Genomic DNA, 64,876 nt, shown 5'->3' on the forward strand with positions numbered 1-64,876 from the left:
GACCAAGATACAGATGCAAAGATACAGGCCATAGACAAAACAAGGAATGAAATTGTGCAGCAGGTAGACAATCTAGTTAGAGCTTACAAGCAAGATGCCTATTGTACGAAAGAGAAAAATGCGAGAGCAATTGAACAGATTGAGGAAAAGCTCCAAGTGGATCTAGCCAGCCTAAGAAGTTTGAAGGAACTAGCAAGCAATGTGATCAAATATGGCTCCGATTCCAATATCATCTCCCTCTACCCATCATTGTCATCATCACTACAACAACTTACTCAAGCGCAACCCACTCCAGTAGATAGCAAACTTGGTCAGATCAAACTAAAGCCAACTCAACCTACTTCCATGGATTTGTCTTCTTTGGAGCAGTTGATATGTGATAAGTTGCAAGTCACTGTCACGCCTACCCAACACACTCAAGTAAGCCATCAAATCAGCAACATATCGTTGAGACCAACAACAGCATCACCCATACCATCAGCAATACCAAAACATTTGCCATCAGGAACAGCCTTTACAGAAAATGTTCAAGTTAATGCAACAACAGCATCGAGACAAGATCCAAGTGTCGGCTTATTTTCTTGGTTCCAATCTGTGCCTAGCAAACAGCGTAGCATCCAACTAAGTACTCGTACTCAGCCTAGCATCCAGCCTAGCACCCAGCCTGGTACCCAGTCACGCACACAGCTTAAATTCCAGCCAAGCACCCACCCTAGGACCCAGCGCAGCACTGGTAAAAAGTGGAAAGAATGTGGACAAATCAAAACTATCCCCCAAGCCAAGTATCCAATGGGTATTGCCATTCATCCTTGTGGGGACATTGTGTTGACCAGTGACTGTGCACCTGTAGCAGTGTTCTCTAGGACTGGTGCTTTCAAACATGTCATCAAAGGCTCTCCTTCTAATATCAATGACATTGCCATTACTCCCAGCAACCAATACATCATACCTGGTAAAAAGTATGGTAAGAATGGATTCTACATATATGACAGTCAAGGGGTCCTAGTCAGTACTACTCCCATATATGATATCAACAATAAGCCATCATCACCTAGATCAGTTGCTGTAGATTCAACAGGTAGAATCATAGTAGGATTATGTTACAAGAAGCATACAACTGTGTCCATTCATCATCCTGATGGGACTCTGATGTCCAAGTATAAAACAACATCATCTCCACGCATGCTAACCTGTACACCAGATGATAAGCTTATCATATCATTTAATAACAATACCCTGCAAGTAATGGATCAATCAGGACACAATGCTAGCATCATTCAGCCTCCTTCTGGTATTCAATCATGGATGCCCTTGTATGTGTGCTGCAGCAAACATGGGGAACTGTTTGTTAGCAACATGGGTAAACCCGAGGCTGTGTATAGATATGTGTGTACAGATGGAGAATACAAGTATCTAGACCGCATCACTAAGATGGAAAACAGTCCATGGGGTATTGCATTGTCTGCAGATGAGCAGCATTTGTTTGTGGTTGACTGCGACTCAGATACGGTCAAAATATTTAGATAAAAAACAAACCACTTGCTATATTGATAAGTATAATGTGAGTGTATAATTTGAAACTGACACACAAAAAAGTGTAATAAAAATGTAGCAAGCCAACACTTTTCATGTAGAGATGCTATAATTTTGGCTCTGTAGTTTTAATACTTTGCCTGCTACCTGGGTTTAATTACATGTATTTGCTTTGATTGATTAATGTTTATACTTCAATTCTTTGCTGTATATAAATTTTTGTTGTTTGTCCCTGTGGAAGGGTAGTTTATCTGCTTAAAACGTCGGTTGTATTTTTGTTAACTTTGCCTACCATCCCGTTGGTTTTGGATTTTTACTAGTGCTGTAACAGTGTACACCATTCTGGTTTACATACTGCTTTAGTTTTTATCTTGTCTTTGTTCCCCCACACCAAGTTGTTGGTATACCTGGCTCGAATCTTTCTAATAATAATAGTAGAAATATGAAATAATAAAATTCAAATAATAATAATAGTTCAATCATTGCGTCGGACATTCAGATTTCTTTAACATACAACATACATGCAGTACACTTTTGGAAGTGTTAATACAATGTAAAGATGTTGCATTTGGTTTTGATTCAGGCAAAAATCCAAAGGTTTATTTGCAGTTATATAATGAAACTGAAAGAGGTTTATTGATAAAAATACAGTGACAATGATTACTTTTGATATCATCAACTTTATTTTTCCATAATAAAAAAAAGTCAAATACTCATTAAATACATTACTTCAAAGATAGATTAAATGAAATGATGATGGAGTGAATGATCAAAAGGCCAATATGGCATTCATTGACCACAATAATCACTTAATTTCAATTAAATCGTATCTCTAAGGGATTGGGATCCCTTAAAACCGGTTTAACCCACCAGAGTCTGGTCCTAAGTCCAGAGACTTCAGATAATTGATTGATGCCTACCCAAGACAAGGATATATGCAGTTCTAGAAATATTTCCCAAGCCACCTTCAAAGAGGGATTATAATGGAGTGCTCATCTGTATAAGGGTGAAATAAGGCTCGGCAGGTGACTGCGCTGGTTCTCTACCAATGAATTACTTCTCCTTGTTATTACCAATGTGGTTAGACTGGAAAGCTTTGTCGAAGCTCAATCAAAGTTAAAATATTGTAATCAATTATTACCAATCAAGGTGAAAGGGGCAATTTAATAAAACGATCAAAGAGGTCTGTATTTTTCTGCCATTTGAGTAGGCTTAGATATGGTGGTGATAGGTTTGTCTTTACAATGGTTTGTTTCATTATCAATTGTTTATCCTCATCCCATTTTTACTCAGATTTTGCATGTAAAACTTGTACAAAAACTAATTTTATGTTAAATAATGCTAAACATAATGTATTCTCCATAAAACTAAGGAATATAACAGGTCTATTAGGCGAAATGAAATGAGTATTACTTTGTAAAATATTCTGAATATAGTGATAAGATAAGGTCTTTTATCCCAGTTCGGGCCCAAACTAAGCTGGCCCAGTTGTGACTCTATTATAATATGATAACTGCTGAAACCACACAATTCAGTTATGGTGTGAGAACCACTCTAGTTTACTCAGATTGTGCATGAAAAACATATTTTTTGTATTTTTTTCTGTTCAACCAAATATATTCTGTGTAAAACTAAGGTATATACCATGTGTATTTGAGGAATAAAATGAATATTTCTTTGTAAAATATTCTGAATAAAGTGATAAGATAATTTGTATTAAAGGAAATCGTTGAATTGTATAAAGAATGGTTTGGCTCATTATTTGCTCCAATCAAAACCTTGTAGTAATTATTACACATTATGTCAAAAAAAGACACAATAATGACAATATGAATACTTCAAATGCAAACACAGATAAACGCCATTTCCAAACTTGTTGCATTAAGGCTACCAACATCTGCCCTTTTTTATTTTCTTTATATTTGACAGTTATATTTGTCTAAATCTCAAATTGAGAAAAATGGATATATATCATAATGTAGAACAATTTAAAACTGATTCACACAAGCAATAGTAAAAAATTCACTTACGAGTGGAATTTTCGTGCCTCATCCGAGATCACTTCTTCAGCACTGCGTTGGTGTAGTACTGGAAGACGTACCGCTACTCGGGACACGTGATCTGGGCAATGAACCCAAACCACTTGACCCGAGTAGCCTCTTGTAGGCGGCTGGTAGGGGGTGGCGTCCCTGATCTATATTGAGGTCCGGTTCGGAGGCTGCGATGTACACCGCTTCCTTAACCCCTCGCTGAAATCACCTGGAATCGCTGTCCAATACCTTGACCTCTCCAGGGTCAAAGGAGTGTCTAGCAGATCTCATATGTCCTCCAACCGGCGAGGGCTCTCTTTTGTGTTCGGAAACCCTTTTTCCGAGAGCTCTTTCAGTCTCACCTATATATTGTGATGGACAGTCTTTACATTGGATTTGATAGATGGACCCCGTACGGTCCAGTGTCTTTACTTTGTCCTTGGGCGACACCACCATGCTCCTGATGGTGTTCGAGGGTTTGACATGAACAGTTACACCAGCACTCCTGATTTTCCTGTTTATCGCTTCCGTCACGCCTTGAACGTAGGGTAACGAGACGTGACCTTTGGAGGGGGTGTCACTCCTGCGAGGTTTGGGGTCCCGTTTCCTCCAGGTCCATTTGGTGTATCCGCATATGGACAGTGACTTCTTGACATGATCTAATTCTTTTTCAAGAAGAGTGTTGTCCGATGACAAAGTTTTTGCGCGGTGAGTCAGAGTTCTAATCACTCCTAACTTGTGTTCCAATGGCTGGTGACTGGAGAAATTTAAGTACTGGTCGGTATGGGTACTTTTGCGGTAGACACTGAAGACCAGCTTACCGTTATGAGCACGAGTGATTAGGGTGTCAAGCATCGCGCGAGTGCATTGTTGCTTTCAAGTTCAACCGTGAATTTGATAGATGGGTGTACAGAGTTCAGATGTTGAGTGGGGGTGAGTGAACGTGAGTGAACGTGAACCTCAGCTTTGTCCATAATCAGTTTTTGCATCTGAACTCATCATATATTTGCCCCTTACAAAAACATTGTAATTTAGTCATTACCTTAATGTACACATGTATGACATTAATATTTTTCGTTGAATAAGTAATATTTTTCATTTTCAGACTTCTCATATAACAGGGGCAGATCCAGGACAATAAATTACTAGGGGCTAAAATGAAATAGAATATGTAATAGAGCGTAGCGTCTATCCGCGTGTGGTCCAGGGGCCCGGTTAAGGGTAATTTTAGTTGTGGCTGTTTCTTATAGATTAATGCAAAGGTATACATACAACAAGTAAATGGCAGCATGGATACTGATATTGGACTCTGTCATGTTTGACATTTGCTTAAAAAGTTACCTTTTTCAGAGTCATCATTGATCAGCGACGTAGCTTGCGACACCATCACGGCGTCTACATTCAGCGTAGTGATGTGTTGTTTACAAAAGTGAAGAACCTGGAAGTACCTCAAGGGCAGAAGTTGATATCATATGATGTCTCTGCCCTTTTAACGAGCATTCCCGTACCAGACGCGATTGAAGCTGTCAGGGACAAATTGGAGAAAGACGAAACGTTTAAGGATCGCACTCCCCTCAAACTTAACCACATCCTGGAGCTCCTCACTTTTTGTCTTAATACAACTTATTTCGTATACAAAGGACAATATTACAAGCAAACCCATGGTGCGGCGATGGGTTCCCCAGTCTCTCCTATTGTGGCAAATCTATACATGGAGAGTTTCGAGATCAAGGCTCTTGCTACAGCCCCTCACCCCCGTCGAAATGGTGTCGCTATGTCGACGATTCATTCGCCCTCGTTCATGAATATGACATTAATGGATTCACAGCGCACATCAATAGTCTTGACAAGAACATTAAGTTCACAAACGAACCCGAACAAGAGGGTTAACTCCCGTTCTTAGATACGTGCATTCATGTTGAGGATGACGGTAGCACCAAGGTCACCATATATCGCAAACCAACGCACACTGACCAATACCTGAACTTTGACTCGAACCACCATCTGGAGCACAAACGCTTATGGAGAGAGTGGACAATTTAGTCACCACAGAGGAGGACAAACAACAGGAAACGAGCCATGTAAAATCTGCACTCAAGGCAAACGTCCTGGATGTTTAAAACCCCCAAACCAAAGAAAAAGAAAGATCGCAAGGAAACAACCGGAGAGTATGAACGAAAAATCAATGTCCCGCTGCCATACATCATAGGACTTTCTGAAAAAAATATCCTATATTTTCCGTGACTACGGGGTCAAATCTTACCACAAACCGGTCAATACCATCAGACCTTTCTCAGTACCTTTCTCAGGATTGTAAACAACACATCCCTACGCTGAATGAAGACGCCGTGATGGTGTCGCAAGCTACGTCGCTGCTCAATGATGACTCTGAAAAGGTAACGTTTTAAGCAAACTAGTAAATGATCAAAAATAGTATTTTTATGGGGATATGCCGAGGGGGGGGCACACGTCCCTCTGCCCTCCCCTGGATCATAACGGGGTGTACGCCCCATCCGCACCCCCTGGATCCGCCGGTGTATAAGGGTAGCTCCTTTTTTGTGTGAAGATGGATGAATAGATAGTCAGTGCCACAAGTGTTGCAATAAGTGCACTGGTAAATTGCTGATACACAACAAAATTATGACACTTACAATGGTTTAGTTTTATAAAGTTGCTAGATGTCTGTAGTGAATCAATTTGGCTAAATATTGGCCAAAATAGTGTAAACACTTTGTGCCCAATTGGCACAGTAAATGTAATGCCTGTCATACCTGACTAAAATGCACACCATGAAAATGTGTAGACTTGTTTCCCCTTCCGACAACTGATCACAGATATGCCACATCATCTGCTACCCTCAAAATTCAACTGCATTCATTCATTTTATCTTTCATCTGGTAAGGTCTTTCAAAATATAAGTACTGATCTCCCACAAGGTTCAGATCAGAAAATATAAATTTATAATCAGACAATAATTACAAACTCAAAAATGCAAAGAATACAATAATTCAAATGGGAATATGAAAATAATTCTTCATAGCAATGAAATAACCGATAAAAAACTTTGCACAGTGCAATAAAGGCAGCCACGTCTCAACAGGTATGTTCTGTTCAAATAAAATATTGCCCAATGTTTCATTCAAAGGAAGGAGAGAAGGAATGTCAACATGTGTACAGAAATAAACATTATGGTGCCACAAAATGATGAGCCAATGAATGCCTGCCGCATGCAGTGGCAGTGTCAGGGCTATTTATATTCCTTATTTTTTTTGGGGGGGGGGGGATTCACTTTGATGTTGCACTTTATACTTTAAGTCACATATCACCAACATTACCAAGTCATCACCTTTTCCCTTATGAACAATCAATATTTGCATAATATTTTACTATCATCGAAAGTCATTATGATTCCATGGTATTAATACTCATGATTATTCCTGTTGTGGTGCAAGAGTGTTTTAATTAGAGAAAACAATCCATTTATTTAATTTATCAAATAATATAGCTGCAGGTTAATTAGTTAGTAATTGAAATGTAGATTAATAACTTGTGGTTAATAACTTGATCTTGCTTTTTGTTTTGTTTTTTAACAAAAATAAACACAAAGAAAAACTTTGAAGTATTATATAGAATTACTTTGAAGTATTATATAGAATTACTGCACTTTATTAACCTGTTTGTAGGCCTGTAGTTAACGCCCCTGTTATAAGATAACACATTAGCCAAGTGTTGGGGCAACATGGCGAAAGCTAGTTCCCTGGCATCAACGATAGACAGACATTTTCTAGAGTGTGTAATATGTTCAGACACTTTCAAAGATCCAAGAGCTTTGCCATGTATGCATCCATTCTGTTGTGAGTGTTTGGAACATTGGGCCAAATCCTGCAGTGATAATAATAGCATTGTGAGTTGTCCTCTCTGCAAAGAGATCTACTGGATTCCAGAAGAGAAAGGAATAAAGGGTTTTCCTGTTCATTTTCTTGTGACTAATTTGCAAGACACGGTGTATAAAGCAAAACAGGTATGTTGTGTAATTTACCCACTGTTATTAGTAAGCACGGATGCAGATGTTTGCCTTTCTTCCTTCGCCCACTTCAGTCACCCAATTGTTTCATGGTGATCATTTTATGGCGTAGCCAGAGAGTCAGAATATCTTGTTTACTCTTTCGTCTCTCTGTTTTGTTATTTATTTTAGGGAGCCTCGGAGCATTGATAGGCGTGTTTTCAGTTGTCAATTTGATTCTCTATGATTAGCTTATTTGTTTGGTTTTGTTCTTCTCAATCATCTCATTTTACTTCCTACTGCATTTGTTATAATAGCAAAATGCACACAACATTTCAAACAGTATATGGCAATAAATCAATTTCAATTTGAAAACTATTTTAGCCCAAAATCAAGGTATAAATAACAGTGATTAGACAAGCATATTATTCAAGAAATTAATGATCGAAAAAGATTCATACTGAAGGAAAACAGTTTGATCATGAACTATTCATTTAGGACACAAAATCAGGACTGGAGCTGGAACCTTGTTCCTACACAAGACGTCTCAGCAAACACAAAAACGTTTTAAAAACGTTTTAAATAAGTTATATTTTGGCTTTTGGTTTAGGTAAAAACGTTTTAACAACATTAAAATGTCGGGTTATATAAAGGTCATGATAATGTTTTAAAAATATTGTGTCAATACTTAAATAACATTATGTTAAAATATTTGAACCCAGCAAACACAGAAATGTTCTTAAAATGTTTTTTTTTTAACGTTTAAATAACATTTAAATGTCAGGTCATGAAAACGTTTTTAAAACGTTATTGAAAATATTTTGGGCAAACATTTTTTGCAAAATATTTTTTCAACCCCAAAATAACATTGTTTAGAATGTTTTGTATCAAGTTTTCAAGAATGTTTTTGGAATGTTATTAAAACGTTTTTATATCCTTTATATAACCCGACATTTAAACGTATTCTGTAAAACATTTTTGTTTGCTGAGCAGTAGATTATCAAAAATGTTTTTTAAGGTTATGAAAACGTTTTATACTCTTAATATACCCTTTATGTAACCCGACATTTAAACGTTTTCTGACAACCTTTTATAACCTTTTGCGAATGATGTCGAAAACGTTTTGTGTTTGCTGGAGTGTTCCAATGGAAGCTTTTACCATTGAAACATACCAGGCCAAAGACTCAAAACCACCTCTTTACAAGAAGAATCATGCAAATACCATAATGTATTCCCCCTTCTCCCCTCCTCCTCCTTCTTCTCCCTCATTGGTGTCATGACTCTTGTTGCAATTGTCATCATCATCAACATCCTTTTCCACCTCCTCTCAGAACTTACTTTCTTTATGTTTATTCTACAGAAGAAATCTAGCGCTGACTACTGTGAAAAGCATAAAGGCAAGAAACGTGAGTACTTCTGTGAGAATTGTGGCTGTGCTGCCTGCTCCGATTGCTGTGCTCTTGATCCCAACCATAGAGGTCATTCATTTATCCGGTTGAAGGAAGCATCAAAGCGATTGAGTAGTTTGTTGGAAAACATAACCAGAAGAGTTGGAAATATAGAAGATAAATATATGACTGCAATCCAACAAACACAGCAGGTAAAGCAGCATCTTAACCAAGATACAGATGCAAAGATACAGGCCATAGATGAAGCAAGGAATGAACATATACAGCAAATTGACAATCTAGTTAGAGCTTACAAGCAAGATGCCTACAGTAAGGAAGAGGAAAATTTGGAAACAATTGAAGAAATTGAGGAAGAGCTCCAGGTTGATCTAGCCAGGCTGAGAAGTTCAAATGAACTAGCAAGCAATGTGATCGAGTCTGGTTCTGATTCTGATATCATCTCCTTCTACCCATCATTGTCATCATCACTACAACAACTTACGCAAGCACAGCCCATTCTAGTAGATAGCAAACTTGGTCAGATCACACTAGAGCCACCTCAGCCTACTTCCACAGACCTGCCTTCTTTGGAGCAGTTACTATGTGATAAGTTACATATTACTGTCGCGCCTACCCAATTCACTCAAGTAAGCCATCAAACCAGCAACTTACCAGTGAAACCACCACCAGCAGCAAAGACCTTACCAGCAGCAACAGCAAAACATCTGCCATCATCAGCAGCAATACAATCCTCACAATCATCAAAAATAATACCATTGTTAGCCTTTACAGAAAAAGCTCAAGTTAATGCAGCAACAGCTTCAAGACAAGACCAAAGTTTCAACTTAAGATCAAGGTTACGATCTGTGCCAAGTACCCAACCCAGAATTTGTAAAACATGGAAAGAATGTGGACAAATCAAAACTACCCCACAAGCCAAGTATCCAATGGGTATTGCCATTCATTCTAATGGGGACATTGTTTTGACTAGTGACTGTGCACCTGTGTTCTCTAGGAATGGTCATTTCAAGCATGTTATCAAAGGCTCTCCTGATGATATAGATGACATTTCCATTACTCCCAGCAACCAATACATCATACCCGGTGAGCCTGGTAAGAATGAATTCTACATATATGACAGTCAAGGTGTCCTAGTCAAAACTATTGCAACATATGATATCAACAATCAGCCATCCAGACCTAACTCAGTTGCTGTAGATTCAACAGGTAGAATCATAGTAGGATTAGGTCGGGATGATCACAAGACTGTGTCCATTTATCAGCCTGATGGGACTATGATATCCGAGTATGAAACAACAGCATCTCCATGCAGGTTAACCTGTACGCCGGATGACAAACCTATCATATCATTTGCTGACCATACCCTGCAAATAATGGATCAATCAGGTCTCAATGCTAGCATCATTCAGCCCCCTCCTGGTATTCAATCATGGAAGCCTATGTATGTGTGTTCCAGCAAACAAGGGGAACTGTTTGTTGGCAATCAGGGCATTTATACTGATAATAAGGCTGTGCATAGATATGTGTGTACAGGTGGAGAATACAAGTATCTAGACCGCATCACTAGCATGACACACTATCCATGGGGCATTGCACTGTCTGCAGATGAACGAGAATTGTTTGTGGTTGATCGGCTGTCAAGTGTTGTCAAAATATTTAGATAAAAGGAACAACAACAACAAAATAATAACAACAACAATATCAACATTAATAAACACACTTGATTCTGCGTATATTACTAGGAGGGAATACAATCCATATGGTATTGCATTGTCTACAGATGAACAAGAATTATTGTTTGTGGTGTCAAGTATTGTGAAAATATTTTGATAAAAACAAATCATTTACAATATGGACAAATTAGTATTTATGTAATTTAGAATTACAATGTAAGTATATAAGCTTGTTTTTTTTACCCTTTCAATTGTGAATTCCTCCTCTGAAGGGGCCCAAAACATTGTCCAAGGGTATTTTTATAGTATTATTTTTGAAGACATTTTTAACAATGTGTGTTTTTGAACAGTTTTTGGAGTGGATCTAGAACAGTCAGAAGTGGGGAGGTCCAATTTTAGATAAAAGATAATAAAAACTAATGTAAAAATGCCCCTTGATTTCATATTTGATGTAGGATAAATGTAGAATTGTATAAAGAATGGCTTGGCTCATTATTGCCTTGAATTAAAAACGTAGGTTAGTAGTAATTATTACATATTATGTCAAAAAAGACATGATCATGACAATATGAAGGGTTCACATGCAAACGCCGATAAACGCCATTTCCAAACTTTTTGCGTTAAGGCTACCAACATCTACCTATAATGCTACCTTTAAATTGATATCATACTTTAACAAATTAATAGTAAACTTTTGAAACTATGATCAACACTAGCACATATTTTCTTATTATTTTCCTTTTAGTTGACCAGTTATATTTCCCTATGCAGGGTGTCCCTAAAAGAACCGTATAATCGTAAACTTAATTGTTTGGGTATTTTAGCGCCACAACTAAACATAACTAAATAACTGGCGTGGTTGAAGAAAAAATCAGCCATCATATACTTTTTGAATTTTGACAATTGACGACACCGTTCTTGAAATATAAGAATTTTACGGAACTCCCACGTTTTCAAACCTTTCCACAGATTAAAATATCAATCGATGATCTGTATTCGGAGTGTTAATCACTGCGCATCATCAGTGCATGAGGCGTCTATTGTCATTGATAGATAGTTATTTGACTCCGTGGGACGGGCTGAAAATGAGGTAGTTTCGCAAAATTCTTTTATTTCAAAAACAGGGCGGTCAATTGTCAAAATTAAGAAAATATGTAATAGCTGATTATATTCCTCAACCACATCGGTTATTTAGTTATACTTGTTTTTTCCCCTAAAATACCCAAATAATTCAGGGACATCCTGTATCTCAAATCAAGAAAAAATAGATATTTACCGGTTTTTACATCTGACCTCTTCATATGTTTGCCCCTTACATATACATTGTAAGACATTACTCACAGTTTTATATAGTATATATTTAATCACTTAATATAATACGAGGGGGTATCAAAAAGTTTTAGAAATCGCGCAGAAGTGCAATCACTGGTCCTTATGTACACTATGGTGCAAAAACGGGCTCAAAAGTATGTTTACTTTTTTTACAGGAGCTAGATGTCACTACCTGCCTTTGTAACCGCATAACCAGCAAAATGGAGAAAATTGAGGCATGCAGCATGATTAAGTTCCATTTTAAGGGTTACAGTACCCAGAAAATCTGTGATGAAATAAAAATTCCTTTTCCAACAAGCGACAGTGACATATCACAATCACCACCGAAGATAACTTTCATTTCAACATCAATTTTCTAGGCACTGCAACCCTTCAAAAGCAGGATCTTAATAATGCTGCTTGCCTCAATTTTCTCAATCTTGCAGTTTTTGCGCAGTAACTGGGGCAGCAGGTTATTGCCATCTAGTGCCACCTGTAAAAAAAGTAAACGTACCTATGAGCCCATTTTTGGACCATAATGTGCATAAGGACCAGTGATTGCACTGATAAAATTTCATTGATATAGCTCTTTCACTTCTGGGCGATTTCTAAAACTTTTTGATACCCCCTCGTATATGACATTAACGTTGTTTCATTAACGTGTCTCTTTTTTGCGTGATGATGGATGAATAGATAGCCAGTGCCCCAAGTGTTGTACTAGGTGCACTGGCAAATTGCTGATACACAAAATGGGGCTCTATGCTTAATATGACACTTATAATGGTTAATTTACAATGGTTCAGGGGTGTGAGAGGCCACAGACCAAAAATGAGGAAAATCACTAAAAACGCTGAAAAACAGCATAAAATCAGGGTAAAAATGCCAAATATAGGCTGAAAATAAAAGAAATTTTAGCAACAAAAAAGGAGGAAGTCAGCTGAAAAGAGGAACTCTCACACCCCTGAATGTTGCTGTTACAGCTTATTGATGAATGCTCTGAGTGGTTTATGCAGGTTTGGGACTAAATAGACCCTCAATTTGGTGGCTAAATGTTAGCCAAATTAGTGTAAATGTGTCAAGTTGCAAACATTTTTGTGCGCAATTGTCCCAGTAAACAAAATGCCAGTCATACCTGACCGAAATGCACACCAGAAAAATGTGTAGACTAGCCATCCCAACCCACCCACCCCTGATCCCAGATATGCCACTGTAAACAAAACATTAAATAAATCATAATCTTGATAGTACATCATCTACTGCTTCAATCTGCATTCATTCATTCTATCTTTATTCTGGTAAGCTCTTTCTATACATAAAGCACTGATCTCCCAAGAGGTCCAGGTATGACAATTTATAATCAGACAATACTGTAATTACAAAATCAAAAATGCAAAGAATACAATAATACAAATGAGAATGTGAGAATTCTTCATAGCAATGATATAACCAATATAAATGCAATTAACTTTGCACAGTGCAATAAAGGCACCCACACCTAAACACTTCTGTTCATTTCCCAATGCTTCATTCAAAGCCAGGCGAGAAGAAATGTCAACATGTGTACAGAAATAAACATTATCAGGCCACTAAGGCCTAAGAATAAACAAAATGTTTGATTGGCGTAGCCCGATCAACCCTAAAAGCAGGTCTGACCCCGACTTTTTTGCCAAAATAATAAATAATTAATAAAATAAATAAATAAATAAATATATTTAATTTAAAAAGAAGAAGAAAAAGTTCCAAGGCCTTTATCAAATACAATTTACAGCTTTGAATGTAAAAAAAATTCCCTACCTACCTACCCTATTTTTTATGTTACACCAATCAAACAATTCTGTTAGGCCTAAACAACATGTCAAAGAATACATACCGTGGGAGTGTCAGGGTTAAGGGGAGGCTATAGGCGTGGAGGCTATAGCCGCGGAGCTGAAAGTTACCCTTACCAGCACCCTACTACCATCTTAAGGGGCTGGATTTCCCACTGGATGTTTTATTATCCTTTGGGTGCTCCATGTGTTTTCCTGTTTATACTAGTTCTTCCTCCTTCTCAGCATCCAGTTGCCTAGGGCTAGGGCTTATTTTTAGTTTTAGTCTTCAGCTTCGTTTGCATGGTAGGACAGAATACCTGTTTCAGGTACTTCTGTAGGGTAGAGACACAAATAATGGAGACTTCAAAATCGATGACTTCAAGATGATTTATGCAGGTGGTGACAAGCATGAGAAAGGAGTTGGGTTAATGCTAGATGCAGATATGGCTAAATGTGTGCTGGGCTATTGGACTGTAAGTGAGAGAGTTTTGCTGGTCAAACTACAAGGACAACCTTTCAATATCTCTGTTATTGTAGTATATGCTCCCACAGCAGAGAGAACAGAAGAGGAGATTGATGCTTTTTATGATAAAATGGAGGAAGCAAAGTCTCAGTGCAAATCAGATGAAATACAACTGATCATGGGAGATTTGAATGCAAAGGTGGGGCAAGGACAAGATGGCAAAACAGTAGGCGAGTTTGGACTTGGAGAAAGAAATGAGCGTGGTGATAGATGGGTGCAGTGGTGTGAAGCAAACAACATGGTAATCACAAACACTTGGTTTAAGGAGCACCCCAGAAGAATATATACGTGGAAGAGCCCTGGGGATCGCACAAGGAACCAGATAGATTACATAACCATTAATGACAGATTTAGAAGAGCAGTGAAACATGCGAAGACACATCCAGGGGCAGACTGCGGAAGTGATCATATTCCAGTAGTATGCACACTTCGTTGTAAGCTGAGAAAGTTGAAGAGAGCGAAGATCACAAAGAAGGTAGATTTTGAACAGCTGAAGAAACCAGAGATCCGAATGGAGTATTCCATCAAAGTGGAGAACAGGTTTGAGCAACTTATAGACGAAGGAGAAGAGATGACATGGGAATCAATGAGGGATATCTTGGTTGAAACAGCAGAGGAATGCCTGCCAAAGAAGGAGAGAAAGTAAAAGCAAGTGGATGACAGAAGAAATTCTATCAATGATGAGAGACAGGCAAAAGATCATGGACAGGGATTCGAAAGAATATAGAGAGTTGGACAGGCAAATAAAGAAACGTTGCAAGGAGGCCAAAGAGACCTGGCTGAATAGTGAATGTGCCAAAATTGAGAGTCAATTTGGAGAGAATCGGAATGTGTACCAGAGGATAAATGAGATCTCAGGCAGGAAATCAGGCTGTTCAAGCTCTGGGTGCATCAAGGCAAAGAATGGTAATATGCTGGTAGGGAAAGATGATGTAATGAAAAGATGGATTGAATATGTTGGGGAGTTATTTAACGATGTAAGGGACGGTTTGCCAAGCTTTCCCGATTCTATTGAGGGTCCAAAGATATTGCAGTCAGAGGTTCGATCAGCTATAAAAATGATGAGCAGAAATAAGGCTGCTGGGCCAGATGGAATAGTTGTTGAAATGATTGAAGCATTAGAGGATTATGGAATTGAGAAACTGGCAGGAGTCATCAACAGAATGTATGATGATGGGATATTTCTGGAAGACCTGAGAAAATCAATCTTTATTCTCACACCATAGCTGGATTATGTGTTTTTAGCAGTTATCATAGTATAATGGGGTCACTACTGGACCAGCTTAGTTTATAGGGCCAGAACTGGGCTAATACACCTTACGCCATCTTAATTAAATCCTGTGTCTCAAAGCTGCCGCGCGTTAGTAAAATCGTGCGCGTACTCTTCTTTGAAAATCAAGAAATTCATTTTTTTAATCTCTCAATTCGGGTACTCAACTGCTATGTCGTCCCTGTATTAATGTATGGAAGTGAAGCATGGTCAATAACAACAGACATTAAAAGAAGATTGGAGAGCAGCGAGATGTGGTTCCTTAGAAGAATGATGAAGATCCCGTGGACTGATAAAGTGTCTAATGACGATGTCCTAAGTAGAGCAAATGTGAACAGGAAGCTGTTACGTGAAATCAGAGTTAAGCAGCTCAAATTCCTTGGTCATATCCTCAGAAAGGATGGTTTCGAGAACCTAGTATTGACAGGAAGAATAGAAGGAACAAGGAGCAGAGGCAGGAAGAGAGTGATGTGGTTATCAAATCTGAAAGACTGGCTAAAAGAAAGGGGAGCTGAACATAAAGCGACAGAGCTTCTGGAAATGGCTTATAACAGAGAATTGTGGCATGACATGATCGCCAACGTCTTAGGATATGGCACCTAGAGAGAGAGAGAGAGAGAGAGAGTCAGGGTTATATGTATTTTTGGTGGGATTTTTCTTTAATGTTGCACATCCTTATTAAAGTTTAAGGATCTAACATGACCAAGTGAGATATTGGTCACCTTTAACCTTATGAACAGTCAATATGTGTATAATATTTGCTATCATCGAAAGTCATTATAGATTATGATTCCATGATATTAATACTCATAAGTATAACCTGTTGTGGCAAGAAGTGTTTTAATTAGAGAAACGAATCCATTTGTTTGTTTCATCAAATAATATACCTGTAGGTTTAATTGATTCCTGTAATATAATTTTTTTATGAATGTTTTTATAATTGAAATGTAGATTGGTTAATACCTTGATTTTTTTTCCCATAAAATGGAGTATTAAAAAAACCCTTTATTATAATAGAATTACTGCACTTTATTAACCTGTTAGTAGACACGTAGTTAACGCCCCAAGATAACACATTAGCCAAGTGTTTGGGCAACATGGCGGAAGCCAGTTCCCTGGCATCAATTATAGACAGACATTTTCTAGAGTGTGTAATATGTTCAGACACTTTCAATGATCCGAGAGCATTGCCATGTATGCATCCATTTTGTTGTGAGTGTTTGGAACAATGGGCCAAATCCTGCAGCGATGATAATAGCATTGTGAGTTGTCCGCTCTGCAAAGAGATCTACCGGATTCCAGAAGAAAAAGGAATAAAAGGTTTTCCTGTTCATTTTCTTGTGACTAATTTACAAGACACTGTAGATAAAGCAAAGCAGGTATGTTGTGACAGACCCAAGATTAAATATCAACCTTTCTATGCAAGAAAGACTCAAGATTAAATCCCAGCGATTCAATACATTGTTCAAGAAAAATCCTATAAAGAAACATTATACACTTATACCATTACTGTTATTCTCTTCTTCTCCTCCTTATGTCTTCTTCTTCCTTCTCCTCCTTATCATACCCCAGAAGAAATCTACCAATGACCTCTGTGACAAGCATGGTAAAAAGTTGAAATACTTCTGTGAGAATTGTGGTTGTGCTGGCTGCTCAGATTGTGGTATCCTTGATCCCAGTCATAGAGGCCATTCATTCATCCGGCTGAAGGAAGCATCAAGACGACTGAGCAGTTCCTTGGAAAATCTTACCAGAATAGTTGGAAATGTAGAAGAGAAATACACAACTGCAATCCAACAATCTCAGCAGGTAAAGCAGAATCTTGACCAAGATACAGATGCAAAGATACAGGCCATAGATGAAGCAAGGAATGAACATATGCAGCAGGTAGACAATCTGGTTAGTGCTTACAAGCAAGATGCCTATCGTATGAAAAAGAAAAATGTGAGAGCAATTGAACAGATTGAAGAAAAGCTCAAAGTTGATCTAGCCAGCCTAAGAAGTTCAAATGAACTATCAACCAATGTGATTGAGTCTGGTTCCGATTCCGATATCATCTCCCTCTACCCATCATTGTCATCATCACTCCAACAACTTACTCAAGCGCAACCCACTCCAGTAGATAGCAAACTTGGTCAGATAAAACTAGAGCCCCCTCAACCTACTTCCATGGATTTACCTTCTTTGGAGCAGCTGTTATGTGATAAGTTGCACATCACTGTTGCGCCTACCCAACACACTGAAGTAAGCCATCAAACCAGCAACCTATCGCTGAAACCAGCAGAAGCAATGTCTTTGCAGTCAGCAACAGCACAACGTATGCCATCATCATCAGCAGCAAAATCCCCATTGCCAGGATTTACAGTAAAATCATCCCAATCATCAACAACTAAACCCTTGTCAGCCTTTACAGCAAAGGATCAAGTTACTGCAATAGCATTAAGACAAGATCCAAGCTCCCAATATGCACCATGTACCCAGCCTAGCACCAAGCCTAACACTGATAAAAAGCCAAAGTGGAAAGAATGTCGGCAAATCAAAACTAGCCCAAAAGCCTGCAATCCAATGGGTATTGCCACACATCCTAATGGGGATATTGTTTTGACCAGCTCGGATGCACCTGTGACAGTGTTCTCTAGGCACAGTAAATTATTGTCTTGGAATGGTAATTTTAAGCATATAATTAAAGGCTCTCCTTCTGGTATCAATGACATTGTCATTAATCCCAGCAACCAATACATCATACCTGGTGAGTATGGTGAGAAAGAATTCTACATCTATGACAGCCAAGGTGTCCTAGTTAGTATTACTCCCGCATATGATATCAATAATCAGCCATCCGGACCTATATCAGTTTCTGTAGATTCAACAGGTAGAATCATAGTAGGATTAGGTTGGGATGATCACAAAACTGTGTCCATTCATCAGCCTGATGGGACTCTGATATCCAAGTTTGAAACAACATCACCTCCACGCAAGCTAACCTGTACACCAGATGATAAACTTATCATATCGTTTGATGACGATACCCTGCAAGTAATGGATCAATCGGGTCACAATACTAGCATTATCCATCCCCCTCCTGGTATTCAATCATGGAGGCCTTTGTATGTGTGCTGCAGCAAACAAGGAGAACTGTTTGTTGGCAACGTGGGTAAACCTGAGGCTGTGTATAGATATTTGTGTACAGGTGGAGAATACAAGTATCTAGACTGCATCACTAGGATGGAATACGGTCCATATGGTATTGCATTGTCTGCAGATGCACAGGAATTGTTTGTGGTTGATAGTGCGTCGCATGTTGTCAAAATATTTAAATAAAAACATCATTTGCAATACTGACAGTATTTATTATTTTACAGCAAGGGAACATTTTTCACTTAACAGGTGCATTATTAGTGATTACTAAATGAATATTACTCTGTAAATAATATATCAATATACAGATAATATACCAAAATTGACAATGTAGCTCAGCTGGAACTGTGATTTTCTTATCTTCCATTTCGTCCATTGGGGATGTGTAGATTTCAAATGAAAATAGCCTATAGTCAAATGCTTATCCTTAGCTCATTTTACTCAGATTTTGCATTAACACAATTATTATACAATATTTGATTGATGTAAAACAAAATTATTCCGCATAAAGCGGAATAATTAAGGCATATTAAGGTTATACAGGATTTTGAACTTTTGTGTAGGCAAATTGGCTGCACGTAGCCACCTAAAATATTTTGTTTTTCAAAAAATAAACATGGCAGGCCTAAAAATCATACTTCATCTTAAAGTTGACACTCTAATGATTATTATTGTAATACTTTTAACGTCATAGCTTATACACAAATGTACTTTGTAAGTGTTTCAATTTGTGTTCAATTTCATGAGCATGAGGTTTTTTGGGAAAGAGGCCAGGAAAATATGGGGAGAGGGTCCGATTTAATTGCGATTTCGCATATGTGTTACAAACAAACCAATGAAATAATGTACCTATTTATTCTTTCGATAGGTCCTCCTGATTTAAAACAGTAAGCTTACATGTTCACAGAATGTCAATGAAAATGATGGGGTAAATGTAGTCTTTTTTGCAACAACAATATTAATTTAGTGTGCCAATATATTGACACAATTATTCCCTACATTATTTCTTTGAAGTATCAGCTAACACATGCATATCACAATTTTATGAATCAGCTACGGCAAACATTAAAAATAATTTATTTCATCTCAGCATATCAGGCCAAATGGTCCAAAATGGAGTTCTGAGATATCCACACATTTAGTTTCAAGTACTCACATTTTCTGCTATTTCACAGTATCAATTCACAATCCCATAATATTCCAGATGGAGTGCTCCTGTATTACTACTGATAATCCTTACTGCATGGGAATTATCAATTGATTTTCACAAAACTTGCAGAAATTGACAAATTTCTGCCAAAACTTCCACACTATCTATTATCATGTTCAAACCATGTGCTAACTTGTTTACAATGCTAGTTAGTGTTGCCAGGGCCAAGGTGATAGTACTTATTTTATTGATTTTGTCTAGTATAGTGCTGGTTGAATACTCATGCTCCACTGTGCATATGCTTCAGTGATTTTAGCAATCAAATGAAAATGATAGGGTTGCCAGTTCATGCACTGGAATAATAATCACTATAAGGGGGCACATCACTATATAAATGTCCCATTGAAATACATGTGAAAATACAATAAAGTAACTAGGTGCATAATAATTATGAGTCCTGGGGGAGGGTAGAATGGGGAGGGGGGAGCAGTTTTTGGCAAACATTTACAGTGCATCTTTATAAGGCTTAGGAAACACTACAGAAACATTCAAATCTGCATCATAATATCTAGGCCATTTAAAGTTTCCACATTGGCAAAGTTAGGCTGGCCGAGAGCAGGGCCAGGGAGGATGACAGGAAATGTTGGCATACCTTTTAAAATCTAACCCACGGGCCCCCATGTATATTTGGGATTCCCCTTCCAAAGAAAATGATAGCCCCTCACACCTTCTCTTTCTTCCATGAGTTACACCAAATGCGGAAGGATTTAGTGTAGTGTCCCCTTAAAACAAGAACTGTCTTTAAAAAAGAATTAGTGCTGTGGGATATCTAGAGCAAATATTGATACACAAAAATAATTTAAAAATACTTTGTTGATACAATTTTTTCAATCTACATCTCTGAGATGTTTAATATATACATATACTTCATAAATAAAAATTAAAAAACAAAAGACAAGTTGAGTGGAATTTTCACCCTCCGTAACCTTAAAGGTTTTATTGAATTGGTATGAGCATTTACAATTGTTTTGTCTTATTATTGTGCTTCAATAAAAAATGAAGATTGGTAGTGTAAAACAATAATGGATTGACATTTCTATATCAATATTATGTCAAGCAAGATAGTTTTGCAACAATTTTTTCTTCTTCTTCTTCTTCTTCTTCTTCTTCTTCTTCTTCTTCTTCTTCTTCTTCTTCTTCTTCTTCTTCTTCTTCTTCTTCTTCTTCTTCTTCTTCTTCTTCTTCTTCTTCTTCTTCTTCTTCTTCTTCTTCTTCTTCTTCTTCTTCTTCTTCTTCTTCTTCTTCTTCTTCTTCTTCTTCTTCTTCTTCTTCTTCTTCTTCTTCTTCTTCTTCTTCTTCTTCTTCTTCTTCTTCGTCTTCTTCTTCTTCTTCTTCTCGGTTACTGGCGGGGCTCAAACTTTGAGCATATAAGCCAGGCATGTGCGGGGGGGGGTTATACTGGTTAGTTGAGAGGTTGAGGTTCTGATGCGTCTGCAGTTGTGCCTTGAAGCGCTTAACACTTTGAGACGTGATGATATTGTCAATTAGATTATTCCACTCCTGTATGGTACGTGGGAAATATGAGTTCTTATAGGTGTTTGTGCGGCAGTGAGGTATTTGATAATTTTGTGAGTTCTTGCGGCGAAGGCCTTGTCGGGTCATCGGCGTTAGGAACTGGTCACTGGGTATGTCAGCAAGTTCTTGTGTATTCTTGTACATAAGTGCGAGACGAGCTGCAGACCTTCTGTCCTGGGTCCTGGAGAGGTGGCCATTCAAGGTCACGAAGAATTTTGGTGACAGTTCCCTCTGATTTCTCGTAATTATGTTTGACAACATAATTACCACCGTGGTAGATATCTTCTTCATCGTGCATCAACATCAATATCAGTAGTATATAGCTACTTCATCAACACCAATATCAGCAGTAGATATCTACTTCATCAACACTGATACCAGCAGTAGTTAGCTACGATATAGTTCTTTATCAACACCAATATCAGCAGTAGATGGTAAAAACTCATTTTTTATGAGTCCAACTCAAGTCACAAGTCACTTGGTCCAAGTACAAGGTGTCCCATAAAAGGTTACATGTAGAAAATAAAGCGCATTTTGCGATGATACAACAAAACAATGTTATTTTTTCAGATATTATTTATTGATCCTTCTTATAACTGTTTGCTAAGTTTCACTTCCGTACCTTAAAAGCAACTTAACCTATGAGCGCAAGATGACAGGGGTGTCCAGAGTGGCTAACCATCAAAATATCGCACAACGATAGTTGAACACACGCACACCTTTGTTTTCAGATTTTTTCTTTATTACTTTTTTATGTTTTTCTTATTTTTCATTGTTGAACTTGTTGCACAAAAGAAACATCTTGAACAATTTTAATTGTACACCGAAAATAAATCAGTTTTAGAACTTCTTGGACTCTTCGTGGTAACAAGTAAAGGAAGATGGTCATTAGAGAAGAACACGTTTTTGGTGAAAGCAGTTCTGCACGTGGTAACTCCTGTCATCATCGTGAAATCAATAACAATCTTTTGCATTTAGGCCTTTTTTGGATTTTGTTGACTTGAAATCGCGGCTCTTAGTTTTTACATTTCTGATTGAACTCTTGAAATAAAACAAGTTTTATTCTTTGTTTCTCAGAATAAAATACTGCATCTGCCACGCTATGGCTGCGCCTACGCAAGTGTCCCGCAAAATGCACGTGGGCTGTGACGGACAATGAACCGCGTGTTGCATTATGTCCTGAAAAGACCTTGCTCAGGAATGCGTGGAATGTGGACTAAGTACGTAGGTTGAGAAACTTGACATTCACAGGGGTACTAGTAGAGGGTACAAAGATTCATGTCATGAAAAGGATATTTATATTTGTTAACATTAACTTAGATTATTTTCAAAAATCTACATGTAACCTTTTTTGGGACACCCGGTACAAGTCAAGTCACATGTTATTTAGTCCAGTCATAAGTCAAATCAAGTCACATTTAGTCACAAGTCAAGTTAAGTCATTAGGCACCAGCTCAAGTCAAGTCACAAGTGTGATGTACTCTGTTTAATCCTGTATCATGGAATAGGGGAGAAACGTCAATTTACTTCATTCCAAGTTTGAAAGAAAGATAATAAGCCAAATCGGCATTGGAAGTTTGCAATGCATTGTAGGACAGTTTTTGCAGTTTTGGGACACTTTGTCCTTTGACCTTTCAGAAAATTCAGAAATATTGGGTTTTTGTACGTACAAAATATAATCTAAAATGTTTTACAATATTTAAAACAAATATAAAAAATATAAGTATTTTATAAATTAATTATTTAGTATTTTTAATGATCAACATTATGACAATAATAAGAAAATTAATAATAATTACGGCAATTTTCCCGATATGTCAAAGGTCAAAGTGTCCCAAAACTGCTCTCAAAAACCGGAAGTTAGAATGGCGATTGGGCTTATTTAAGTAGATCACAATGTGCACTATTTGTCAGACCCTGCTATTTGTTAACTATCAGTCAAATGGTTCTCGAAACTATATAGCGCCGTACTTCCCATTGATTAGAACATTAAAATGCAACTTTTGATTTCGTTCGTTCCTTCCTTGGGTTTTTGAACAACTTGTCGTTTTTCCGAACCGATTTCAACAAATCAGGTCTTAAATCAGAGCTAAAGGGCATAGGTATTTGCTGCTAGTTTTACTATGGACATATTTCATTTTTTCATTTTGGTTAGGATATACAGGGATGAACATAATTGGTACGACAATTCTGTTGCTGTCTGTATACCGTATTGTATAATCTACTGATAATTTAAAATTGTAAATATGTTAAGGGATGGGGTATGAGCGTTTGGACAGTATTTATTGTGGGACATTTGAGCATATCAGACATATCGAATTGCATTCTGAATACGAAGAATGTCCTGATATCAAATAATTTTGATTTTTTTTATCCACATTTTATGGAAAATGATTAAAAAATGATATATTTGATATTTAACAGTACTCGAAGTAAACTTTATAAATCTGATGATTTATAATTAAAGTGTATGTAGGTGAGATGAAAAGCCGACGATCAATTGAAAATTTTGACCTTTCGTATTGAAGATATGGATTTTTTCCAAAAAACACCAAAAAAAAAAAAATTAGGTCTTTTCATCTTCATCTTCATCTTCATTCGATACAGTGCATCCCTCAAAATTGAGTATTGCTGCACCTTGAATATTAACATGGCGAGGCGAACAAAAGTGCTAGTGATGAACGTGAAGAAAGTTTATTATATACAGTGCTTTGTGCGAGTAAAAATAGCATCAGCAATTATGGAAGCTGGATGCTAGCAAGTCCGTGCCGAAATGCTTCTACGGACGGAGCTGCAACGAGGGATGGAGGAAGATCATTCCATAGCTTGATGGTATATGGAAAGAACGAGTACTGGAAAGCTAGAACTCTTGCACGCTGTTGGACGAACGTATGACTGTGGCCTCTCAGTGAGTCAATGTTCATGCAAAGGTAGTCAGCAGCTGGAATATCCACAATGGATGCTACAATTTTGTAACCCATCACCACCTTCGATCTCATCCTCCGTTGGTGTAGTGTATCCCACTGCAGTGACTAGGGGTGTTATTTTCAGGTAATTTTGTGCCCGGGTACCCGGCGCATTTTTCGGGCGGGTAACCGGGTACCCGAAATTGCAAAAAAAAAAAAAAAAATGTTTTTTTTTAAAAATTTTTTTTCGTTTTTTTTTTTGTAGTGTCTCTGGACCTAGACCTAAATGCTAGGATCATGGTTGACCTTAAAAAAAAATTTAATTTTGCACATTGTTTTGTAATTTTAATATGAAAATTGATACATAGTTTTCATGTCATACTCTATTAATGATATCAAAATGCATTGAATTTGAATGCATTTTGATATCATTAATAGAGTATGACATGAAAACTATGTATCAATTTTCATATTAAAATTACAAAACAATGTGCAGAATTCAATTTTTTTTTTAAATTTTTTTAGGTCAACCATGATCCTAGCATTTAGGTCTAGGTCAAGACACTACTAAACTCAACTTTGAAAAAAAATTATAAAAAAAATCGGTAGAGCAGAGAGTCATCTGCAAATAGGCGCGTGGTTTGGGAAAAAAATCCATATCTTCAATGTGAAAGGTCAACATTTTCAATTGATCATTGGCTTTTCCTCCCAGCTACATACACTTTAAGAATATATCATTAGATTTATAAAATTTACTTCGAAGACTGTTATATATCAAAAATGTGAAAAATATCAAATTCTAATAATTTGTTATAAAATTTGTATTATATCGTGAATTTCAAAAATGAAAATTATTTGATATCAGAAAGACATTCTTCGTATTCAGAATGCAATTCGATATGTCTGATGTGCTCTCATGTCCCACAAAAAATACTGTCGAAACGCTCAAAACGCTCATTCCAGATCCCTTAAGGGCCCGGTCACCCACATTTGAACATTTTTTGTGGGATCTGAGAGCATATCAGACATACCAAATTGCCTTCTAATACGAGGAATGTCCTTCTGATATCAAATAATTTAGCTTTTTTGAAATTCGCGATATACAAATTTATGACATTTTTGACACAGCATCATTCTCTCGCGTGTTAAAGGCGAGCGGCACGATCGTTATGCTCTTTCACATAACACACAGAGACGCGTTTTGACGTCAATACTAATCTCCAGGTGAGCCTGGTGGTGTGCTATAATTCATTCATTCAATCTATCTTTATTCTGGTAAGCTCTTTCAATACATAAGTACTGATCTCCCAAGAGGTCCAGATCAGACAATATAAATGTATAATTAGACAATAATTAAAAAATCAAAATGCAAAGAATACTATAATATAAAATAAGGATATGAAAACAATACAGCAATGTATATATACAGGAACTTCATAATTACCATTATCATCATAAAAAGATAATTGCAAAATATATTGTTACGAGTCGTTAATGACTCAAGGCCAAAACCACCTTTTACCCAACTTCAATTAAGAATGCACAGCAAAACATACTGTTTGATTAAGTTAACAATATCTGAATCTGTAATCAAAAGTAAAGTATCATTTATAATGATCTGATACATGCACTTTATAATCAATCAAATACATTATATTTATACCGCGCAAAAATCATGAAAAAGATCTCAGGGCGCGAAAAAACAATAAACAAAACAAAGGGCACACAGTGAAACACAAAAAACCTTAAGATTCAGGGAAAGCGAGTTGGAAAAAATGGGTTTTAAGACTACATTTGAATTGAACGAGAGAAGTGATATTGCAGATGTTGTTGGGAAGGGAATTCCAAGCTACAGGGGCAGCATAACGAAAGGAACGCTGACCGGCAGATGATAAATTAACACGAGGGGTCTTAAGAAGTTTTTCAGATGATGAACGGAGGGAGCGCTGAGGAACATAAGTATAGAGAACCGAGGGGAGGTAAGAAGGAAGGGTACCCTCAAAGTGCCGATAAGCACACACACATAATTTAAACTGAATCAGGAATTTTATGGTTAGCCAATGAAGCTCATAAAGTATGGTGTAATATGATCATATTTACGTTTTTTAACAATGAGCCGGGCGGCAGAGATTTGGATCCTCTGGAGGCGGAGAATTTGATCGGAAGTGATACCAGCCAAAGCAGAATTACAGAAATCAAGGCGACACGTGATAAGAGAGTTAACAAGACACGACGTCGCTCTCTCAGACAAATATGTTGTACCAATTTATCCTTTTCATAAAATATTTCGCAGATGACAATTTCCAAAATGGTGCTATTTTCACCGTTCACACAATTTCTCCAGGAAAAGGGCTGCCTCCACATCAGCTGTGTGTCCACTAACATTAACAGATGTGTTGTTTCATAAAACATACTTCAGCAAGTCGACAGAAGGGTATATTCCTTTCTTGAAAGAGGCACGCACTTTGACGTATTCTAGGTCTTCCCCGTTATTACTGGATAGTAGTACATTGACTACATAAGATATGTCTGGTTCGCAATTTCATTTCTTTGAAGGGATATGGACTGTAAGCACATTAACTAGCCCACATCAACACTGAAGTAACTCTCACCAAAATCATGTACATTTTCTTATACAGTAAGCACCAAAAAAATCCCATTATTTAAATAGCTAATTACTTCATTCACATCTTCACAAAATATGATGCAATCTGGAAATTCCCAAGACTAATTCTAAACATCAACCTTTCACATTACAACACTTCCTGGGGAATTCCAATACCGTAAACGTTCGCCTACTGGCTGGAACTGGAATTTTAGGCACAAACTAAAAGTGCCCTCCCCTAAAATTCCCTCCAGCAAATAAGGGCACATACCCTTAATTCTTGTTGGGATTTTTAGAGGAGGGAGCTCTCTATTTGTACATGAAATTTACCCCAAGGCAAAGGAGCCCATGTGCGCCATTAGGCGAACGTTTACGGTTATATCCATTTCACATTATAGGGGAATACCCAATCCATAACTAGTCCTGACTTTGTTTACTGTGATAACATGACAAAGGGGAATCCCAAAATGTTATTAAACACCAACTCTTGCAAGGGGGTTTCCCCATCTCTCATGAAATAAATTTAAATTTTAAACAAAGATAAATAATCAAATTAAATTACTCGGGGCACATCACAATATACACAGTATTGTTAAACAGCAATAGCATTTTTGAACTCCCACATACCCATGGCCATAAAGTTTGAACGAATGTTCAGTGGAAGATTATTCTAGAGTACCACAGCTCTGTAATTGAAGGTTCTCTTACCAGCAAAAACATTCTACGCAGGAACAATCAGGGCAGTATGACTGAGTTTGAGTTCGAGTACATGTGTTATGATTTGAGTGTGTAAAAGTGAAAATAGATGAGAGGTAGGATGGAGCAATTTGTTTCAGACACTTGAAAGTAACAATAAGTGATTGTTAATCCCATGAGTTCCGATGTCAGCAGGGTGAAGCATACGAGCAAGCTTGTTCTGCAACACCTGGAGTACATGATGATAATTGAAATTATTCCATACAGAACTACAATAGTCAAAATGAGGGAAGACTAGAGCATTAACGATCATGTTCAGAGTGAACAAGATAGGTGGAAGATAATTCTTGACTAGACCAATTACACCAATACGTTTAGATACATTAGATGACATATAATTTACATGTTCACTCCAAGATTTGGATCAAATACAACACCTAAATATTTGTATTTATTTACAATTTCTATGCTCTCGTTCCCATAGGTAAGAGATATGTCCTTAAATGTACTTAATTTCTGTCTAGAGCCAAATAGCACGAACTTAGTCTTCTTAATGTTTAACGTGAGTTTGTTAGACAGGCTATGATATCAAGGTAACTCCTGCGATTAGTCTGTTGGATCTGGTGAACTAACTAATAGAGTTGTACACATTGCGCACTTACAATTAACAAAAAAAAATTAATATCTTTCAAATCAGAAATAGTAGAATTTATATTGACAGCTTGTGACCTACTACTCAGATACGATTTGCCAGTGATACCATGTGAATACAATTTTTCAAATAAAAGATCATAATTTACCATATCAAAGGCTTTTTTAAGATCTAAGAAAATTGATCCATTCATGTTATTTAGGATATAATCAGTTACATCTAGAAGAGCAGTGTTAGTACTGTGATTAAGTCTAAAACCTGAATATCATGGATTAAAATATTGTTTAAAGTAAGGTAATTGTACAGTTGATCATGAATGGTGGCAGAACCGATATAGTTACTGACTTAATTCTTGCCACCATCCTTGTAAATAGGTGTAACCTTTGCTTTTTTCCACATAGAGGGAAAGACAGAAGTGAACATGGAAAGGTTACATATATATGCAAGCGGGTGACAGATGACAGGAGCAGTTAATTTCAAGAGTTTCATACACACATTGTCAATATCAGTACTTTTGTTATTTGAAAACTGTCAAATTTGATCGAATACAAAACTTGGTGTTATTTGAAGGCATATAGCGTAAACTGCAGACAAAAAATGACAAAATCCTGCAACAAAATGTATCTTAAGCGTGTTAATTGATACAAAATTTCAAAGGTTATTGCATCCGTCATCAATTTGCTCGGTGTTATAGTATCTGCCTCAATATTGTACATGCTTTATTTCATTACTTCGATTTATTCTACACCTATCACAAAGTTTCTCATTCATTACTCGCTAAACTAGTCTCCTACGCAGCCAGTTTGGTTACGCTCCCTCCACACAAACAGTCTGCCAATGACCACGTGTACGCCGTTTCTGATTAGCTAAGAGGGCAATGCAAAGTCTATGAGAACCTAAGCAGAAGCGATGCATCCGGGAACTTGATTGCCAGTGGGTTGAACTCCTGGCTGAATAATCAGATACGCGCTAGCCAAGAGAAACGGCTAGCCAATCAAAAAGAAATCGTTCGTTATCATTGGCAGACTGTTTGCGTGGAGGGAGCGGAATCAAACTGGCTGCTGTGGAGACTATCGCTAAACTGGTGCAGGATGATTTCTGTTACTTGCTGGTCTATGTTGACTGACATTAGCAGCACTGGAAAGGATCCTACTTGCGATGTGCAAACAATTTTGACATGAGCACGCGCCACTACACCCATGTTGCTTCACCGACCTCCACAATATCATAATTGAGTTACCTGTAACATTAAATGATTTAATTGATATCATACTCAATTACATATACACAAAAACATGCTTGATTCGTTTACACTATCTTTGCTATGAAGATAATGATATTTGAGCTGCATATAATATTGGTTAGAGTGAAATAATTAGTAAGAGTTAGAGTGAAATGCGTGAAAGATGTTGCTGTGTGTTTATCCTTTTTCTTCGATTGAGTTCTTTGGAAAGTCTTGGATCGCATGTTACAGATCATGAGATAGCTGATATATTAAAATCATTAATTGTGGAACTCTTTTACACGTGGTAAAAGGAGTAATACTGCAATATCACAATATCAAAAGTCGTAATTTTGTTCAAATATCCTCTACGAAAGATTTTAATAATTATTTAGTGAGCATAATACACTTTGTAGTGTAAACTTACCCAGAGCAAGGAGCACAACAGCCATGTTGAGTAAAATAACGAATACAGCCATCGCTGCTTGTCTGTGTCCTGATGGGTCTGTTAATGGAACCAGTAGAATCTCAGCACAGAGCAAGTTGAGAAAGATTGCCACAAGAGACGTCATCTGTAGTAAGTGTTCAAAAGAATCCTTCATTGGTTTGAAATACGCATGACTTGTAATGAATACCATGGACACAGCTACAGTCGCCCCTAAAGTAAGAGGGTCTTCTGACCCATAGAGAACTACAAGTGATGTCTGCAACACTTTACGGCATAGCTCTACTACATCCCAATACCAGTATTCTCGTTTGTAATTTTCACAGAAGAACTGCACATACAATGGGTATTTAGAATAGTCAATACTCTCATTAGTCTGCGTACTAGCTTCATTTGTCTGCACATCATGAACGCTATTAATACATACCAACTCCACGTTGTTATCTTCTTCTGAGTTAATTGAATGCTCAATGCTTTCGTTTGTCTGAATACTAGCTCCAATGCTGTGGATAGCTTCGAAATCCAACTCCGTATCATCGAGAATGATCGACCGCTCATCGTTAGGATGGTTGTCAAGTAAAGGAGTCGTATCAGATTGGGTATCGATTTCTGCAGGTGCGATATTGCCTTCGTCTTGTGTAATGCTTTCGATCTCTTCATTTCTGCCCGTATCAGTATCAATGTTTACGTTCTCAGAGGATTCGGTGACTTGTTCCTTTCCCCGATGAAATGTTGCTTTTTTGGTCAATAATAGAATGAATAAGCACAAGGGATATCCGAGAACAAAGACTAATGAGACATAGGCTGTATTTACGTAGTTCTTGTGTTCCTCAGTATTACAGTCAACTGAATAATCAGATCGCAGTCGTTCCGTGCAGTAATCATCATTCACATCGACACAGAATTCTTGACAAGCCACCGGCATTAGAGACAAGATCACATCACATAAACTCAGGTAAGAGATGAACAAAACTACGACGACAACCAAGCAGCAGTTCCCCCTTAATCTGGTAATTTTGTTTTTCACTTCAGCGGCAGATAATGTTTTATCGATTCGCAGAAACAACCATTTGGATGCAAAGACAATGCTTGGAAAAAGCACAACAAGTATAGAAAACACTAAACCGATAAGAAATTCTGTGTAGATGTTCAACTGAAGTTCATCAATATAACATCGAGGCTTTGCAAGTATCTTGAATATGTTCAACTCTAAAGCCTTGAACACGTAAGCAAGATTTGACACATTCTTTGGCCAATGAATGTTATGCAGGGAAGTAAAAATAGCCCCAGCTATTTGATAATATCCTAGAACTATTTTAAATCGAGCGATTAGAATATAAACCAGAGATCTTTTGAGTGATTTGTCATCTCCCATTTCCTTACGCTCTTTCATCTTTTTCTTGAGATCCAAAACTATGATCGCAACCAGTATACCCATTAGAATAACTACAAGCAAAATCTCCAAGATTAGATGCCAGATCGGTGGACATTTCACACAATATTCAAACCATGAATAGTAGTCTTTGCTACATTTGGAACAAACCCATCCTTCATAGCCTACACCACAACTTCCATTTATGCCATTTAAAGCCGGACAAGCTTCTTCCCCTCCTGGGCAAAGAAATGGCTTTGGAAGGGTATCTTCAAATTTTGAACTTGCATAATTATAGGACCTGTCAAATATTAGTAGATTATCAACGAATGCAGTATACATGCTACTCAAACTATTCTGTGGAAATTCAAGGACGTGTGTGGCGTGCGACAAATTCCGATCCCATGTCCACCAATATCCAGGATGAACCTTCTGCGATTCATTGCTACAAATGACACCTTGTTCGGGGCAGGGCATACAAGGACCAAATCTATCTTTTCGGTAGTATTTATCCCCGTTAATATCAAAACAAGGACAAGCACGGAGTCCTGCAAACTTATTTTTATCGGTTCCCGCCGGACATACTTGACAATCTGATATGCGTGCTCCAGGAGCTCGTTCAGGCGAAACAAATGTACCATTAGTACACAAATTACATCCAATACCTCCCGCTTCCATCGATATTTGAGCAGATCGTGTTTGAAAATACCCACCTGAAATGAACAAAGAGAAAAGTACAATAGCTGTTCAACAATAAACCATGAACAATTCATGTTGTTAAACTGATATTAAATGTAATGGGATTTAAATGTAAACTGATTGCTCACTGACAATGGCTTGTAGCCAAAACGAAAGCTTTCATGCTAAAGCTCACTAAATATTGAAGTTCCGTCTGCTAGAATTGACGTGGCATTTGTATGATAATAAAGATAGATTCACCAATCTCAAAGCTTACCAGCCGGGCAATCAACACAACCGGAGTGAATACCGTCACCGAAAGTACCCGGCTTGCATGGAACACAAGATGTAATATTGCATTTGAAACCATAACTATTCATGCCTCTTCCTATGAACCATACGAAAGACATATGGTACACATTGAAGGAAGTATTGATGTTATCTCCAACGCCAAACCTGTAAAATACGAAAGACATATGGTACACATTGAAGGAAGTATTGATGTTATCTCCAACGCCAAACCTGTAAATTCCAAATGATAATATGATGATACTTTAATTATCATTTTTGTTTACACTGTACCATTTATTACCAGGGCCGGAGTTACCTTTGTGGTGAGACTGGGCCCGGAGGGGGGGGGGGGGAATCAAAAGTTTTTATTGGATATGCTCCCCCGGAATTTTGAGGGGGGGAGGGGGTGGGCCTTTGGGAGCTGACGGCCTAACGGAGGTCTTTTGGAGCTGCGAACAAGTAAAATGGGGACTTTTGGAGCTGCAAAAAGTCAAAACCAAGGGTCTTTCTTGGCTTTTTGGTTGAAAATTGCTGAAAATACCTTTTAGAGCTGAAATTATCAAAATCAAGGGCCTTTCAGAGCTCTATTTTCGTCGAATATATGGGGTCTTTCGGAGCTGCGAAATCCAAAAAGGGGGGTCTTTCCGGGGAGCATACCCGTATGGTCATTTGTGTTAAGTTCCCCCCCCCCGACACTGGGGCAGGCCAAAAGGTGGAGGTTTACAAATAGGGCGCCTAAGATGGACAGTAGCGGCGGAAGCATTACAATTTAGAGGGAGACGAGCATATTTTGTTCCTATTTTACTATTACTATTTTACCAAAAGTGAAGGTGAATTTCGCAAAGCGCGCAAATTTGTGTAATTTGGGTTCAAAACATGATGTTTTCGGGCTAAAAAGGAATATGCACCCGGAATATGCATAGAGAAATTTTGGGGTCCATCTTTCCCAATGGTTAATCTGGCCTTGATAATTACTTCTTCCAATAATTTATTTCCATGCGCCAACCAACCGGTATTATGGATATGTAATTTGTTAAAAATGTGATTCAAATGTGAATGATGAATGAACGAATGACTGACTGACTGACTGACTGACTGACTGACTGACTGACTGACTGACTGACTGAATGACTGAATGACTGACTGACTGACTGACTGACTGACTGACTGACTGACTGACTGACTGACTGACTGACTGACTGACTGACTGACTGACTGACTGACTGACTGAATGAATGAATGAATGAATGAATGAATGCATGAATGAATGGATGAATGAATAAGTTACAAAATTAATCCTCATTTTGCTATAAAACAATTAAGGGCTTGAATAGCAACATTTTCACATATTTTTTGTGGGATATGAGAGCACATCAGACATTTTAAATTGCATTTTGAATACGAGGAATGTCCTTCTGATAGCAAATAATTTAGATTTTTTGAAATTTGCGATATAATACACATTTTATGGCAAATGATTAAAAAAAATTGATATTTAACAGTTCTCGAAGTAAACTTTATCAATCTAATGATAATAATGGTATATACTTAAAGTGTATGTAGCTGGGATGAAAAGCCGACGATCAATTAAAAATGTTGACCTTCCATATTGAAGATATACATTTTTCCCACAAAGACCTAGATATTTTTGGAAACGCAATGCAGAAATAACTGACATAAATTAAATGCAATATTTTGTTGCATTTATATGCGTTTAATTTTCATAAATTATCAGGACAAATCTGAATGAGCTACACCATTGCTACACCTGCCGGGGGATCCGATGTAGGGCATGTATTACTTAAAGGGGCATATTGTGATCCACAGCCTCATCCCCACTTTTCTAAAAAAAAAAGTTGAGATTTTTATATCACTGGAAACATCTGGCTGCATGATGTTTATGTACAAAATATTTCTTGCAGATTAATTCGTTTAAGGGCTGGGGTATGAACGTTTGGACAGTATTTATTTTGGGACATCAGAGCACATCAGACATATCGAATTGCATTCTGAATACGAAGAATGTCATTCTAATATCAAATAATTTTGATTTTTTGAAATTCGCAATTTAATACACATTTTATGGCAAATCATTAAAATTGATATTTTTGATATTTAACAGTACTTGAAGTAAACTTTATAAATCTGATGATTTATACTTAAAGTGTATGTAGGTGGGATGAAAAGCCGACGATCAATTGAAAATTTTGACCTCTCGTATTGAAGATATGGATTTTTCCCCAAAACACCAAAAAAATTAGGTCTTTTGGGAAAAAATCCATATCTTCAATATGAAAGGTCAAAATTTTCAATTGACCGTCGGCTTTCCTCCCTGCTACATACACTTTAAGAATATATCATTAGATTTATATAATTTACTTCGAGGACTGTTATATATCAAAAATTTGAAAAATATCAAATTTTTATAATTTGTCATAAAATTTGTATTATATTGTGATTTTCAAAAAATGAAAATTATTTGATATCAGAAAGACATGCTTCGTATTCAGAATGCAATTGATAGGTCCGAGGTGCTCTCATGTCCCACAAAAATTACTGTCGAAACGCAATAAACGCTCATTTTAGATCCCTTAACAAAGATATCGTCAAATTTGAATTTCGTTCTGGTATACCAGAACGTAATTCAACACAGTGGCCTATGGAGCAGTGTAATACACATAATCATGCATAACTCGCCAACGCAAAATCGGAATCAACTGAAATTTTGGGAATAAGCTTTTTCGAGGATATCTACTGAAATATGTCATAAAAAGTGGATGCTAGGATCACGAAATACTCCTTTAATGGAGGCAGTCTGATTGGCTAATTGAATTATCAGCACCTCATTAGTTGACAAGTTGTACAGCTTCACTTGACCCGGCGTGATCTGGAGCGCATTTCACAAAGCCTTACGATCGATCTTGCGATTGATTTATCACATAATTAATCAATCGTAAGTTCGATCGTAATTCATTGCGAAACGGGTTCTTTTCACTCCATAAGCAGGGCCCTCGGGAACTTTGAAAGTGTGAAACCTGAAGGTTATTTAAGGTTGGTCTTAACCCTGAAATTATGGAAACTTTTGGGCCTCATAAATGCCAAATTGTTGGTCTAAAGTACAAGGTGTCCCAGAATGATTTACCGTGTTTGAACAAATTATCAAAAATATATAGTCAATAGTGTATCTATTCTTAATAAGCTTTAATAAGTGCAATACAATGCTACATATATGTCTCCTACTTATTCTGTGACTTTCATGGAAATAGCTTGATTCGTTTTTGCGTGACATTGCTATTACTGAAAATGGATGAAAACTGCATGTGTGTAATTTACAGTGCAAAGGCATCATAACACATGGATCCTTTATCACCATCGTTCAGCCGCATTGGAGAAATCCTGCATTCTTTTATAGGAGATACACCAAATTTGGCACATATGTAGAGCTTACAATGCTAAATAATTCTTGATATGGGATTAAGTGAAGCATTTCATTATGACATCAAGGTTGAAAAACATACCTTTTATGTGATTTTTACCCCAATATTTACCCAAAAATGTCATTATTACAGAGGATACAACTTCCTCAAGGATCCTCCACAGTAAATTTTGATTTTCTTCGTCACGTAGCTGTGGGTTTGCCAATATACTTTGGACATAAATGCATGCTGTGACACTAAGGACGAACCTTCTCTATACTTTTATGAAAAATCCATTTCTGCCGGCATGTCAAATGATGAAACTCACACACCGCAATAATTGGCTTCAAAACTGCCGCCAAAGAAAGAATAGTTTAAGGTCACTCAAGCGTAGCAAATCCTTTATTGCTTTATAACATCATAAATAAACGATAGATATCGACTATTTAGTAGAAGTAAGAACAGGACACAACAAATATACTGCATAACATTTTTCAAATAACTTTGTGCTGAACGGTTAGTAATTTTACAGATTTTCAAAATAGGTTGCTTTGTCAAAACTTGGAATTCAACGTTTTTACGCAATCCTCTCTACGTTCTCTCTACTAGAAACGTCCAAATTGTCAAATCTAAAAAATCTGAGAAAGCTAAATATATGTAGAACGTAAAATGCAAAACAATATGACCAATAGAAATGCCTTTCATACCTAAAAAAATCCATCTTTTCCGGTATAAATCATTCTGGGACACCCTGTATATAAAAGTATACATACAAATTCAGAGTATAGACCTCTGGTAAGGCAACCATTACTAATAGTTTCACGGAATGCCCTCACTTTCGATCATTGGGTATACCGATCATCAGACGGATAATTTGTCATGATTTCAACTTAACAGAAAAGTATACATATTTAGAATGACAAAGACTTGATAAATTCATCTGTGAGGAACAGGTTAGCAGTTATGAGGCCCGAAACATTCCATACTTCCAGGGTTAAGACCAACCTTAACATCTCTAGTTATTCACCACAATGTACTTTTCGCTGGGGTACTTTCGTCCCCGGGTACTTCCATTCATGTCCTCGTCCGAAAGTCGGGTTTTATGTATCGGGCAGAAAATAATACACAGAGACGCGAACCCCTGGTAAATTGCATAATCAGCTGATAATGGGATATAGTCAATAGTTGACTTACATTCCGACACTAGATGGAAAGTGAGGTATTTCTGGTAGATAATCAACTGGATAATATCTGCAAAGGAATATATATCATCATCATCATATTAGTCGTCATCATTGTCTTCCCCCTCCTCTTCCTCCTCCTCCTCCTCCTCCTCCTCATCATCATAATCATAATCATCATCATCATCATCATCATCATCATCATCATCATCATCATCATCATCATCATCATCATCATCATCATCATCATCATCATCATCATCATGCAGCAGTCGTTTGCTGAAGAAAGGATGCTCGATCTTGAAGTGGAACTGTATGACCTGGACCGAGAGACTTCCTTCATGATATGTAGCGCTTGATGTTGGTTGAAGCTTGTGAAACATTATTTCGATCAACTTGCAGCTTAACTGCCTTCACTATCACTCTGAGAACGTTATTATGCATCCAGGTGTACATACCACTCGTTAGAGCAGGTGTACATGCACCCAGAATACGTTGCAAAGTACCGCGCGCATTGCAAGAGTCCGCCGTATCCTCGTACCATACGCTCAGATTGGCTGGTGTTGGCAATAGATCATGATGTTGACCTGCATAGAAATCAGATGCGATGAGGTTCCTTCTGCCACAGCACGCTCCAAGACATGTTGCATTGTTCAACACTTTCCCACCGTGTCTAAGCGCCTTATTTAGTTTGAACTACTGCTGTAGCCAATCTCTTCTCCTCGTCTACTTCTCTTTAATCTCTTATATGCTGCGAAACCAGCTCGCGATGTTCCTGGTCTGAAGAAGACGACCACCATTTGTGCGTAGTCCAACCAAGCCCCTAACGACCTAGCTGGGTAGCAGCAACCATCTCATTGGGCATCAGTCTTTACTCTGCCTCCTCAACTGCCAAGTTGGCTGTCCACTCTCTCCCTGACCTAACATCTGGCTGGGAGTTCTTGATTACCGTACCGAGTCCTTTGAGTATCTCAGGGTCATAAATTACCTCGCCTTGGCCACCTTGACGAAATGACTGAAATTCCAGTTGGCCTTCATCTTTGGATACTCTAAAGGTCTGGATTTCCAACAATTATGACTGTACACGAAGTCCGGAAAAGAAGTCCGAACTCCTCTATAGAGGGTGTTCCTCAAACGCTTAAATAAGGGGCGCATCATTTGATTTCCAGGGGGAAGGGGAAACTTCGCCTAATAGTCAGATAAAAAAAAACTTCGCTCACTAGTCAGACGAAAAAAAATGGCCTCACTGATCAGTAAAAACAAACAAACAAATCGCCCCACTCAACTCTGTATAAAGATATACATTAAAATGGAAAACAAAATTAGTCGCCGAAGGCAATGAAAAAAAAATTCCGCCCAACCCAAACTCCCATGCCCCCTGAAAATCTAATGGCGCGTCCCCAAAGGCTTCGAAAAAGTAGGCTGCTGTTGTGAGGTGTGCCTTTGAAGTTGTCACGATTATTGATGTCCCATAAAACTTACACTTCGCTTCCACTTTCTGAAAAGCAGTCAAAAGATCCCTCCTCAATTACACTTAATGGGTTCAGGTAAATGTGTCTGGAAATCGTACATTATGAGTGAGAAAAGAAAACGATTACGATTGCTGTAGACAAGGTACTGTTATACTTCCAAATGTTATGAAGGTAAGTTTCTTACCAATACATTAATTTACTTCTTACAAAATGTTAAACATAATGAACGTATAAATATCCAAAATGGACATGAGCATTTCTTCACCTCGAATCTTCAAACCCACCACGCGGTTTTAATTTGTGTTTTTTGTAACGATAATAACAAACAACAAAAAAGAATAACAATAGTTCTGTAGCAAATTGTAAAGGGAATAAAAATTACTTTTTACTGTTTTATAAGTAATTATATATTTGTATTGTTATAATTTCGTTAAGCAAAACATACTTACACTTTGTTAATAGTGCAGTTGCCTGTTTTTAGCGCATCTTTGCTTAAATTAGCAATGTTGTTGATGAATATAAACCTAAATGTGAAGAAAACATACTAATAAGGTATACTTGTGTATAAGTTATTAAATGTGTCACTGCTATTAAAGGTGGGTTTAAGGAATTTCATTTTATATGATAACAAGATAATACTCATATACATAAACGGAGTTTGAACCAACTTAGAAGAGTAGATTTCCATTGTACACAGTTGTTTAACCCTAGAACTACTGAGCTATATTTTGCAACACGAAGGAGGCGGGGAGTTGTTGCTACCCCCCTAATTTTCAATTATTAACGTCATATACCGCTAAATTTGGTACCAATATGGGTCTCCTCTCTACAGTGATACCAAAATAAGTACAAACATGCCACACATAATGTCGCTATGACGTCATAATGTGAGGGCGCCCATGCAAATTTTTGGAAATTCTGGCTATGTACAAAAGTATAGGAAAACATTGATTTTCCGATAAAAATCTACAAAATGTGTTTTTCACCGAAAATGACTATAAATGACAAGTAAAAGGTTAGTAGCTATTGGAATAATTTGACTAGAGTGAAACGAAAATCACTGATTTTACTGTAGAAACCAATGGTGGGTCTCACCACTCCTCTGCCTCACCACCCCCTCTATGGTCATCTTTGACGGCCGGTCATACCCTCGGGTAAGGATCTACTATTAGCTTAGGTCGTTTGGGCGTAAACGCGTGCGTTATTTGTGACGGATAATTGGGGGGTAGATCTAGGTTAAAGAGGGATACAATGCATTAAATAATCAGTAACATAATTATGTAGTATGATAGACAACTATAAAAGCACACAAACCCATCCCCAACACCTGTCATGCGTCCCAGTGTCCTGTGAGAAGGGAACTGAAGGATTTTGATAGAAGAGTTACTTTCAATGGAATCAACAAGAATTTTTCTAACAGATTTCATATTATTTTTAGTTTAAAACAGGTTCGACGTCGTGTTCGTACTTACAATTCTGCCAAATTTGTGTTTTGAAAAGTTAACGGAGGAATGTGGGTTATTTGGTTCCGAAACAACAGCCTGAAAAATAGAAAGATATTCACCGCACCTTGCAATATTCAACAAAACAATTACCATAGTAAATAACAACGTTAAGTGTTTATCTATGTAAAGTAAATGGGTGCAGCCCGTCACTCAGAAGACCCGGTAGTTAAAAGACCCGCTATTCAGACAACCCGCTAGTCAGAATGTTCTGAGTAGCGGGCCTTCTGATTAACAGGTTTTCAGATTAGGGGGTCTTCAGGTTAGCGGGTCATTTTAAATGAAAACAAGCCCGCTATTCAGAATTTGACGGGTTTTCTGAATAGTGGACATTCTGAGTAACGGGTCTTCTGAGTGACGGTTATCCCCCAAAGTAAATGTGTTCGAGGAATTGAATGTAAAATTTGAAACTGGAATTTGATTGTGAGTTACAGGAAAGTGGTAAATATATGTTTATATGATACCCTTTTGCAGAGATGCATTTCAACCCTGTCTTACACATTCTTAAAAACTTGAAAAAGTTCCTGCAATCTTAATGGTTTTACCCGTGTGATATGACACGATATCACACACTTTAGCGCGTGCGTGTCGACGCGATACTCGTACACGCTATTTGAAACAATCGGAGGTGCATAGCAACAACGGGACTGACCGATTCTAAATCTAAGCCCAAGGTAATACCTTGTAAAATGTAGGATTTAATTTGATTAAAATTTGATATACTTATGATTAATATATTTATTTGAATTGAAGTGTTTAAGAATGAGAATATGAGAATAAAAGTATTGTTTTTAGGCGCTGTTGCGCATCTATCGTCTCATATAACACGCGACATCATTATTTTTGGCGTAAAACAACTCGGTTTCGTCTCGTTGTTTTACTTTAATAATGATGTCGCCCGTGTTGCATGAGACAATAGATGCACTCCAGTGGCTAAAAACAATACCTTATTCTCTAAATAATCTGAAATGAGCAAATGACCCCTTAACATGTTCAGAGCTATTGGGTTAGACATTTAATATACTTCATTTTCTGGAATATTTTAATGCTTTACAAAGAACAAATGTTGGTAAACGACACGAAATGAAAAGCAAAGCAAACCAAAACGGAATTGCACAACTGCCCGGGTAACTGTCTCGTGCGTGTCACGACGCTTTCATGTTTTGATTCTGGAAAAAGACGTTTTTACTATTTGTATGAACGAATATAAATATATTACTGTAAATTGTATAGGAATAAACTTTGAATATAATATATATAGAAAACCTTTTAACTTACAGGTTAAAAAACAACCAATGGCGGCGACACGGGAGGGGACATGGGGACATTTGCGCAAAATTGGTTGATTCTCCCCAAATTCACTTTGTCCCTGCCAATGCCCAATAGCGTAGCCAGAGGAAGGGGGGGGGGCAGAGTGCCCCTTGAAATAAAAGTGCCCCTCTGACATGGAGCCCCTTTTCTACCAAAATTCAGCCCGATCATTTTTTTCGTCTGTGCCCCGAAATTTTATTTTGCCTTCCCTGACTAAAAAGCTGGCTACGCCCCTGCAAATGCCCCCCTCCCAAAAAAAAATTCCTGGCGACGCCACTGAATACAACAAGGCTTACACTGTCCGTAAACTCGTTAATCCCTTGAATGTGTCGTTCGAGATCGATTTCAGCCGGTTTCCATACAAGCTGAGAAACGTCAAATTAGTTGATGATCGCAGAAATCCGTCGGGTAATTCTTCCAGGAGATTTCGGTTTAGATGCCTATAACACAAAACAAATGGATTCAAATAATGTTAAGGGGGTACTACACCCATTGCATTTTTTTGCATTTTCTTGCATTTTGTGAAGAAATGAGAAAAAAATTGGACAAAGTGGTATGCAAAATGAAGGGGGAAATCTTCTTGTTCTATTGGTGGCATCGGTCTTAATGTAGTTTACTTGCTTTTAAAGGTAGAAGCCAAAAGTGGTACATCACTGATGTTTAAATTCACTTCATTTTGGAAATCTTACTATCAACGGATTTCGTTAAAATGTTGGATATGTGTTGCTAACACATTAGGAAAATAATGTTGATATGTAAAATGGGAATAAGTGGTTCCTGATTTCTTTTATGACTTCATGAACTTGGTGCTCCACACCTATCAAAAAACGAACTGGTTAAAATGCTTCTATTTTCAACGTTGAGCTATATTTTGTATTTTTAACTTGCGACATTATTTCACTGAAACTTAATTAAGCCATAGGTAACAGTTACCACAACCACACTACAGAAATGTTGAAAAAAATTGAATTTCTTGTCACCTATACCACCATATTAGGTAGTTTTCTGTAAGCTTCACTTTTGTGATTTTGGTAACTATTTTATATTTATTTGTCCAATCCATCTCAACTAGGCAATCTAAATTGTACTCACTATTTACATCCCAAGGTATTTTGGTATATCCACCTCACACCTTTTCAATATATATCCCGTAAAAGACAAAATATCAAAATTGATGCCTCATTATGATATCACAGACTATCACATGTATTCAAAATGGATGCCTAAATTTGACCTGAACCAAGTGACCTATAACATGACCTATGATGACCTATAGCCTTTTTAAATCTCTTTTCCTAACAACACATTATAGAAGGTACATAGTATTTAATTTACTATGCATCCATTGTGGACGAGTTTATTTAGTTTATTCAGTGTTATTTAGCATGTATCGCTGAATAAATTTTCTATAGAGAGGGGTAGAGAGTATAACAGGATTTAATGTATTCTATTCATGTAGTCTACTTGAATAGAATAAATTATGGTTTGTTATAAAACACACATCTGAGTTACTAGGATACAGTAAACAAAAAATATATAGGGCTAAAATGATTTATTAAAATGGTTTAAAAGCACTTTGTATGTAGAGATATTTTATAAGTTCAGGACATGAGGTGATGAACATATTTATGTACTTCATAAATTTGCAACAAAAAAGATGAGGGGTACTGATGAAAATCATGGTATTATTATCCCCTTAATATAATATACGGAATAAATATGCTATATTAGGTAGAAACAAAATACGTAGTCCACTTGCTCTATGAAACAGGATATAAATCTAGGCCCAATTACTGGTAATTAGCCCCTATGGCTAACTCCCAGCTGGACAAGCCTACCCCAATGATAAACCACAGTAGACAAGCCAAAAGATATGTTATGTTATGTTATGTTATGTTATGTAATAATGGCACAATGGAACCTGTTGGCACACTTTTCACATCGTGTTGATATCTCTATCAGCAGGGGATAATTGGAGGGAATAGTGGTTTTGATTTTTATACCTTTTTCGTAGACCAACTAGAGTACAATTATAAAGTTTGAGCGCTAGAGAGATTATCATTTCAAGCAACAATCAGTGATCAATGATCAGTCTTTTACATTAAGTCTCCACAACTCAAGGTCAACTTGTTAGGTGCTGTGCAATAATTATGAGCCCCCCTCCCCCGGGATTTTCAAATGGCGTACAAAAAATTGCTTATGGTCTAGATATATGATGCAAGCGCAGCGAGAAGGAAATTTTGCATATTTGAACGCTTCTGTAGTGTTTTACTAAGCCCGTTTAGAGCGTGTTATTTAAAAGGCTAAAAATTGGCTAAACAGTACACCTAAAAAGCCACCAAATCTTAAATATCAATACGGCCAGCATCCACGTTGGGACAAGAGGGGCAATACTTCTCTTAGGGAAGCTTCCCTTGCCCTTCCTCCTTCCACACCCCTCTTAGCAACGCCACTGTATCATAATCAGAATCAAAGATACTTACACAGCCATAAATTCAATGTTTCTAAGCAAATCGTCTGGTAGATATTTCAAGTTGTGTCCGCATATCCAACTGTATATTAAATTAAAAAAACTACAATACTTTAATAATCCAAATTTCTGAAGTACCAAGTGTTTCCTCAAACAGCATTGGAGGCGAAATACCCCCTTTCCCCATGAAAACTACCAAATAAAAATACATGTTCCACAGTGTCATCGCCCCGATATCTTCATGGCAGAAATCGCCATGATGGTAGATCGAATCCACTTGTTCAACAATAGCCACGCATTTTGTTCCGAGCGGACCTGTTTAATAGTTTTGAGACCTATAATGGGCCGAGGGACATCCGACTAAGGCTATTGACAATAGCCCGGTGACTGACCTCTGTAGATCTCAGTGAGCCTGGTACGTCATGTGCATTAGACCGCCTCCACCAGTGGTCCACATTGCGCTTGTAACGTGATATGTTTCGTTACCCCGATTGTTTACGAATGAGGGCAGCTGTCATTTTTTTTCTATTCTGCACATATACAATCTGAATTTTTGTCAGGTTTTGATTTCAAAACGCACGGTTGTTTTTCAATGCGCTAGCTAAGGACTATCATGTTCTTTCAACACATATCCTACATGTGTATCAATCCCGGGTATTGATTTTAGTTTATCTGCTGTACAATGTAATTATTACCAGACGATGTCGGTGTGTGTTGTCCAAACAATAGGGTATGTTGTACACAATTGTCCCATTGCGTGAGATACGCCTAACTTAATTAGTGATAATATCTAATTAATTAATGACATACGCGTCTTGAAAAATTTTCAAAATGTAGAGCTTAATTCATAGATTATGAAATATAACTTATCTCATGTCAAAGATGGCTGATACGCCTAAATTGGTTTACATCCTATTTTCTATTTTTCCCAACACTTACAATCTGTCATTGTCAATAGATCGATTTCAAATCCCCACCCTTTTTTTTTGTACGGGGTCCCTCATTAAATGCTCCGTGCTTTGGGCCAGTTTTCGTTACATTATATGTGGCCGTACACTACGAATGAGCCGTAAAGTCAGCTAATTGTATTCTGAGTTACAGTGTAAAATGTGCGTGAAGGTCGTATTCATAGGTACCTCAATTTGTTGCGACATGTTTCTTATTTGATAGCGCGAGTCAAACACCGTTTAAAGAAATCAATAATCCTATTGCTGAAGAGGATAACAGTCTTTTACCTATTTCTATAGAATCCTTAAATAGTCTTTGTTTGCTTTGGCTAAATCCTGTTCAAGTGGTGGGTTACAAAGCATTGTATTTTGTCTAGGTATGTATAACCAACAATTAACAATGACAGGACATTCCTGAACCTCCTTGACTTGGGGATGATTTGAAATGTCCGCCAATTATGACTGTTCTATATTTATTACCAGCAATGTGAAAAAAGAGACACATGTAGAACCGAAAAAAGTACCATTTTGTTGAAAGAGCAGAGTTCAACAAACCACAACCCCGCTTCTGGATATCATTTGAAGTCAAATGATATACCATTTTAAAGCTTATGATATATATTTTATAAACACGAAATAAAACAAAATTGACCGGGCTGACATTACGGCTGATTCGTGGTGTACGGTCACATATTATCACCCGCTTTCTGACGTCATCATTCAGCACCATTGCTCTTTTCATAAGTACGCCGATGATAGCGAAATATCTCAAAGTGGCATGCCTGAGGATTTTGAGTCAACTAAGATGTCCATTCAAGAGTGTATTGATGCTGTTTTGTGTTGGATGGATAGTAATAAGCTCATGCTCAACACAGATAAGACGGAGCTTATCATCATCGTTGGTACGGCTTCTCGCGTTAGCCAGATTGAAGATAATACTATACGGATTTAGGACTCTGATATCACCTTTCAAAAATCTGTTAAGTGCCTCGGTGTTCGATTAGATCAAACTTGTTTTTGTCTGAACATATCAGTTATATCTGCCGTTCCTCATTTCTATCTTTGAGACGTATTGGCTGCATTCGACTTTACTTTTCTGATCAAGCAACATCATGTCTGGTTAATACGATGATTCCTTCGCGGCGTCTGCAATTCCATCTTGGCAGGCTTCACTGCTTATCAACTCAACCGTCTTCAAACGTATCCTTATGTATTTGTTATGCGGCAAATTTTTTGGCGAATGTTAACACACCATAATAGCCTGCCTACGGACAATTGGAGATAAACACAGCGAGCTTGACCATGCCTATATATAGCAATTCCGACTGCGTGATCGTTTTGATTTGTATCTTTTGGAAATGCATCAAAATTTTGTCAATTTAGAGCTACACACGATCGTTCCAATCAAATTTTCATAACATATGCAGGTTTAGAATTATGACGGTTTTTTGTGTGTTGTGTTTAGATGGAAGATGGGTCGCCATGCACCCCTTTGATATATTTGTTTAAGGGGGTACTACACCCATGTGGTAAATTTGTGACTATTTTTGCATTTTTCTCAAAAAATAATTACACACTGGTAACAAAAGTTCTGTATATTATTGGGGCAAGGAATCCAATTACTACACTGAAGTTTCAGTGACTCAAGACAAGCGGTTCAGTTTATATGATAGAAAACGAGGTACATCGTAGCGGTACCTTATTTCTGATCATAAATAACAAACCGCTTGTCTTGGGTCACTGAAATTCCAGTGTAGTAATTAGATTCCTTGCTCCTATAATATACATAACTTTTGTTACCACTGTGTTATTAGTTTTTGAGAAAAATGCAAAAATAGACACAAATTTATCGAGGGGTGTAGTACCCCTTAACTTACCTCAATGTGTCCAGTAAAGAATTATTATGTGCCTGTATTTGTTTCCTTTGAGGTTGGGTCCATACGGACACCCCTTGTCCACAAATTGAGTCAAATGAGATAGTTGGTAGCGAGTGTTTCTACATGTATGACTTGAATAAAGGAAAAGCGCAGAAGTGGTCTTGCAACAACGCTTAAGTTTATCTCTTCAAATACATTTTTAGATTGTTTATACTCGTAAGGGTGTTTTTTTTTGGACACCTGTATATGGTGTTCCCCACGATGCTGCTAAATAATTGGGAAGTGGGTAAAAGGTCCCAACTTACAGTTTTATTATCTTTCGTATTCCATCAAATGCCTTTGGTGATATATCAATTAGTTTTTCATCTGCAGAAAGGCCAGCCTTGATATAACTAAAAACATGAAATAATGAATTAAAGTTCAAGTTAACAACATAATGATAACTCGCTCGTTGTTAAATCTGTTATAGCAGATTTCAAACGATCTTTGGGAAACAGGTTGACTCAGTGGCATTGGATCTCGACCATTGCCAATAAAGGAACAAAATTTACATAAGTATTATGGAAATCGTCCTTGCGGCAAAATAGAGATACCGGATATATGCCACTGACCAATTATTTTGTTATTACCATGCATTCAAATGAGGCTTATGAATAACGAAGGAGCTGTACGAGCTATTCGGACCTTTTCGATGACATACTTTGGCTATAAATAAATAACTACACCTACATCATAAAAGCTGAGAATGTATTAGCATTAGATAAATTGTTGACAAATGTAGTAGATCAGTGGGTAATAAAGTATATAAGAATGTTGGCCATCATTTTACAGTAATTATGTATATATATCTGTCCAAAGAATAAATGGGCGATTGGATACTGTATTATTTTAGACATAGTTATTTCGTGACAGGTGCCATAGTGTTTCAATGCACTTGATCACAGGTCAATCAAGCAAAATCTTGAACAAGATTGATATTTCTGTATAAATAGTTTGACATAATTTACAGTGGCTGTAAAACATAATCAATTGCTTTCGCTCAAAAAGTCAACCATTTGTTGTTCTCACTTTGCACTGAAATTCCATATAGTTGTATAGCTGGTTGCCTATAAGGCTAAGAAAAAGGGTTTGTCTCACGAACCCGCGCGAATAAGTATTTGACGACGATTCAGCGCATTGGCCTACGCGCCGCTGCTCTTTATAAGGATTTCTTTTTACGAAAATTTTAAAGACACTCATCGAGTACGAACGAAAGTCCATCGCAATGCCTAGTCGTTTGCACCGCTCTGTATATCCTCATACTCGCAGGTTTTTAGTAAATATTTAAAGGTGTTTACGGTTCAGTGTGTTAAAACAAGAAAAGACTCGGGTCAACCTATGTTGAGTTTTTGATCATTTGGTATCTAAATCATCTACTTTCACCCGATATTGGTGGCGTGTAACTGTGAGAGTTCTGAATATATGAGAAAATTCAGCCCGAAATTAGCCATTTTTCCATTGATAACCGAGTAACAGATAATTAGTGGTATTGAGCCTATAGTGAATAGCGGCATTATCGGTGTAGTGCTCGGTATTAAATAAAATAGTGGTTATTCCAAATCCCAGTAGTATGATTATAATAAATTAATATTTTCATATCATTTTGTATCATTATGTATAGAGTACATTTTATCCTCGTCTGTTTTATACTTACAAATCGCCGAATTCCAAGTCACCTTCTGATGGCGCAAATATTCCACCGGGAAAGGAATGTATATTTCCTGTGTTAAAACCCCTGTAAGAAATAAATCATGCATATTTAAAGATCTGCATTTTAATAGATTAAAATCTGAAATATCTTACATGAACATTCTGTGACAATTTTGAATAAATTTTTGTATAACGACATTTTGACGTTTAATATTGAAAATACTGGGTATTGCAAACAACCCCATTCTTCGTAGCTTGTGTTACAAAAAATGGCCCATGAGCACAAGGGTAACCCCTAGAACTACTGAGCCATATTATGTAACACAGACTAATGAAGAGGGGGTTTGTTGCAACCTTTCAATTATCAACAATATATGCCGTTATATTTGGTACCAATGTATAGCTAAGGGTCTCTTCTATTCAGTTATACCAAAATAAGTACAAACATTCTCCACATAATATCGCTATGACGTCATAATTTGAGGGCGCCAATGCAAATTTGGAAAATTCTGGCTATGTACAAAAGTATAGGCAAAATTGAGCGAGCTGAAAATCATGAATTTTACTGTAGAAACCAATGGTGGGCCTCACCAACACCCCCACCCCCTTCATGGTCAGTTTTGATGGCCGGTCCTACCCGGGGTAAGGTGATGGGGTAAAAATGTTATCACTAAAATGAGCACAAAGGATGGATCTAAGATTTTGCTTAAGTCGTTTGGGCGTAATCACGCCTCTTCTTTGTGGAGGGGGAGGGGGAGGGTGTTCCCCCTCCGTAGTTCTAGGTTTAAATGACATTATAACTTAACTCGACCATCAATAAACAAGACTCGTTACAATACCGTAAAACCCCGTCTACAAGCATATAGAGTGTTTTTTATGAAAGCTAAATTAATTCAAAGCAAGCGTAAATATACCAATACAATGGATTGGTCTTAAAATAATACTTGTTTGCATATGCTTGGATCCGTAATTTATTTGTTCGAACTCCATAATGGTGCCTGGGTTAATGTAGCTTTCATCAGAAGCACTCTATATGCTTGTAGACGGGGTTTTACGGTATTGTTATTATATTTTGTTTATTAGTTTGTTAGTTTTCAATTATTAGAGTACTACTCACAGATCTACGATCGAAAAGTTCAGTGCCCCAGGCTCAATCTCATTAAGTCCTTTAATAGAGAAGTGCCTGAAATAAATTATATTAAGGGATGTATAAAGGGCGGGAACTTGGTTTGGATTTCAGAGGGAGTGTGCCTGTAAGAGACACATCCATCAGAAAAAGACTAGCTCAGATCGCGCGCCAAATAAGTTAGCAGTTCAGAAATTGCAATTTTTTCCCAGCCTTGAAAAAAAAAGTAGGCAGAGCTGGGAAGCTAACCCGGGACCTCTCGGTTCTGAAACTAAATGCATTACTACTAAGCCAACTAATTATTTGCTGCGAGAAGTTTGATAGGAGTCCTTGATATTGCTGAATAGAATAAATCAATACTGATATTTGTCTAATATACGATGTTATTCAAATAGACGTTCCACATAAACTAGGAATATGTGAATTGGCTATCAATCGATCAAGCAATCAAGTTTTCAGTTTTCAAGTTTTCAAGTTATCAACAATCATTAATAAACCGATGAATCATGGAATATTACTAATTACTTACTAATCTACCAAATAAATAAATATGTAAGTAAATAAACAAGTAAATAAATAGGCATCAATAAATAAATAAATAAATATATAATGCAGAATGCAGTTACATGTAGTATTTTAGTTCCAAAATTCCAAACATTCTATTATTTAAGCCTATAATGTCAAAGGTCAACGTTTCCAAAGCAGTATAATATAGACGTAGACGCAAGCTTTCGTGCGGGAAACATAAAAATATACTCGCCAATCGTGCCCTTTTTATGAGATTTGATTCCGCGCCGAAGACTACAGCTGTCCCGAAATCAGCGTGGAACCCTGTTTCCAGACGAAATTTGGATGTTATTACAATGAATACAAAGTAATTATATCATCAAGAGACCCACATAGAGGAATACGACATCCATCGTGAGCCAATCTGCATTCTGTTGCCTACAAAGCCGACGATCAGACAGAAATTCTAAAAGGAGCATGACCAGATATCAGCCTTAATTTCATGGTAAGCTTAAAACGCATTGAAAACGCCAAATTGCAGTCACAAAATATATAGTAAATCACCAAAGCGAATGGTAAAGTAGGTATGTGGGAAACAACTGTATTAATAATAACACAGTATGTGCCCAAAGATTTGTCTTTGGCATGTCGCTTTTTTGAAATATCACCAAAAATATCACATTTTGGAAAAACGTCCTAAAATTTAAAACAAACACGAACCATCCAAATTAAATACATATTCGCACCCGGCGGTCCAGTCACTACCTGCCTCTATTATTTGGGGTAACACTTCCCCTATCCAGTTACCAGTACTTCAAGTTTGCCCATACCCCAGCCCTTAAGGTTGAATCATCACACCTTTGCCAACCTTTATACTCGTACCTTTTATAGTTCTTTTAAGGTGTGTGGTCCATAAGATATTTTTATTCTAAACTGCTAATGGACCGTTCACAAACACTTGTTAAGGGGGGGCTGATGCAAAATGAAAAATTCACATTTTATTTTCAGGGCCCTCTTTTGGACCTCGCATTATTTTCGGCTATGAAAAATGTACGTCAACCCCCATAGAAAATAGTGTAAACTCATGTCCTACGAGAAAAATGAATTTGATTTTTTAAGGCCCCCTTAAGAGGGATAAACATTTTAACCCCCCCCCATTTTGGCATCAGCCCTCCCCGTCAAAAGTGTTTGTGAACGGTCCCTAAGGTACCATATCCCCCGCACGTTCTGGCTACGCACTGCAATATGATGCGATATCGCCATTGTTACGTCGTCGCCATTGGATTAACACGTAATCATGAAAGCTTCACAAACAATTCTAAAATGACATTAGTTATTTAAAAAAAAATAAAACAAAGGAAGGTATATCTGGTCATGTGTATTCAGTGCACTTGGGGTCAAAAGTCAACTTTCTTTACGCCTCGTATAGCACATTGTCACTAGTGACACCGATTCATAAATAACGTGGCGCATTGGATGCAGATTGGCAACACTGTTACTATTGTTACTGTTCATTCATTCATTCATTTATTATTTTTTCACTCATCAAATTACAAAAAGCTAGAATACATACAAAATCATAATATAAGTGAGAGTGAAGGAATCACAGGAAAGGCCAAGGAGAGGCCTGAAAATCTGTGATCCCTTGATTGGTTAATTCATCATTTGACATGGCAGCAGACTGTCACTTCAATGTTTGACATGGCAGCAGACTGTCACTTCAATGAAGTAACAGTAAGCTGTCATATCTTGATATGAATTAACCTAAATACATAAAAAAGAAAAATAACAGTTAACAATAGTAAATAAGAAAATGCACAACACAAATAAGTAATATAAAATATAAATATCCAATGTGGTCATATAAACCAGATACAATAGGAGTTAATAGTAACTTTGCATAAGATGTTTTTTGAATACATGGCGGAATTGATTAATTGATGGTGAACTTTTTAGGCTGTTATCAACATTATTCCATAACTTAGTAGCTGCATATTTGATGGATTTTTCACAGAAAGCTCTTTTGATAAAAGGAAGCCTCAGACGATCTTTATTTCTGGTGTTTAAGTCATGGATTTTAGACTGTTTTACAAACAAATCATCAAAAACACTTGGTAAAAATCCATTTTCATGCTTGTACATAAATAAACCAAGTTCAAATGTATACATATCCCTGACACTTAAAGTATCAACATGTAGGGACAAGTATTAAAAACTTCACTTACAGCGTGTGAATTGTTTGTCGAATTTCACTAAACATGTCTGCCTTGATTGAAGCTGTATGTCGTATGCCGTTCATATCACTTCAAATAAAATAAAAGAAGAAAGTAAGTAAATAGTGGTTGTAACTTGTAAGCAATATACACCATAATTCAAACTGTTGAGAATTCAAAACGTTAAACCCCATGAGAACTACCTGCCGATTGGCCAAAATGAATATTGTGTCCAATTTTAAACCAAACAAGGAGAGTATTAATAAGATCACCATAAGATCATCTGCAAATGCAACATTGACCTTAAATAGTTTAAAGCCTAGTCATAATATATTGGCAATTGAAATGAGCACTTGAAGTTATGAGTTACTTCAAGAAATGCTGCTAGATGACCAGTAGTGTCCAGGGGTTTAACATTAATCAGCCATTGCCAGTCCACTGCTGGATAAAAGCTTCAGCATGTCTCACCATGTAGCTCTTTCTCTATAATATAAACTCTGTAACCATAGGTATTTATTATTTTTATTTACAACATAAGTAATTTATCTTTTTAGAATAAAAGGTAGTCCTGAAAAGGGTTGGTTTGTCCTTGGTTCTTCTGAAGTGAGTTTAATGTGCTGCTCTTCCTTCTACCTGGTTGTCTCCTTGGCGAATACAGGTTTCAGCCCTGGTCCTCATTGCATCAATTGCGTTGTGTACCATCCTTGTGCGCCGGATACTTACGAATGCAGCAGTAATACGTTTGCGAAGATCTCCGATTTTGCCCCAATGGAAGAAATCAAGTGGTGTGAGGTCTGGTGATCTTGCAGGCCACTCCATAGCAAGACCCATCCCAACCACTCTGTTTGCTATCCGTGGAGAGTGAAAACGTATACTTTTCTTTTTAAAAGGGCATATCTTCAAAAGTCGTGAGCCGATTGAAATATTTGTTTTAGCTTATTAAAGCTAACGATTAAAGGTTTCTTTACATAACAAAATATATTTGATCAATTTTTCAAAAATAGGAGAAAAAGAGGGCGAAACGAGGGTTCTCTTTTTTGGGGGACACCCTGTACCGTAAACGTTCGCGCTCATGGGCTCCTTTGCCTTGGGGTAAATTTCATGTGCAAATAGAGAGCTCCCTCCTCTGAAATCCCAATAATAATTTAGGTTCCGTGCCCTTATTTGCTTGTGGGAATTTTATGGAAAGGAACTTTTAGGTTGTGCCTAAAATTCCACTTATGTCAAGGGAGCCCATAGCGCCATTAGGCGAACGTTTACGGTATTTGGCTCACCCACTGTAAGATACTTACAGGACTCGCAACTTGTTCAATCCCAAGAAGGATCCCGGACTAAGGTCTTGTATTTTATTATATGACAGGTGCCTGTTGATGCCACAAAATAACAATTAGTTTTTCTTTATATATCAACAAAAAAAAAGCTCGTGATAATGCATCACACAGCGATAATTTACCCACTCACCGTGAAGAAAACAAGTGCAGGTTTTTGAGGTCTAAAGGTCACATCGCTCCACCAAGATGCGTGCGCATCGAAAAGTTAGTAATGCATCGGCAGGTCCGCGAACCCATCACACCTACATTGTACTCGATTAATTATTTCTGATTTTCAGTTATTTAAAACATAATTATAAAGATGCAACCAGTAAGAGAAGCAAACTATCCACTGGGGTTCAAACCCACAATCTAATGATTCATAGGCTAGTTTCCTAACCATTATACCATACAAGGCAATGGTGTCTGTACAATAAGCTCATACACACGATTGGCTGTTATTAATAATTACGTATATAAAGATCATTCAATAATGAACGTTACCGCTGATTATGAGATACATTTACTACGCTGTAACATGGAAAGTGGCGAATTCAGATCTATGGTCGAGAAAACAGCAACATTCGCTGATTTTTTAAACGACCCGAAGTAATTTGTATACGCATATACTTTGTACTATGGGATAGATTGGGGCTTTGACACCCCTAAAACATTTGCGATATTACAAGAATTTTTTTTAGATTTTATCGTATTTTTAGTTTGATATCTACTCAACATATTTTTGCAGTACCAAAATGTTTGCAACGTTGGAAACGTGATCTTTAGCGCAGGTGCAACTAACGTCCTGCCCCTATAGGAAATCCCCCACTCTCAAAATGTGTCCTTTGACATCACCAAAACTTGGTGTCATTTAAAAACATTTCGGCCAAAGTTAAAGTTACATCCGAGCACAGACGAGTTTACCTTTATGACAGATGAATCATTTTCAATGACAATTGCCCTGAGTGCAACGGAAAATACTTTGATTGTAAACAGATACAATCAGGATGGTGAGAGTTCATAAGAGCAAAATCGTGACCTTGGGTTACAGGAAGTGGGAAGAGATGGTATACCACCACCATGACCACGGCCATGATGTTTTTAGTACATTGGGCTAGTCCATTTAAATCCACACTACCCCCGTGGAAGATTTCGGAAATATCTTCTACAGAGGGAGTACGAATTTCAAATGCAATTAGCACATTAACCAACTCTATTTGAAATCACCCGCCCTTTTTTCAAAGGGTGCATGAAATTCAAATAGACTTCAAATGTAGCGGTTTATTGTTCTAATTCCATTTGAAATTCATTCTCCTTCTGTGGAAGACATTTCCAAAATCTTCCACAGGGGGAGTGTGGATTTTTAAATGGAATAGCCCATTTTGATTTAGACTTATTTTAATGTTCAACCCACAATGCAAAACCAAGTCACCGAGGTTCATGAAAATGATTGCAATGATTTATAGTTATACCGCACAACAACTAAAGTCTGCACAAAAAGTAACACAGCTGTTCTAAATACGTCTATAGCTTCAGAACTAATAATTGTTTTCACACGATTTTAACATGGAGAGTACGATGATTTATTTACGCGCATTTTGATACCCCATTTGTCAAATGTCGTTCAATATTAACAACACAGTAGTGCTTTTAAAGAATAATAATACCGAATTTAAAAGTTGCAGTTTACAGCGATCAATGGTTATAATGCCAGCACTGTAGCACGTAAAGCCCGCCATTATCTTCGCGCTTACTTCATATCAATACAAATAGCTGCAACTTTTAAATTTGGGTAATCAAAGTTAAAAGTAAAATTGGGTATCAAAATGCGCGTACATAAATCATCGTACTCTCCATGTTGAAATCGTGTGAAAACAATTATTAGTTCTGAAGCTATAGGTGTATTTATAACAGCTGCGTTACTTTTTGTGCAGAATTTATATAGAACATGAGTGAAATGTTTTGTAACTATGAATCTTCAAGATCCGTTGATCCCATCATGGCTAGATAGATGGTCTGATTCTATTAAGCATAAAATACCCTAACAATCATCGTCATATCCCATCGATTTATTATAGAATATATTGTATTATCTACTTATATAGTTTGGTTCATCTCAAGTTTGGCAGTGACGTCAATACTACTTCGCGTTTGCGCCGCAAGCGTGTCAACAAACCGCCCATGTACGCGTGCGTGTACACTCAGGGCGTTTAACCGTACGCGCGCGATTTGATATTGCGGCGAGCGAAATACGCACATACGTCACTACCAAACTTCAGATGAACTAAAGTATAGTTTTAAATAGTAAATATATTGACAAATGTGATTTTATATCTACGTATTACAACACGGGAATAATATCATGTAGGAAACAAAATGGCACCTATGCCAATTCAGGTCATATACTTGACATACCACTTATAGACACGTGACTTTGTGTGACCTTCAATGACAGGCATTTCCCGAATAGTAACAGTAGGTACCCTGATACAATACAAAACAGTGACAAGACAATGCCGTAAATCAGTAGGAATATAATGTAATGTCCTACATGTCCATACCAATACTTACAGAGTAGTTAATTTGTGACAAGAAGCAAAAGTCCCTCTTTTAATTGAAGAGATTTGATTTCCTTCCAGATTTCTGCAAATTATGTAATTGGTAAACAAAATAATAATAAAAGTAAATTAATTAATTAATTACCATGATGCACTTATGGTCCGTGGCAAGCCCGATTCGACCTTTGTGGCATTAAACCCAGTTAACAGGAAATTAATCCAGTAAATCGATTCAGTAAAGTAAATAAGCTCATGCATTCGATCACTAACCGCAACCAGCTTCGATCGATTACCCCAGCTAGCTGCAGCGTGTGTAAACTCTAATTTGCATAGAGGCTGTACGTGAAATTATTGATTGGCTCCAAACAAAGGATTTGAACCGGTGCACCGTAATCATGGCGCAGTGCAGTCCATTCAATCAAATATTGTCATCAACAAGGAGCTTATATAGGAAGGAGAGGAAATAGATTATGTAACGCCTATTGTTCCTTTGTGCCAATTGGAGTTCCCGACACGCTATTCATCGAGAGGTACCTTTTGTTCGAGACAAAGGGCTTCCGCCATTAAATCGGTAACTGACCTGACAGCGTATTAACGCTATATAGGCAGGCCACTGTCATTAAGTGATCAAATAAAAGTCACGGGAAAGCGTCTACATGGACGAGAGGTACCTTTTGTTATAATACCACACAAGGGTGTGATCGAGTTGTCGCATACACACAAAAACACACTTTACCGTTGACATAGAATTATTGACCGCCCATCTTAATTTAGGCGCCTCATTTAAATAAATTCAATAGAGTTGCTGATCGATTACCCGTAACAACGTGTCATTGCTGCCAGGTATATAGGTCTATCTGTGTCACTTTCTATAATTAACTACTTCGCAGCTATTATGGTTATATAGGCCTGTTCAATAAAATCAAATGGATTTCTATATCACGAATATCCATTTTAAAAGCCAGGTCCAATTGAGGTAGTGAAGTTGGGGGCCCGGGGGGGTAAATCCATTTAGCGCAAAAAAGAAAGGAAGAGGGGGAGACGGAGAGAGAGGTAGAAGGAGAGCGATGCAGTCACAGGGCTCTAAATTCCATTTTTTAGCGCTTTGCGCGAATTAATTCCACGTTTGTCCCATATTTCACCAGTTTAGTTTCAATAGGCCTATGCTAAAATTTTCCCGCGCATTTGTACCATAAGGGGTACTGTACTGGGTACTTAACCCCCCCCATTGTCAAAAATAAATCTACGCCACTGCTTAATTGTGTGCATACGAAAGAATAAGTGCAGAGAAAGGAAAAGAAAGGAATGAATAAAGAAAATAATAATTATTATTATAGAATCTAAGCATATAACAGCACTAGGCAGCCATTTAATGATGCCAAAACCTTAATACGTTACGTAATTAAAACACCCAGTCAGATATATTTCACACCTGCCAAACACATGTCACCCAATTTCGATAACTGGACGTTGAATGTACACTCTCATGAATATTGATTGGCAACATTTTCCAATATGTCGCGCTCAAATCGGACACAATAGAACAATAGACCCTTCAGTGCGTTGGTCATCAACCTATTTGATCGCAGTGCATTGTTATGTGTGTGAGACGAACTGTCGCGGTTGATTGCAATCAAACAAACGATGTCTTATGTATTACTTTGTTCCGTGATGAAAATCGTGATGTTTTATTTAATCACTCTCGAAAAATGTATTTCTTTTGTAGGCCTATTACTTTGTTTTGTGATGAAAATCGTGATGTTTTATTTCATTCACTGTCACTTACTCATCAGCAAAGTACGACCCTTTGTCAATCACCTACAGTACCAAATTTCGGCATACTATATAAGAAACTCATCATGATGATCGAACAGAGAGTATTGTAAATGTAGCTTGTACCGTTTTCGTGTGGCATTCTTCAGAAGTGAGCGGTCCGTTTACCAAAATTTTTGGTCAAATCTCCATTCAATTAACACGGGATTTGGCTAGCTATGCCTTGCCCTCACTCACTGTTTTACCAAAGTACGCATATTTCTGAACATCTAACCTAGCTGTAATTTTAGGTCATGTTAGAGAAATATATTTGCTAGAAGTTTTTGAGAGTACTTTTAATATTGGCCGGTTATTTTCACACATTGACGTTAACTAGGCAAATGCCTATCCTTCTAACATGGCACGATTTGTACAGGTCACAGCTCAATGGTGAGAGCACGGTGTATTGTGTATAGGAAAACGGACAGTAACTGCAGTATGCTTAATTAACAGCATTATACAATATATATCTATATGCAGACATGAATATGCTCATGTAACTTTCAACTCCAAGTGATATCATTTGAGGTGGTCGCATAGTAATTGATCAAAATAATAAGTACCGCAACTGTGTTGCATTGTGTTTTAGGAAATTATTATAAGTGTCCTCCTAAAAATATTGTTTTAAACTACTCCACCATTCATCCATTCGTTATGGTTGATCATGTTTCATATATATTGATCTGTTACTTACATAACTTTCAAATGCTTGGATCCATTAAACATGCCGAAGATGTTTGTCAAGTTATTGAATCTGCCATACCTGGAAATCAAAAAATTAGAAAGCCCGCAACCTATTTAGTCGAGTTTCGAATCAAGGTGTAAATTTGACATGCAAGATTTGACATTTCATTTAAATCGCAACTGACATTTGGATAGCACACTCATTTCCGAATGAAAAGGAATGTTCATCTGGAAATCACATGATCTTACTGTGAACGTTCCCAGATTTCACTTGCTCAGCGACAAACCGTCAGCTCTACCTAGTAATACTACATGTAGTATAGCTGCGGTTTAAGGGTACACGATGTATTGTTGGTTTTAAATATGTTAATCAATATATAATTGAAAAATAACACTTTCATATTTTACAATAGTTCATTCTACAAATCATATACTTTGAAAACTTGCTTGATTTATTGTTGTTAATGAGTTGTGTACGTTTTACAAAAGTGCTGTTGTTTCATCCCTTTTTACAACATAACTCAAGAACCACAGGACCTACAAAACTATATCTGTAATATTTGAATTCTTCTACACACTCGCTATGAATTGATCAATGTAATTTTTCCAAAGCTCATTACCATTCGCAAGATGCTGTGAACTACCAAATCGCAACAGTTTAAAATAGTTCCTAACCTTAATGACTTGATTAACATGTACATTAAATAAATCGTGAAATCATTTCCCATATTTCATAATTACACCCCTGCTATAAAAGCCCTTATAATTTAAACACGAAGGCTGGTGCAACAAGTGATAACTGTAGAAATGAATACAATTGACCACCGTGACCACCGTGACCACCGTGACCACCGTTACCACCGTGACCACCGTGACCACCGTGACCACCGTGACCACTTAGCCATGTGACTCTTTTGAAAAATACGTAGTATAAGATATTGTTTCTTTTTATGTACTTACAAATGTGTTAGTGATAACGGTAGCTTGAACTGAGATTGGACATGATTATTTGTAAAATTCCTGAAAAAAATTACAACCGAAGAGTCACAGGTATAATTGCAATTATTGACGATTTTTATCTCATGCAGGGTGTCTCCCCTCAAAAAAACCAGAACCCTCATTGCGCCCTCGTTTTCTCCTATTTCGGAAAAGTATGCAAAGAAACCTTTAATCGTTAGCTTTAATAAACCAAACCAATTATTTCAATCGGCTCACATCTTTTGAAGATATACCCTTGTAAAGAAATGTACCCGTTTTTCACTCTGTTTACGGATGAGTTTGGGCTACATCAAAGATTAAAATGAAATACACGGTTAATGACATGAAAATAGAATAACATAAGGATTCGGAACACATTCACTAGTGTAATACACGTCTTTCAATTGATATATTTAACAGAATTAGATTGTCAAGGGTGGGTCGATCAGATCAATTGAATATAATTTTGCGGGTTTTTCAAATTTAAAAATAGGAGATGTTACAAAAAATGAGTCGATCGATGCTTACATTCAAATGTTACTCTCCTTTAATATCACATTATGTACGAGACTCCACAAAATCATCAGAAGAACCAAAGACAAACCAAACGGCTCTTTTCAGGACTACCTTTTATTCCCAAAGGAGAAATGACTTATGTTGTAAATAAAAAAGAAAGAAAGCAAGAAACAACAAAGTAAGAAAGAAAGAAAAACATAATAAAACAAAAAGGCATAAAGAAAAAGAAGTCCAATCTCACATCCATTCTGCCCACAAATTAATGACACTTTACAAAATCCATAGCCCGTAAGCCCACCGGTAAAGCCCATTCCCTAAATAAAGTTGTTATTTTATAAAGTTATCATTGAGGAATGTTAGATGTTCATGCATGGTACTTGTACTCCTTTTCAATCTTTGAAGTAGCCAAACCTCTTACGTGGACAGTGTGAACAACGGGTACATTTCTTTAAAAGAGCATATCTTCAAAAGTTGTGAGCCGATTGAAATATTTTTTTTGGTTTATTAAAGCTAACAATTAAAGGAATCTGTACATATCAAACTATATTTGATTAATTTTCCTAAAATAGGAGAAAAAGGGGGCGCAATGAGGTTCTGTTTTTAGGGGACACCCTGTATATCGAGTGTTAACCCAGCAAACACAAAAACGTTTTCAAAACGTTTTAAACAGGTTATATTTTTGGTTTTGGTTTAGATAAAAACATTTTAATAACATTAAGTTATAAAGGTCTTGAAAACGTTTTAAAACTGCAACAATGTTTTTAAAATGTTTTCAAAATGTTATTGTAAAATATATTTTGCTAACGTTTTTGCCAAATACAGGGTGAGTCAAAAAAAAAGTGCAATAGAGCAAAGAATCGATATTTATGCAAGAACCAAGTCAAACTTTCCCATTCTGTCACCTTCTGTGAAAATATAAAGTAAATCGAGACTACGGTTTAATTTTTATAAGTCCTTTTGCTGCGATACCTAATTTCGTTATTTGTCCACGAGATACCATGTATTTTGAATGAAAGCACAAAATGCACGGTAAAGGCACCAGCTCTGAAACTGACATCAACTTAAAAATGGTTGATTTTTGCGTTATTTTAATTTTTTTTTTCTGTTTCAACAAACTTTCTAACATTACTTAAGTCTTTCATACCTCACTCGACTCCAACAGTTTTTTAATTCCAATATATCCAACTTACTGGATATATTTGTAATTCACTCCACTTCAATTTGCGCGCATTTTATTTTGACATTTGAAAACACCCGCCTACAAATTTGTATGTTTTTGATTGAGGATAAACATCTTTAAAGTAAAGGTAAAAATGAATATAACAACAAATAATGTTTCTTTTCCTTAAAAAAGACCAAGGGCAATAACACTTTTGGTGCTCTATTTAATTTCAATGCCAATGAGGTTAAGAAAATGGCAGTTGCTCCAAATCTACCTTACACAGAGTGCGCCGATATTCAAATTTTAGATGTCTCTTGGACAAACATTAAACTTGGGTATCGCTATAAAATGTGTCATAAAAACAAAACGGCAAATGCTAATTCCTTTATTTCTTCACACAAGGTTGCTGATGAATATATCATATAGTGTTTTAAAACCTAAAAGGTTCAACTCGGTTCTTTAATAAAAATGGATTCTTTTCTCTATTGCACTTTTTTTTTACTCACCCTGTATTTTGTCAACACTTAAATAACATTATTTAGAATATTTGCAGAAGGTTATCAAAAAATGTTCTTTAATGTTATGAAAACATTTTATACCCTTTATATGCCCTTTATATAGCCTGACATTTAAACGTTTTCTGACAACCTTTTCTAACCTTTTGCGGATGATGTCGAAAAGGTTTTGTGTTTACTGGGAACAAAAGTAGTTTCCATTATATTGTTGTGAATCACGTGAATAACGTGACGCGATTCGACGAGAGATCGTGTTTAGCTTTTCACTGAAACATTGGCAATGTCGCCCTCTGTACACAGAAAACACCAAGGGATACGAATGCGGATGGTTAATGAAATGTGAGTGGACGCGGCGAATCAGCCGTAAACTCGGCAAATTGTATTTTGAGTTGTCAAAGTGTCAAATGTATGTGAAGAGCTGTGAAGGTCGTATTCATGGGTGTATCAATTCGTTGCGACAAGTATCTTATCAAACGCTGTTTAAATCAATCAATAATACTACTGCTGAAGAGGATAATAAGCTTCTACCTATTTCTATAGAATAGTTCTTGTCTTTGTTTGCTTTGGCTAAATCCTGTTCAAGTGGTAGATAACAAAGCATTGTATTTTATCTAGGTATGTATAATCAACAATGAACAATGAGAGGATATTTTTGAACCTCGTTGACTTGGGTATTATTTGAAATGACCGCCAATTATGACTGTTGGATATTTATTACCAGAAATGTAGAAAAAGAGACACATGTAGAACCGATAAAAAATACAATTTTGTCGAAGGAACAGAGTTCAACAAATCATAACCCCGCCTTTGGATATCGTTTGAAGTCAAATGATATACCATTTTAAAGCTTATGGTATATATTTTCTAAACACGAAATAAAACAAAATTGCGGATGGTTAATGAAATAGTCGTCACTACGAAGCAAAACGTAAGGTCCGGCAAGGCCCGCAGAGCTGGCATAGTATTTGCTCGCAGGCAACTCAACCCAAACCTCCACGTGGTGTCGGATGGATAACGTAAACTTGGGCTCTGGGGAACAGGCTTGAGGAAGTCAAGCTAGCGGAGGATCATGCAAAGTATTTTGACCACGTTTTAGCCCTTCCTCGGCTGACTCAGCCTGGTGTGGCTCTGAAGAGACACCGTTTGGTTTTTACCACGTCGACAAAGAAACACATTTGGATTTATCGTACGAGCATATACAGCAAGAGATATACAACGAGCTAGGCATGAAGAAGATAGTATTAACTAAGATGCAGTGAAGCAGATAATTACGTATTGTGACTGAATGGAGATATACAGGTGTAACTTGACAAAGGAGTGAGTACTGGCGCAAATAACCTCAGTAGTTGAAAGCGCCATACAAATCAACCAAAAACAACAAAAAAACAAAAATAAAAGCAAAACGTAAGTATGCGTAGTGTAGACAACTGATGGATTTAGTCTAGGCCTACTGTACTGTCATATCAATTATATTAACCACAATACTCACAATATCCTAAGATATTTTAGAGACGCCAAAGCATTGTCGGTCATGATGAGTAATTCGTTATCTTGTAGCTCACTGTTGAATGAAAATATGTACGAAAAGGTCTATGTTTAAATGGCGAGGATATTAAATAATATGTATGAAAAGGCCTATGTTTAAATGGCGAGGAGTATAATTATTATAATTGAACCCTGAACCACATGACAGCTTTGGTTATTACTGCCCGATGAATATGACACACAATTTAAAGCTTGTTTGGTTTCTCCAACATACGCTGCTGAGCAAAATGCTGAGCTGCTGAACCACACCGTATACACTAGGTTGGAGGTTCCAGACGCAACGTAGCAAGTTTGCAAAAAGTAAGTTCCAGTAATAAGAGATTTAATTCCAAACATTTCTGTTTGCTACTACTACTGGATGACTGAGAACAAAGACAAGTGACCTTACATTGTGTTAGAATAATTTGCAGTAAGTTTTTTTTAAAAGTTTGTTATGAAAACGTTTTATACCCTTGATATACCCTTTACATAACCCACCTAGGTTTCATTATCATTGAGGTATAGGACTTTTTATTTTTTTGGAGAAGAGCAGGTAGCGTAACTACTTGATTATAATTCTACATGTTCATACTACATGTATACTCTGAAAATTTTAGAAAATTCGCACGAGTCCATTTTTTTTTAAATCACATTTTTGTTCCTAAAATGGGGGTTATAGCGCCCTCAACGGACACTCTCTCCATAGGGCTACTTGTAAAGACCAGTTATCGACAAATGGCCCTAAAATAAAACGGATTCGTTCATTTTTCCTCAAATTTTGTATATGATGTAGATTTAACATCTGGAATGTAATGCAAGTGGTGTTGTTGCTGCTCTTCTAAATTCATTTTTAAAATGTCCGCCCCAGACCAAGGTGCTAACCCGGCATTGAAACGTTTTCAAGTAACCTTTTCTAAACTTTTGCGAAAAATGTCGAAAACGTTTTGTGTTTCCTGGGCGTCTAGTACGTGACCAGCCCAGCGGGTCAGCTACCTGATGAAGTCTTGAATTTCCAGACGCGACGAAGCGAGAATGCAAAAAGTAAATTCTAGTAAAAGATTTAATTGGAAACGTTATATCTTGTATAGTGCAACAGCTTACATTGATTTTGCTGTGATTGCATCCAGCTATATAGTCATTGCTTACATGGCCCTTTCTGCTGTTTCCTCTAGTACTTTATTCAACGCATAATCATGGGTAGATATTCTCAAGCTGCAGTATGGAACTCGGACGGTGGCGGACTATCATTACTAGGCAGGGAACCAAAGTAGTTCCTCCACTATTTTACTCTTGGATGTGTAATGTTAACTCTCTTCTTCACGATATTTGTTTTTGTGCAAGTTTGCTTTTCCCAGCGGATAATATTCAATGTATCTATTAATTGGTAAGCCTCTAGCATCTCTCCTTAGATTAGTGCCTTTAATCACATATTTGTAGTCTTATTTTTAACAAGGTGCATATTTGCCATTTCATTAAAAGTAGACCTAATAAATAACACAAGCAATATAAGGTTAAGGATTCGTACTTACAGAGTAGCAGTATTTGGAGGAATCTTTGTCGGTAGATATCGTAGTTGTAGAAAAGAACAATCAACAAACTCATATTCCGCAAATGAGCTACAATTGCACACGCTACAACTTGTCTTATTCTTGATCTCGTCATCCTTAATCGTCTGTACTGCTACGCTGGTAAAAGTCGTGAGTATTGGCAACAAAAATAGGATTTTCGCGCAAGTGAACATTTTTGTAACCATTCTTGCCACGCCATACTACCTAACTGATATCACTGGCAAAACAACAATACTCACGGTATTGTA

General features: G+C 37.1%; 2 protein-coding genes across 2 annotated transcripts; both read right to left on the minus strand.

The window, feature by feature from the left end:
- Positions 1–3,788: 3,788 nt before the first annotated feature.
- Positions 3,789–4,418, minus strand: LOC140170549 (uncharacterized). The gene has a single exon (XM_072193898.1). The coding sequence runs from the start codon at positions 4,416–4,418 to the stop codon at positions 3,789–3,791; it is 630 nt and encodes a 209-aa protein (XP_072049999.1).
- Positions 4,419–25,584: 21,166 nt separating this feature from the next.
- Positions 25,585–59,379, minus strand: LOC140169615 (uncharacterized). The gene is made up of 17 exons (XM_072192880.1): positions 59,326–59,379; positions 58,376–58,444; positions 55,883–55,954; positions 53,294–53,365; positions 52,014–52,091; positions 49,273–49,338; positions 48,160–48,240; positions 46,772–46,858; positions 43,656–43,724; positions 41,469–41,612; positions 39,832–39,900; positions 38,809–38,883; positions 38,370–38,444; positions 36,901–36,957; positions 32,277–32,455; positions 29,932–32,034; positions 25,585–29,522 (listed from the first exon to the last, which is right to left on the minus strand). The coding sequence occupies exons 2-17, from the start codon at positions 58,405–58,407 to the stop codon at positions 29,359–29,361; spliced, it is 3,423 nt and encodes a 1,140-aa protein (XP_072048981.1). The 5' UTR covers positions 58,408–58,444; positions 59,326–59,379; the 3' UTR covers positions 25,585–29,358.
- Between the last annotated feature and the right edge of the window lie 5,497 nt (positions 59,380–64,876).

Source organism: Amphiura filiformis, chromosome 14, assembly GCF_039555335.1.
Source record: "Amphiura filiformis chromosome 14, Afil_fr2py, whole genome shotgun sequence".
NCBI lineage: Eukaryota > Metazoa > Echinodermata > Ophiuroidea > Amphilepidida > Amphiuridae > Amphiura > Amphiura filiformis.

Coding starts and splice junctions, on each gene's coding strand:
- LOC140170549 (XM_072193898.1), bottom strand. CDS start 4,418: ATGCTTGACACCCTAATCACTCGTGCTCATAACGGTAAGCTGGTCTTC.
- LOC140169615 (XM_072192880.1), bottom strand. CDS start 58,407: ATGTTTAATGGATCCAAGCATTTGAAAGTTAT. Junction 43,725..46,771: donor ATACGAAAGATAATAAAACT/GTAAGTTGGGAC, acceptor TTTAATATACAG/TTGGATATGCGGACACAACT. Junction 39,901..41,468: donor TTAACGAGTTTACGGACAGT/GTAAGCCTTGTT, acceptor TCTATTTTTCAG/GCTGTTGTTTCGGAACCAAA.